Here is a 70,141-nt window from a genome sequence, read left to right as displayed (position 1 = left end):
GACAGAGTCTGATGTCTTCTGATAGGGGTGTGCTTAGATCTTCAGCTGCAACTGTATTTTTATTTCTTCTTGCCAGTTTCCTTTGATGTCATTTCCTGCCCAAGTAGCCTAATTACTGAGGGTATGAGTTGAGGGTAGACAGACTGTATTAGGATTCTCCAGAGAAACAAAACCAATTGATGTGTATAGAGAGAGATTTAAGAAATTGGCTTGGGAGTTCCCTGGTGCTCCAGTGGTTAGGACTTGGTGCTTTCACTGCCGTGGCCTGGGTTCAATCCCTGGTCAGGGAACTAAGGTCCCACAAGAAATTGGCTCATGTGATTGTAGGTGCTGGCAGGTTCAAATTCTGCAGGGCAGGCTGGGCAGGTTAGAGACCCAGCGAAGAGTTGATGTTGCAGCTAGAGGCAGACTGGAGCCAGAATTCTCTCTTTTTCAAGGGAAACTTTTCTCTTTTAAGGCCTTAAACTAATTGATGAGGCCCACCCACATTAGGGAAGGTAATTTTCTTTCTTCAGAGTCTACTGACTTAAATGTTAATCTCATCTAAAAAATACCTTCATAGCAGCATCTAGACTGGTGTTGACCAAATATCTGGGTACCATTGCCTAGCCAAGTTGACACATAAAATTAGCCATCCCACAGGTCAATCCAATACTTTAAATGATCTCTTTAGGTAACTGAGTCAAGTGAAGACCAGATCTTTCCAGCATCTTCCCTTGCCCTTGCTCATATTTCATTTGGAATTGGGGTGTTTAGGAAGCCTGCAGTTTCTCCTGACAGAGGGAGACAGGTGAGCCTACCATGGGATTTTTTGTATTTCCATTGGTATAGCAGCCCTTAAACTATCTCTGGATTTATGCTTATGTCTTTTTTTTAAAATTTTTTTTATGCTTATGTCTTTTAATGAGTCCCTCTAAGGAAGAAAATGAACATTCCATTTTGTTGGGTTTATTTAATCCTATGACTGATCCTCTTTTTGAGTGACTCAGTCCCATGTTATATTGAGTGCTGTAACTATTACTTATAAATTGACTTCTGTTAACCCATGCATTTATTTTTATGGTTATTTTTCTTTGCTCTCTGTGTGATATGATTTCTGTAGAGGACTTTAAACTCTTTACTCCTTTTAAATGAGGTCACAGGCTAACTTCATTCAATTTGCCAACTCAGCAAACATTTTAATCAACAAGGTGTTGATTAAACAAAATAAATAAAATAAATTAATTTTAAAAAAGAAATTATTAAAAAAATAAAATGAAATGTCAGTAGTAATGTGGTTGGGAAACCCTGACACAAGTTTTATTTTATATTTTGCTTTTATAAACAATACTACACTTAACATCCTTATACACATCTCTGAATGCACATGTGCAAGATTTTCTCTAGAGGAGCAGAATCCTAGGCTCTGGAGTCTAGTTGGGTTCAAGTCTACATTCTACCATTTACTTACTGAATGACCTTGGGCAAATTAATCTCCCTTAACCTCGATTGACTTGTCCTCAAAGTGGGGTTAATACTTCTCTGTATAAATAATAATTTTGCTAATATATGCAAAATGCTTGGAACTGTGCCTGGTACATGGTAAGCATTCAATACATGTTAGTTTTTATTTATTATTAGTAGTAGTAATATTTCCATTATCATCATCATCATCATCATTATTATATAACCCTGAAATGAAAATGCACATTTTTTTTTTTTTGGCTCCGTTGGGTCTTTGTTACTGTGCGTGGACTTTCTCTAGTTGCAGCAAGCGGACTTCTCATTGCAGAGCAGGGGCTCTAGGCACACCGGCTCAGGGGCTCAGTAGTTGTGGCTCTCGGGCTCTAGAGCGCAGGCTCAGTAGTTGTGGTGCAGGGGTTTAGTTGCTCCGTGGCATGTGGGATCTTCCCAGACCAGGGCTCAAACCAGTGTCCCCTGAATTGGCAGGCGGATTCTTAACCACTGCGCCATCAGGGAAGCCCGAAATTGCACATTTTAAACTCTACTAAATATTAACAAATTGCTGTAATTTACACTTTCACTGGTAGGGTTTAAGTGTCTCCATTTCCCCATGTCTCTGGCCATGTTTGATATTCCCAGACTTTTTAATTTAAGGTATAAAATGGTATCTTGTTTTAATTTTGCATTTTCAAGATTGCTGTTTCATATGTTTATTGATCAATTAATTGTATCGTTCTGTGAATTTCCAGTTCAATCTCAGCCCATTTTTTATCATTTAATTTTGTGAAAACAAAGTATTTACAAGATTTAAAATTCACAAAATGTAAAAAAAAAAAAAAAAAAAAAAAACGGTGAAAAGTTTCTACCACCCTGATCCCGCAACCAGCCAGTCCACTTCCTTAGAGGCAACCAGGGTTAGTAGATCCTTATCCTTCGAGAGAGTTTATATGCATATTCAAGAAAATAAGTGTAATTTTTTATCCAATTGGTTGCATAGTACATGCTTTATTCTGGGTCACTGGGGGTTTTTTTTTCCCCACATAACAACATACCTTGGTGATATTTTCTATCTGTAAATACAGAACTTCTTCATTCTTTTTTATTTCTATTCAGTTTTAGAGCTCTACTGTAATTTATTTAAACATTTCCCTATTGATTGACATTTAGGTTGTTTCCAATCTTTTGTTAAATACAAACATTACCACAAAGTCCAAAATAATTTTACGTGTGTGAATAAATCTATAGGATAAACTCCTAGAGGTGGAATTTCTGAGGTAAAAGGGGGTGAGCACTTGTAATTTTGAAACATATTGAAATATTGACCTCCGTAGAAATTGCACCAAGTTACATTGGCCCAGCAATGCAAGAATCTTTTCCCCTGACATTGGCCATCCCAGGATCATCAGACTCCTGGATTTTTACCAGGTAGAAAATCGTATTTCAGTGTCATTTTAATATGCATTTCTTTCATTTTAAGTGAGGCTGAGAATTTCTCGTATATTCAAAAGTCGTTAGTATTTCCTTTCCCGTGAACTGTCTATTCTTATCCTTTGTTCATTTTCCTATGAGATCGTTGATCTTATTGATTTGTAGCAGCTTTTTTAAATCTCAAAGAAACTGACCCTTAATCTTCAATTAATCTATGATACAAATTGTTAATATTTCTCCCAGTTTTCATTTGTCTTTTGAATTTGTTTTTGTGAATTTTGTCATGCAGAAACATTTTTCCATAGGTAAATTTATCAATATTTTCTATTTTGTGTCCTATTTATAAAGACCTTCCCACTCTGAAGTTATAAAATAATTCTCCTGTGGCTTCTTATAGTGCTTTTTTTTTTTTTTTAACAACAGCCATTTATTTATTATTTATTTATTTATTTATATTTGGCTGTGTTGGGTCTTCGTTTCTGTGCGAGGGCTTTCTCTAGTTGTGGCAAGCGGGGGCCACTCTTCATTGCGGTGCGCGGGCCTCTCACTATCGCGGCCTCTCTTGTTGCGGAGCACAGGCTCCAGACGCGCAGGCTCAGTAGTTGTGGCTCATGGGCCTAGTTGCTCCGCGGCATGTGGGATCTTCCCAGACCAGGGCTCGAACCTGTGTCCCCTGCATTAGCAGGCAGATTCTCAACCACTGCACCACCAGGGAAGCCCTCTTATAGTGCTTTTATATTTCCATTTTTTACTTTTAAATATGTGCTGTGTTTGGAATTTAGCCTAGTTTAAGGTATAAGAAGTGGATTCAATTTATTAATTTTTTTCTAAATGACTTTCTTCTTGTCCCAATATCATTTATTCAGTTATCAATTGGAGATGGGATCTTTGTTAAATACTAAATGCCTGTATGTATTTGGCTGTTTCTGAACTTTCTACTCTGCTCTATGACCGATCTTGTGTTCATGCCACACTGTTGAGGCTCTATAATATGAGTCAATAAAATAATGAGGTCATTTCCACGCACGTGTACCTTTTTTTTTAACGTACCTTTTCATGATTCCTCTCTTTCGTAGCTATTCTTACTTATTTTTCCCTATGGCCTTTAAAATCTTTCCATAGGGAAAGGCCTTTCCCTATGGCCTTTCCAATTGTTAAAAATACCCTGTGGGTATTTTTACTGGGATCACATTAAATTTACGGATTAATTTACAAGTTACTTAATTTTACTTATCAATTTATTGGAGTTCATTGTAAATTCTGGGTTTTAACCTTTTCTTTGATGGCTAGATAGCCATTTATCCATCTGTCTAGTCTGTAATTTTAAAATCTTTGTTGAATTTAAGTCTTTAAAAACATCTGGGATTGTTTTTGCATGTGGTGTGAGATGTGGATCAAATACTGCCCCCTCCTGCATAGGGAAATCCATTAGACCGGATACCTAAAATTGACTAGTTTGTCCTTTCTCATCACTGATTGTGAAGCCACCTCCATCACAGACCAAGTTATCATGTAAGAACTGACCGGCCCTCGGCTTTCTATTCAGTCCTATTGACCTGTTTGTCTATTTTGTGGTAATACCACACTGTCAATTATTAGAGCTTTATAATACGTCCTGCCCGCACTGCATGGCACGTGGGATCTTTCTTCCCCTACCAGGGATCGAACCTGCGCCCCCTGCATTGGAAGTACGGAGTCTTAACCACTGGACCTCCAGGGAAATCCCAGGGACCTTGGTCCTTTTATATGAGTTTTAGAATCCGTCAAATTTTACACACATATCCCAAAATAATCTTAGATTCTAATTGGAATTACATAGGATTTATAAATGAATGGAGAATTACTATAATTACTATGGATATTAAATTTTCCTGTCCATTAACATGTTTTTAAAATTCAGGTCTTCTTTTGTTTCATTTTATCCCCAATCTTTTGAAAGATTATTCCTAGGTTCCCTAGGGTTTTTTTAACAGTATAAAAAAATATGTTCCCGTTACATTTTCTAATTGATTATTTCTGCTATCTAAGAGTGCTATTGATTTTTATTACAGATCTTCATCCAGCAACTCTATTATTAGTTCTAATAATTTGTCCTTTGATTCTGTTGAGTTATCTATAAGGAAAGTCCATGACACTTGCAAATATTAACTGATTGATCTTCTACATTCCAATCCTTAAACTCTTATTTCATTTTCTCATTGTATTAGCTAGGACCTCTGGTACAAAGTTAAATAATAGCATTATAGTGGCCACCATTGTCTTGTTCCTGAATTTAAGTTCTAAACTTTTACCGTCAGGTGTGATTTTGGTGGTAGGTTTTCAGTAGAAACTCTTTAGCAGATTGAGGTAGTTCCCTTCTTTTTAAAAATATATTTATTTATTTAGTTATTTTTGGCTGCGTTGGGTCTTAGCTGCTGTGTGCGGGCTTTCTCCAGTTGCGGCGAGCGAGGGCTACTCTTCCTTTTGGTGCACAGGCTTCTCATTGCCGTGGCTTCTCTTGTTGCGGAGCACGGGCTCCAGGTGTGTGGGCTTCAGTAGTTGTGGCCCATGGACTCAGTAGTTGTGGCTCGCGGGCTCTAGAGTGCAGGCTCAGTAGTTGTGGTGCACGGGGGCTTCGTTGCTCCACGGCATGTGGGATCTTCCCCGACCAGGAATTGAACCCGTGTCCTCTGCACTGGCAGGCGGATTCTTAACCACTGTGCCACCGGGGAAGTCCTTCCCTTCATTTTTGCTGAAAGTTTTTATCATGAAGGATTACCTTATTTTGGCATCTAATATTTTGGTGGATTTTGTCAATAGATTTTCTGCCAAATCTTGCCAGCATTCCTTGAATAAACGTTATTTGGTTATAACACACACACACACACACACACACACAGTTTCAGACAGAAAAAAAAGTAAGATTATTTACCACCAAAAGATTCTTACTGAAAAATCTCCTAAAAGCTATTCTTCATTAAAAAGATGGGGGTAGGGGGACCAAATGGAGGGACGTGATGCATGAAGCAAGGGAAAAAATAAGTCAGTAGTATATGTTGGTAAAGATAGTATACCATTGATTGTAAGACATTGTAAACTAATTTTAAGTAGAATTAAAAATTTAAGACAACTATAACATGAAGAATTGAAACACACACTATTGGATTCAATTTGCTAACTTAATAAGATTTTAATATCTATGTTCATGAGTGACATGGGTCTATAATTTTCTCTGCTTGCATTGTCCTTGACCAGTTTTGGTACCACTGTTACACTAGCCTTGATTAAAGAATTGGGTAGCTGTCTTTTTTTATATTATCTGGAATAGTTTATATAAAGATAGTGGTAATATAAGACAGATGTTTTCTGTCCCTTGAATCCACTGGGACCTGTTACCTTATATAGAATATTTTTGCTGTTACAACTTATTTAAATGGAACTGTCATTTTCAGGTTATCTTTTCTTTTTTTTTTTTTAATTTTTATTTATTTATTTATTTATTTATTTATTTATGGCTGTGTTGGGTCTTCGTTTCTGTGTGAGGGCTTTCTCTAGTTGCAGCAAGTGGGGGCCACTCTTCATCGCGGTGCGCGGGCCTCTCAGTATCGTGGCCTCTCTTGTTGCAGAGCACAGGCTCAGTAATTGTGGCTCACGGGCCTAGTTGCTCCGCGGCATGTGGGATCTTCCCAGACCAGGGCTCGAACCTGTGTCCCCTGCATTGGCAGGCAGATTCTCAACCACTGCGCCACCAGGGAAGTCCCCAGGTTATCTTTTCTTGAGTCAATTTTCATCATTTACATCTTAAAATATGTTTCTTTATGTTTTCAGATTAACTGGTATAAAGCTATGCATTGTGTTTTCTCATGACCTGTTCCATCTACTATAGTTATTTCCCATTTTTAATCCTAATATTTTTCGTCTTCTGTTTTTTCTTGATCAATCTTATCAAAATTATGCATAAGTTATTAGTATTAGTAATTCGTGTTAATATTTTCAAGAACAAGGTTTTAGTTTTATTGAATATCTCTACTGTGTTTTTTATAACTTTGTTAATTTCTGCTCTTATTTTTTCTTTCTTTTTAGTTTCTTAGAGTTTACCTTTTTTCTTGCTTTTTTTTCCCCACAGCTTCTCATTTTGAACTCCTAATTCATTTATATTCAGTATTTTCTGTTTTTCAGTAATTGCATATTAAGCTATAAACTGGTCTCCCAGTACCACTTTAATGAATTCCACAAGTTTTGATATGGAGCATTTCTCTTGTCAGTCACATCTGAATAACTGCCTGGGAGACATAGCAGCTCAACATCTGATTTTATATATATAATCTGTGTCTTTTAATAGATGAGTTTAATTTTATATATTATATATATATACACATATATATACATACATACACTGGTGGTGACTACTGATACATTGAACTTATTACTACTACCTATTTTTTTTCTATTTTCCACACTTTTTATTTATAAGTCCCTTTCCACACTTTTTATTTATAACCCCTTCTAACTCTCTTGCCTTCCTGTTTTATTGGTTAAATTTTCTTTATTTTTTTCCCTTTGCTGCTTTGGAAGTTATAATTTCTATTCCTTTAGTAATTATCCTTAAATTTTTATCTTATGTCACTAACTTCATATTTTTGTAACAAAGTCTAAAATTGTTAAGTATCTTTAAACTGCTAAAATCTTAGCTCCCTTAGGTAGGTCTTTAGCCATCCTCCAAACTTCCGCCTGCTTCTAATTCCCATATTATAGTTGTCTAAAATTTTAGCTCTACTTTTTTGAAGACAAAGCTTTTGTTTCTAACGTTTTTACAGTCAATGGTATACTATATTTACCAATATTGTTGAATTATGTTTTCTTTGCTTCGTGCATCACACTCCCATTGTGGGGCCTCTCTCTCTCTTTCATTCTCTCTCTCTTTTTTTTAAGAATAGATTTCAGGTTTTTCAGCAAGATTCCAAGGACCTCTTGTTGGAAAATTATTTTAGTTTTTTAATGTCCAAAACTATCTTTATTTTGCCCTCGTTTATGAATAATAGATTAACTGAATATAACATCTTGGTTTGGTAATTTGCCCCAACTACTTAGAAATACTAATATCAGTTCTAGAGATTTACTTGTTATTCTTTGGTAGGTACTCTGTTATTTCTTTCTGGCAGCTTTTAAGATTTTCTCTTTATCTTTAATTCTCTTCAGTTTCATTACAAAGTGTTTTTAGTGTGAAATTATTTTTCACTTGTCGTGCTTGATATTTGGTGCATTTTCAGAGGACCCTTAAATTCTAAAAAGAAACCCAAAAAACAAAAAACGGAAGCCTTTTTCTCTTCACATCTTGCTCCTCTGCCATTTCCCCTCTTCTTCTGAACCTCCTACTGGATACATGTTGGAGCTTCTCGATTTATCCTCCATACCTCTTATCTTATATGGTTTCCATCCCTTAGTATTTCTCTGTGCAGTGTTTTGGTAAACTTCTCAGTGAATTCTGTCTCAGCACTATCTTACATTCATGAATTCTCTCATGGGCTGGCTATAGCTTTTCATGTTTAAAAAATATTTTGTCTATTATTAATATGTCTTTGGAAGACGAGAGAGTAGTGGTGGCCACATGAATTTACATCCCCATCTTGACCCCAAATCATTTTTTTTACATTACTGCTATTAACCCTTGACGTGTCGTATTAATGCTAGTAAATCCTCTTTTGCTGCTGTTTGTCCTTTGACTTTTTTATGGCATTATTTTCCATAGTGAAGTTTTTGTTTAGTTTTATTTTTGGTAATCTGTCAATATTTTACTTTTATGTCTTCTGGATTTTTTATCTTGTTCAGAACATCTCTCTCACATTAAGGATAAATACTATTCTAAATTTTAATATTTTCATACTTGATTTTTAAACCACCTAGAATTTTTGTTTATGGTATACAGTGCAGGTCTAACTTTGTTTCCTTCTAGATAGTTAATTATGGCAACAAGTGGGACTACATCAAACTAAAAAGCTTCTGCATAGCAAAAGAAACAATCAACAAAATGGAAAAACAACCTATGGGATGGGAGAAAATATTTGCAAGCCATATATCAAAGAAGAGGTTAATGTCCAAAATATTTAAGAAACTCCTACAACTCAATAGCAAAACCCCACAAATAATCCAATTAAAAAGTCTATTGAATAGACTGAAAAGACATTTTTCCAAAGAAAACATACATGAAAAGGTGCTCGACATCACAAATCACCAGGGAAATACAAATCAAAATCACGATGAGAAATCACCTCACACCTGTTACAATGGCTACCATCGAAAAGACAACAAATGCTGGTAAGGATGTCAAGGGAAGGGAACCTTGGTGCACCATGGGTGATGTAAATTGGGATAGCTACTGTGGAAAACAGTATGGAAGATCCTCAAAAAAATTAAAAATAAAACTACCATATGATCCAGCAATCCCACTTCTGGGTATACGTCTGAAGGAAATGAAATGAGGAACTCAAAGAGATACTTGCATTCCCATTTTCACCACAGCATTATTCACAATAGCCAAGACCTGGAAACAACCTAAGTGTCCATCAACAGACAAATGGATAAATATAAATGGAATGTGTATATATACACACATATATATATTTCAAATATATTTATATTCAGCCATAAAAAGATGGAAATCCTGATGTTTGTGACAGTATGGATGGACCTTGGGGCATTAGGCTAAGTGAAATGTCAGACAGAGAAAAACAAATACTGTATGATCTCACTTGTATGTGAAAACTAAGAACATCACACTCATAGAAACAGAGTAGAATGGTGGTTGCCAGGGGCTCAGGAGTGGGGGAAATTTGAAGATGTGGGTCAAGGGGTACAAACTTTCAGTTATAAGATAAATAAGTTTCAGGGATGTAATGTACAGTGTGGTAACTATAGTTAACAGTACCGTATTGTATACTCAAAAGTTGCTACAAGAATAGATCTTTAATGTTCTCACCATAATCACAGCAACAACAAAAAGGTAATTTATGTGAGGTGAAGGAAGTGTTAACTAACCTTCTTGTGGTAAACATTTCACAATATGTACATGTACCAAATCATCACATCACATCCCATCACATTAAACCTTCGCAATGCTATGTGTCAATTATATCAATAAAGCTGGGTATGGGGGAAGGTCAGATGTCTTCAGGGGTTGGGCAGACAAGACGTAGGAAGAAGTGGTAGGGAAAATGAAACATGCACCCTCTCTAAAGTCATCCAAATTATCATTATGTTTAAAATCACCATGTCAAACAAAACCTGTCTAAAATTTAAATTCTGCCTCCAGGGCCCAGCAGTTTAGGGTGAGTATAAATTGTAAAATAGTATATAAATGTTAAGATGCTTTAATTCAACCTCAAAGCAAACAAAGAGAAAGGCCTTTTCATAACATTTCCTAAATGGAGGTATAACACTTCTGAAAGCCTTTGGCTTCCAGCAATTGCTATAATTAGGGTAACCGTATAATTTATCATCCAATCTGGACACTTTTGAGAATGGAAGGATGTTCTATTCATTACACCAGGTCAAAGGTGAAACCCAACACTGCCTCAAGCCAAAATATACGATCACTCTGACTATAATCATTAAATCACCCACAACCCCTGTCTGACCTAAGATTAAGATCAGGTAAACATGAAAGATGCACTTCTTGAAGGAGGCAGATGGCAGATGCTGGAGAGAGGGGAGGTGAGGGTGGAAGCTGGGATCCAGATGAAATGGGAAGGGAGGAAGGATCCTTCCCTTACACAAGAGGGAAGGAAGAAAGGTTATGATGCATATGTGTTGAGCTACAGAAGGGAGTGTAGGTGATGCTGGTTGATATTTTCCTAGTCAGGACAGAAGCCACAGGGGAAGGCAATTCAGGGATCAAGTAAGCACCAAAAAGCAGGAAGAAACACAGATAGACAAAACAAAGAATGGGCACAGAGGGACTTCCCTGCTGGTGCTGCGGTAAAGAATCTGCCCTCCAATGTAGGGGATGCGGGTTTGATCCCTGGTCAGGGAACTAAGATCCCACATGCCTCGGGGCAACTAAGGCCGCGCACCACAACGGCTGAGCTCATGCACCTCAGTAAGAGAGCTTGCATGCCGCAAACTACAGAGCCTGAGGGCCACGACTAGAAAGAGAAAACCGGCACGCCACAACTAGAGAGAAGACTGTGCGCTGCAATGAAAGATCCCGCATGCCTCAATGACGATCCCTTGTGCTGCAACTAAGACCTGACGCAGCCAAAAAGATAAATTAAAAAAAAAAAAAAAATGGGCACTGAGACACCAGAGTATTGAAGACATTTGAAAAGAACCCAAAAGAAGACAGACTGATACAGGTGCTGTTGGGAAGTAAAAGATCAACTAGGATGGAGAACAGAAAATGACCTTTCAGAAAGGAAGTTCCTTGCTTCTCCCACTGTACTAGGAATCCCCCCATGAGAGGATGGCTGCTTCTCCTTATAACTGGAAACTCCCTGAGTGGGTGATTATATCTTCCATATTTGCACAAAGTACTTCAAAGTGTGGAGCCAAATTACAGGAGGTAGAGAATCACCCCCCTTCCTTCCTTTCCATACGTTCTCCCAAGGTTTGGGCTCTGCATACGAGAGATGCTCAAAGCATTACTGGTGAACTGGCTGTGACCTTCTGAGAAGCGTCTTCCAGTCCCTCCACCCCCTCCCTGAGCCTCTGCGAGTGGACTTTGGTGCCCTGGTCCTTCTGATCTCAATTAACTGCCTCATAAAAATATCCTTAATTAGTCCAAGGTTCAGGAAGACTTACCCCATTTTATAAGCAGCATATATTCATTCACGATATCCATTTGTTCTCAAGAGGCAGGGAGGTAGCATTGCCCATCTGTTTTCCTCTTTATAATATTACCTACATTCTAATTTTGACTCTTTTCTATTATTCATTTTTTTCTATCTCTTCTTTTCCTCTCTCCCTGCTTCACTACTTGATAGACTCTGACCTCTATGTCCTCTGTTTTCTTCTCTTTTCCTGGAACCAGTGTCCACAGAAGACTTCGAGACTTTCTACAGACTTGAAGCAGCCCTCTACCCCACCATGGCCAATCAACAGTTTGCCAGTAAGCTTCAGGAGGAAGTGATCTGCCCCATCTGCATGGATATTCTGCAGGACCCTGCTACCATCGACTGCGGGCACAATTTCTGCCTCAGGTGCATCACTCAGATTGGGGAAGAAGGAGACAGCCTTCTTAAATGTCCCCTCTGCAACAAAATTGTGAGGAGGGACACGATCGCGTCCAACTGGCTGTTGGTGAATCTGGTGGAGAAAATCCAAGCTATGGATCCCTCTGAGATGCAGCCAGAAACGAAAGAGCTGAGATGTCTGAGGCACGGGGAGAAGTATCATTTCTTCTGTGAGTTCGATGGCAAGTTCCTCTGTGTGGTGTGTCGTGAATCCAAGGACCACAAATCCCACAATGCAACTTTGATAGAAGAAGCTGCCCAGAGGTATCAGGTAGGCATTTGGGGATTCCCCTCCCAGTACCCACATCAGACTAGGAGTTCAGTGAGGACCTGGAAACTGTCACCTTCTCCCTCTGGGTTTGTACCCTATTGCCCCCATCTTTGCCCTTGAGTAGACAATTTGCAGTCAGGCCCAGTAGGTTCAAAGGTCTAAGTCTGGAGAACTGATGCCTGTTGAAACCAAGGTATAATGGAGAATGGAAAGAACACGGAATTTTGAGTCAGAGGTGTAGGTTCAAGTTCACACTCCTGAATTTACAGAATATTGTTCAAGGAGTCACTTCACCTCTCTGAGCTGCAGGTACCTCACCTTTCAAATGGGACAAACAAAATGTATCTCTTAAGAGTCGCTGGTATGACAAATGAGGGAAGGTTTGTGGAAGTTCTTTGATAACCCCAAAGCACATCCAAATATTAGTTATAATTTATTGCCACATTCCTCTCTTGTAGGTCACTTAGGCTCCAGATTTCTCCCTCCCCAGCCCCCAGCTTGAACAGGAAAGGAGGCTCTATTAATAATTACACAGGGACTCACCCACCATCCTGAGAGGTCAGGAGGGTGTCATGAGGCTGAGAGAACTCCAGGCACAACTTGCCAAGACAACTTTCTCCCCACAGGGGCAGATTCAATTGCAGGTTGAGGCCTTGCAGCGAAAAGAGAGGGCGATAGTTCACACGAAGTCACAAGGTGAACAGAGGATCAGTGTCTTCATGGTAAGAAAAAACTCAGGTGTGGGTCTCTCTGTCCATGAGCTCCAAAGCAGAAACGGCATCTCTGCAAAACTCCTGGAATCCCTTATTACACTGACCACTCAAAAAGACCTCATTGACAAAGAAACAGGTCCAGAACGGGATGGAGTTAAGGAGGGACAGAAAGAATTGTGGCATCATGGGTCAGGGGGTGTTCAAGCCTTCTCCTCCTCCACAGCACTTGGTTTGCCAGATGCTAGCACCTTCCACATCCAGCCTCATATTCTTGGAGTAGGTTGGCTGCTTTGGTCTCCTCCATCTGGGGACAGGTAGTGTAAGGAAAACCAGTGCTGGTCTTAGAATCGGAAATACCAGTTTTAAGACCCAGCTCTGCCCCTCACGGTCCCTTACTAACTAGAAGTTGATTTCCCCAGTTAGAAAATGAAGGCACTATAAACCCACCCAATTATCTTTACCGATTTTGTGTGGCGGGGTGTGTGCAAAGGAAAGAATCTGGGTGAAAGCAGATTATAAACTGAAAAGCCTTCTGGAAATGTGAGTACTAGATACTTAGGTATTAAGTATTAGCTACTTAGGTCCTCGAAGGCAAAAAAACATAAATAGGGCTTCCCTGGTGGCGCAGTGGTTGAGAATCTGCCTGCCAATGCAAGGGACACGGGTTCGAGCCCTGGTCTGGGAAGATCCCACATGCCGCGGAGCAACTAGGCCCGTGAGCCACAACTACTGAGCCTGCGCGTCTGGAGCCTGTGCTCCCAACAAGAGAGGCCGCGATGATGAGAGGCTCGCGCTTGCCGCAACTAGAGAAAGCCCTTGCACAGAAAAGAAGACCCAACACAGCCAAAAATAGATAAATAAATAAATTAATTAAAAACAAAAACCCAAAAAACATAAATAACCTAAAATGAAAACAAAGCACATAGTAAGTGCTTTAAAAAGTTTGCTCTCCTCTCCTTTCCTTTCCTCCAGGTCTGCCACCGCACATTGCTCAGAATAAACTTAATAAAATGAAAACATTGAATAAAATGGGCTAGAAGGAACTTTGAGGGCTTCCTCTCATCTTCTGAGTGTCCATTTTCCTTGCCCCCAGGCCCACGTGGAATCTGAGAGGCAAAAGATCATCACAGCATTCAGACAGCTGCATCGGGTGCTACAGGAGGAGAAGAACTTCCTCCTGTCACGGATCAACTGGTTGGATCAGGAGATCACCAAGTGGAAGAAATTCTATATCATTTCCACCAAGTCGCAGCTGAACTCTCTTGGGAAGCTTAAGGATTCCCTGAAGGCCAGGCAGTGTTTGCCGCCCAGCCAGCTGCTCCAGGTGAGGAGAATCCCTTGGGGGCCAAGTTGTAAAAAGGTAGCAGTCCATCCCCAGTCACAGGTCAGAGCACTGACCACCTGGCAGAATACCAGAGCTACCCCTCTCCTCCTTCCCCTAGCCCAGTGCTGTGCAGCAGAAATACTATGTGAGCCACACGTGTAATTTACAAGCATATTGCAAGCCACATATGCGATGTCAACTTTTTTTCTCATAGCCACATTAAAAAGATAAAAAGAAACAGGTAAAATTAATTTAAATAAAACATTTTTTATTTAAATATATGTCCAGAATATTATCATTTCAATCTGTTAACCAATATTTTTAAAGTATTAACGAAATATGTTATGAACCTCCCCGTTTTTAAAAACTGAGTCTTTGAAATCTGGTATATGTTTGCCAGATCCCAACTCAGACACCACATTTTCAATGGGTGAAGTAAAATGTAGTCTGACCAAATCGATCTAGCTGTGTTTAATGGAAAAATATTTTACACTACTTCAGCTTTTTAATTTAAATTTGGACTAGTGAAACGTCAATAAAATTTGGTTCCTCATCATACTGGCCACATTTCAAGTGCTCAGTAGCCACATGTGGCTGGTGGCTGCCATATTGGACAGTACGGATCTAGTTGATGCACAAAATAAGCTGAGATCCCTCCTAAATCCATCTCCCACTCCCACCAGTTCAGAAATCCATTTCTTTCTTTCACGAAAGACCATGCAAAGCCATTCCAATGCGTCTGCTGTCCCCCCGCTCCTGTCTCTGGTTTAGTCTCAGAGATAAATTTATCTTCAAACAACTCAGCTAGTTCCTCTCGCGGTCTAACCATTTTCCTGCCTATTGGCATATCGGACGCTTCTTGGAGGAGCCCTTTATGGAGGGTGGGAAGAGAGAGGTGTTCTCACTCCCCCTGTTCTACCCCCACGCCCAGCAGGGTCAGCATTTTCTCCTTGGCTCCTGTGAATCAGCCAAGTGCTGAGGCCGTGCCCTTTCTCCTTCTCTTCTAGGACATCAAAAATGTCTTGTGCAGGTATGATGGGCCACCCCAAGTGCATTTTGCCTACTGATTCATTCATCGTACAATGCTCAACATGCATTCAAGCACACTCAACATTCCTCCCTCCCAAATTCCTGCCTACTCTGTCTAACTGCAGTCAGGTACTTAGGCTGTAGAGAGCAAAGGCCTGAGCTGAGCATATTAGCTCATAGGTTGGTTACTAAAGAGAAGAGCTGTTTTCTTTAGGTTCCTATTTCTTCATCACAGATTCTCCTATTTTCTTGCACCTCCTGCATGACCCCTTGCTCAACTAGATGGCTCCTGGGTCCCCTACCCCATCTCCCTGCCCCTTTCTTCTCTGCTTCTCTCTGGCTTCATCTCCCATCTGCATTTCCATAGCCCACTATGCCCCACCTCACCCTGAGCCCATATCCCCAGCCCTGGCTCCTGACTCCCAGCTCACTATCCTGATTTCCTTCCCCAACCTCAGGGCTCCGTCACCTCATCCCCATCTCTTTGTCACAGCTCCTCCTCCCCTGCACCCCATCCTTTGATCTCACCATCCAATTGAGCCATATCTTCCTAGGAGTGAAGCATTTTGCTTTCTCAACCCAACCCCTGTTTCAATGGACCTGGAGAAAAAACTCAGTGACGCCAAGTCACGGCATGATCCCTTCACAGAGAGCCTGAAGAAATTCAAAGGTAAGGAAGAGGCTGTCACCGTCTCGGCTCACCTACCTCTAGGGGATTCTTCTCCCATTCTTTTCCCGGAGGCAATGGGGCTGTAACTCATCCATGCCAATAGTAATCACAGGACCTTTCCAATGCCAGGCTCTCTGCTGAGCACTTTCCATGCATCCTTATGCTTCTTTTCAGGCATTTCTTGCACTCTGTCTTCATCATGTTTCACTTATCTTCCTCCCTACTCCTGTGAAAGCCACAAGAGGTCCCCTTGCCTAGCACAGTGACTGTCAGGAAGTTGGTTCTCGGTTGTCTGGTGGACCAGAGAAGAGGCAGAAACTGTGTGATCTCCAGCAAGTCGCTTTTACTTCTCTGGTTCACACTGGAGCTCCATCTATTCCTGACTACAGAAGAAGAGAAAACAGATTCAAAGTCAATGTCATTCAGGGGAAGTCCTTCTTCCAGCCTTGCAGGCAAACAGAGATCAGACAGAAGTGGATGACTTGGGCTTTAGATATTCGGTCAGATATTTTTCAAAAACATGTCTGGGTTTGCAACTAGGAAGACCGTTGGGTATTTGTAAGGACTCCCTTCACTGCAAAAGTTGTGCTTGTCTAAACCAGGAGTAGCGACAGCTGGATGGAGTTTTCTCCCAGGAAATATCACAAGAGCCCCCCACATCCCCATACACCCCTCCCATGTGCCTATGGAAAAGGACCAGGACAGCGCCCCCAAGAACACCACTCATTCAGCTAAGAATCTCCGCTCACCAGACACAGCGTTTTTCTCTTAATTTTGTTTTTTGAGCTCTTCTTTTCCCCAGTAACTGCTCTGCTTTGTCCAGCTCTCCCATCCCACTGGGTGTAATCTCATCTGGCCCAACAATTTCACAGTCATTTCAGGTTTAAAATAGTTTGGTTCTGGCGTTCCCTGGTGGCCTAGTGGTTAGGATTCCGGGCTTTTGCTGCCTTGGCCTGGGTTCAATCTCTGGTCAGGGAACTAAGATCCAAAAACTAAAAAATAAAATAGTTTGGTTCCAGTTTAGAATTTCAGTGAAGGGTTCCGCTACCCTTTCACTTCGGCACAGGCTGGAGTTGGGCATGGAGGAGGGAGATACAAAGACGCACCTTGTGGTAGAGATGAACGTGGTCTGGTCTGTCTTCCCTACACACACACACACACACACACACAGACACACACAGACACACACACACACAGTCCCCAAACTCCCACCTGGCCCTATTAAAGCCCAGGGGGTGGAGGGGGTGCTGGGGAGTCTATTCACAACACTGGCCCAATCTCCATAGCTCCCTAGTCTGAGGGTCATTGTCTCCTGTAGGGGAATTACTGGGTCTGGGAAGCCAGGGGTGGAGTGGGGTGGTGGCTGGACCCTGAAGGCCCTGTGGGCATAGCACTCAGGGCAGTGTTTGCTCTGGCTCCAGGTATGCGGACTCTTCATAAGAGGGTCGCTGAGTGTTCCCCATGGCTGGGCTTGTTGCTCTCGGATGAGATGCCCACGTGTCTCCCTCCACCTATCCCCAGGGCTGGTTCTATACTCTCCTGAAGCTACAGATCACTAGAAAGGTGCAGGGGCCCAGAGGAAGCCCCTTATCTAGGGGCCCCACCCTACAGCTCTTCACCTAGTCCAGCATCCCTACAGGAAATCCAGGTTGGACATGGGCCATCATCCCCATGTTCTGGGCTCATCCTCCAACCACACAAAGTCTTTTGTCCTCTGCCCCTATTTCCGTCAGGGTACACAGAAGTCGACAGCCCTCCATGTCTGGGAGACAGGAGACGTGGGGCACGAAGCTCCCTCCTTGGAGAGAACCAGGACAGAAGGGCACTAAGCTCTTTCATCAGCAGTTCCATCTGCTTTCTTCTCTCGAGTCCTCTCTTAGGGGGAGGAGAGAGGGATTGCCATCCAGGCTTTAAGAGGGTGAGACCACCCTTTACCACACCCTGCTCCTGAGTGGCTGGTACCACAGCAGGCTTTCTTTTGAAGCTAAAGGGTGAGGCCAAAAAGCACCTTTTGTCCCTCAGCCCTTTCTCCTCGGTTCTCCTCACTAGGGAGGGACTAGATTTGCTCTGCCCAGTATGGTGGCTGCTAGCCATACGTGCACTTGGGCATTTGAAATGCGGCTAGTCCAAAGTCAAGTGTGCTGTCAGTGAAGGAAACACGTCAGATTTCACAAGACTTAGTATGAAAATAGAATGTAAAATATAGCAATAATTTCTTATATGTTGAAAGGGCAATATCTTAAAAATAATGGGTTAAATAGAAAATATAATTAAAATTAATTTTATCTGTTTCTTTTTACTTTTTGTAATGGGACTACTAGAAAATTTAAAATGTTATTTGTGGTTCAGAGTATATTTCTACTGGACAGTGCTGGGCTGGAGAGCCACTTCAGGGAAGCAGAAAGGGCATCTCTCAGTGTTTTACACCCTCTTGGTCCACTAAGAGTATGAGAGACAAATCCAAGGCATTTGAGATCAGTGCCCTGCTGTGTGATTGGTGCTGGGTTCCTTGATCAACCTCTCTGGACTCCCTCCATCTCATTCTGTTCTCTCTCCACAGACAGCCTCCAGGCTGAGAGCAAGAAAGATAAAAGCAAATTCTTCAAAGGCATGACTGAAGAACACATAAAGAGCTGTAAGTGATGATTGCTCCTGCCATTTGGGGAAAGTAAAAAAAGCAAAGGCAAAGGATTCTGTCTCTCTGATTACATGAAGGCCAAATATAAGTGAATACCCATTCCTCATCATTGAGAAGAACAGGCATAGGGATGTGCTTTATTATTTTAAACTCAGGTAACTCACCAAACAGTGACTAATCCCCAAATTTAGAAGTATTCAAAAGTAATAGAAAATTGTAAATTTATTTCTTCATTCCTCAGAGTAAGGGAGGAAAAGGTAAGACAAGGAGAAGATAAAGGCAGCTCAGTCTCTGTGGTATTAGCTGCCCTCAGCCATAGGCTGGGTTTCTGGTTATAAGTCAGGTCAGGACAGCTCAGGGGAGGAAGACCCACTGTAACAGCAGCCTATGCCAAAGTCATCAGAGATGGCTCTGCCATCTGAGATGGTAACACTAGAGGTACCATTTCTTAAAGGCCCACCATGTGCTAAGCACCCCACATCTAATAGTTCAAAATCCCACAACTATCCTCCAAGGTAGGTGTTATTATCGGCAATTTACAGTAAGGCCCCTGCAGCTCCAGAGAGGTGAGGTAAATTAAACCCAAGTCATGTGACTATTAAGTGGAAAAAACAACATTAGAAATCATTTTGCCAAAGCCAGAAACGAAATACGTAATGCCTTCCAAAGCCGAGAGCAGGACTTAGGGATTCCGTTCCACCAGCAGTTTCTCCCCCAGGGGAGCTATCGGTATTTGCAGATGGTAAGTCTCCATTGTGCTCTCTGCCTTGTGTCCTGTTGAATGTTTCACATCCCAGGCCCCAGGAAACACTCTAGGCCAGTAAAGACCCTCCCCCTCCTCCTGCAGGCACCGGGACAACCTGAAAGGTTTCCACACTTCCCCATGAGTGGAGGGCAGTCCTCACTGAGAACCACCTATTCTTGTTCTTATCGATGGTGGCAGGGTGTTTGGTTTTGTTTTTAGTTTGCAGCTTCTGGTTATCAAGACCAAAATAGGTTTTCTTGTCTCAATTCCTAGGGTACCTGTCAAACAAAAACAATCCTAAAATGAACGAAACCTTGGAGCCTGAGTCGACCCCTCCAGGTAGGAGTCCTGCCCCTGACCACTGGTGGCTTCCAGTGGTGGAGTCAGGGAACCTCTAAGACTACAGAGGGTCAAAATGCTGTCTCCACCCCCAGCATAGATGGGAATGCACTGGACTGACACTGCAGAGGAAGGAAAGACAGTAGACTGTAGAAAGAACTTCCTAACATACAAGATCACCCTCCCTGACCAGAGTCAGGTGGGAATGAATAACTGCTCTCAGTTCCAGCTTGGGTTGGAGGGGAATAGAGACAGAGCAGAAAGAGGAATTTAGAGAGACTGTAAGAGGGCCTGGAAGTTGGGAGAGGAAGAGGAAGGGCTGTAGAAACTAGCGTTCTTGAAAACTTCAGGTGCTAAGATGGCATGGGCAGAGATGGGGGTGGGGATAGCAGGCATTTCATCCATCTCCTCTTCCCCTTCCCAGAGTATACCTCCTCCAGGAAGTAATCTACCACCTGATCAGTTTACTCCTAACTTGTTCAGGTGTGCTTTTGTTACCAAACCAGGTTTGTTCGCCCCACGCGCAGCCAGCCAAATGCCGAGACGCTGAGGTTTGTAGCAGAGAAAGTTTATTCACAAGGCAGGCAAGGGAGGAAACGGGAGAACAAGTCTCAGGTCTGCCTCCCTGAAGGCGAGGGGCTTGAGATATTTATGGGATCATGAAACAGGGTGGTCTCGGGCGTGGGGAAAGATGATCAGAGGTAGGGAAAAGGTGAGGTAATCAGCGTTCTGTGGTGCAGGCAGATTTGGGTTACATGCTTCTTCATGGGATGCATGTTCAAAAATGGAGGTGCTTAGCATAATCTGAGGATGGAGTTTTGGCCCTCTGATGTCAAAAGGTTGTTCTTCTGACACCTGTGCAGGTCTAGTTTTAGGGTTTTAGCCAGCTCAAACTGGACAAGAGCTCACTCCAATTCCTAACAAAACAACTTAAGCTTCCATTAGTATAGCGACTCATGTCAGAGGTGTTATCTATAGGGCTGGTTGATGAGTCTTGTGCTATATTACCTGAAGGGTATGCAATTAAAGAGGGAAAAAAGTCACTAAAGGGAGCTTAATCAGTGAAGGCAGCTTACAAGCAGAGGGGTTTTAACAAGCTGTTCCCTTATCTATCAGTCTGTAGGACAAGCCCAAGAATTTCTGTTGGTCCCCAGCTTCTGGAACCGTCTGGAGCACGATTTCACTTTCTTGAGTCTAACCTTGATCCCTCCTGCTGCGTCTAGAGCTCAGCAGTACTTTCTGGCATTGCTGCCTTGCTCCCACTGACCTCTCTTTTCTCCTCTCCTTCTCCCTCAAAGTTGACAGAACAACTAAACCAGTGCCACCAAATCCCAAACCCTCAACTTCATTCGCCCCACTCTTCCAGAGACGAAGCAGGGCCTCTTTTGTTTCTTATTCACCAATCCAAGACAGCTCTGACAACCTGAGGGGCCCTGGAGCTACGGTTATTGAAGAGCTCAAGATGGCGCTGGGTGAGTGGCCGAGAGCAGTGAAGGGTCCCTGAGTGGAGTTGGGCTGAGGGAGATGGGGGTGGTGTTGACGATTTGGAGAAGGAAGAGGGGGTTCTCAAGCAAAAAGAGGAAGATGACCTGGAAGCCCCAGCTTGGCTTCTGCTTATTGCTTTGGCTGTGGTACCTCCTGGTGGATAAAGGAAGTCACTATAGTTGACTGCTCCGGTCCACTTTATTTTTTCTTTTTTTTAAACTATTTACCTAGGCATCAGTTCAGCCAGGGTAGACTCTAGAGACCAGTAAGGACTGCCTGGGTCACAATTCACCTAACTCATTCCCATGAACCTGGTCACTCTTTCTCCTCTTCCCCACATTCCCACATCCTCCATCTCTCCCCACCCCCCATCCAGCAGGGAAAATTAAGTAATATTACAGTAAGAGGGTGTGAGATTAGACAACAAATCAGACAACAAAGTAGACAACAAATCAGATAACAAATCAGACAACAAACAGAATGAGGCCCCCATTCCTAAGTCTTTGGCAAAGACTGGAACCACAGCTGCTCAAGCAATTGTAGAGGGCAGATGGGGGACTTCTAGCCTTGACAAACTATAACTTAATGTCCAAATCCAATTAAAAGTGTGCATGTGTGGGGACCTCCCTGACGGTCCAGTGGCTAAGACTCCATGCTTCCACTCCAGGGAGCGTGGATTCGATCCCTGGTGGGGGAACTAAGATCCCCCATGGTCATGCGGACATAAAAAAAAAAAGGGGACTTCCCTGGTGGCGCAGTGGTTAGGATTCCGCCTGCCAGTGCAGGGGACACGGGTTTGAGCCCTGGTCCGGGAAGATCCCACATGCCGCAGAGCAACTAGGCCTGTGCGCCACAACTACTGAGCCTGCGCTCTAGAGCCCGCGAGCCACAACTACTGAGCCCATGTGCCACAAGTACTGAAGCCCGCGCGCCTAGAGCCCGTGCTTCACAACAAGAGAAGCCACCGCAATGAGAAGCCCGCACACCGCAATGAAGACCCAACACAGCCAAAAATAAATAAATATAATTTTAAAAAAATGTGTGCTTCTGTGGTGAGACCAGGGCTGACTATCCCTCCTTCTGCATTCCACCCCTCCATTTATGTCTGTTTTTGAGGGCTGCACTTTAGACAATTACTCGAGCTCAGATAGCCTGAGCCTCGACATCTCTTATACAAGCCTCAAATCTTCTTCTAGATATGAGGACCACACGAAACGGGGAAGGAAGAGGAGATAGTCTTCCCGCAGCCCCAGTGACCCTGGATGCAGCCTCGGCTCACCCGGATCTCATCATTTCCCAGGATCTGAAGACAGTGACGCTGGACCAAGTTTCTCAAACCGGCTGGACTGAGCCCACCGACCCTGAGCGCTTCCATCCGCTCCGCTGTGTCCTGGGCTTGCCAGGCTTCTCCACCGGCTGCCAGGCCTGGGAGGCGGAGCTCCAAGGGCCCGGGGGCGGGGGCTGCGTGGTGGGCGTGGCCTCAGACCCAGTACCACGGAGGGGCATGCTGGTGTTGGAGCCCTTGACCGGCTTCTGGGCGCTGAGCATCGCAGGCTCCGAGTGCCAGGCGCTCACCAAGGCCGGCACCCGGGAGGCTCTCTCGGTCTGTCCCAGGAAAGTGGGCGTCCGAGTGAATCACGAATGCGGGGAGGTCGTCTTCTACGACGCCACTACCAGCAACCACATCTACACCTTCCAGGCCTCCTTTCCAGGGCAGGTCTTCCCCTTTTTCCAGCTCTTGTTTCCCGGCACCCAGATCACCCTGAGTCCCTAGAGTTGTTCCTTTGCCTTTCTCTCTGTCTCCTCCCCGTTGCTTCCTCTCTTTGGGATATGCTGCCGCTGGTAGGTAGGGTTGAAGCTAGACTTCCAGGAGTAATTTAGGAAGGTTACACTCTTCGGGCTTCTTGATCCAGGCCTGATGTCTCTGACCCCCCTTTAATAAATTTTCCTTTTTTCTTTCAGTCCCCCTTTCTCCCCAGTATACCTCGGTCGAAAAGAAAGCTTCAAATACACGAAAAGACTCCACACAAGGCTATTTATTGTCGCACTGTAAATCGATAGGTGATAGTTGAAAACTCTGCATATGAGAAAGTTGGTTGAGATCCAGATACAGGGGACCAGACAACTGACTTTGGCCTGCGGCTTTCTCCTCCTCCAACTCATTCCCCGAAGCCCCTGGGTGCGTGTGCGGGCTTGACCCATTTGGCCTCATCCTTTCTGGGGATCTGAAAAACATGGCGCCGGACCGCTGGATGTTGTCTCCCCAGGCGACTCAGTCAGGTCTGCCCCCTCACCTTCTATCCATTTTGCAAATAAGGACCATCTGTGTATTATTTTATGGTGACCTCCAGGATATATTAAGTGAAAAAAACAAGGTGGAGAACAGTGCACACCGCATGCTACATTTTACCTAAGAAAAGGGGAAATGTAAATATACATTTTTGGGGGCTTATATTTATTTTTTAAGTGGAAGGATAAACCAAAACCTAACAAAAACAGTTACCTGTGGGGGGAGGGGAAGGAAAACCAGGTGGAAGAGATGGAAATTAGTCTTTTCTAAATGTACTTTGTTTTGTATGTTTGGCTTTGGAATCATGTAAATGTTTTACATCACTATAAAACAAAATTAAGTTAAAACAAGACAAAATGAAACTAACTGTGTGTGTAGTTGGTAGCTTAAACTCTCTGCAGTTGGTAACTCCTTAGAGAGGAGTTATTTTAGGTGACTTTAAAATGCAGTAATTTAGCTGTATATCCCCAGTGGGATATAGCCTAATGACAAAAAGAAGTGAAAATAAAACTTAAAATTTTCAGTTGTCATCTGGGTAATAATATTTTTGTTGTTATTCTGAATATATTATATATTATGTACATGTACATACACATATATAATAGGATAAAGAAAATAAGCAATTATGTTAATGTTACCAGGAACCAAGATTTTCAACCTGAAAGATTAGGTTTCTCTTATGATTATGACATAAAAGAAGAGAAATAAAAACATAGTGATCCCAAATTTGAATTGGAAAATCAGTATAAACTCATGATGTGTTTTCTCTTAAAAAATAATAAAATGTATTTCTTAGTTCCCTTCACAAAGAAGGCCTAATATTAATAGCCTAACTGGATACACTGAGCAAGCACTGCTTACATCCATATGGTGATCTTATTATTTCCCACCAAAAAGAAAACGGCTCCTTGGGACTTCCCTGGTGGTCCAGTGGTTAAGACTCCTTGCTTCCATTGCAGGAGGCATGGGTTCGATCCCTGGTCGGGGAGCTAAGATCCCACATGCCCCGCGGCGTGGCAAAAAAAAAAAAAAAGGGTTCCTTAAAGAACTGGCTAATTCTAGGTCTGGGAGAAAAAATATACAAGATGATTCCGGAGCATCTTGTCACATCAGATTGTGAGAAAGCTACTGGGGTCATGTCAAAAATGACTCAGGAGCCAACATGAAGGGTTAAAGATGGGATACTTTTGGCATGAATAAGGATAATAACTGCAATTGATTGAGACACGTCATATATGCAAAAAATTCCATCAGTTCATCATGACAACTAAAAACTATACTCATTGGTCATTTTTGGAGAATGCTAGGAAACTATACCACTTTCTGAACACTGGTAAATACTCAGTTTTTTATGCTATCATTCTTGTACAAATATATCTAAGAATACCAAATGGTTGAGGGACAGTTCTTTATTACAAACTCCAGCTAATAAATGAAGACAATGGAAGAATATCATTCTTTTGTAACACCCAATGAAATAATGCACCTATGCAATAATCATCAACAGCTGCTAGAAGCATATGTGAAAAGCCGATGGGGAATCTTACAATGATGAATCAGGCTGACAACACCTGAACCCACTGATCAATCCTAACATCATAAAAAGAAAGACAATCCAACATTATGTGCCTTCCAATGTAATACAACAGGAGGTAACGACTTGATAACTTGCTGAAAATGATGAATCTAAAACCCATCACAGTTCTGGATCTACCAGAATCATTTAAAAAACGCTGCAGAGATGCAGTCAGCAAATCCCAGTCTGGGAAAATTCATAGGACAAAGGACCAGTTTTCTTCATCAGATAAATTTCCAGAAGAAAAAGGGTTTGCGGGGGGGGGGGGGGGGGGAGGTGATGAGAGAAAGGGAACCTATAGATTAAAAGAGACTTAAAGGACATATCAAAAGAACGCAGTGGTAGACTTGTTTGCATCCCGGTTTGAACAAATTAATTGTAATCTAATGTTTAAAACATGAGACAGAAATTTTAACATTGACTGTACATTTATATTAAACCTCTTTAAAAACGAGGTTTTGGTATACTGAAGCTTTTTTTTTTAGGCTCCTCTGGGTCTTAGTTGTGGCACGCGGGATCTTCCTTGCGGCATGCAGACTCTTTAGTTGCGGCATGCATGTGGGATCTAGTTCCCCATCCAGGGAAGTCCCTGAAATTTTATTAATAAAATATGTCTGAGATTTGCTTAAAAATAACACACTGGAGGGAGGGAGATGCAAGAGGGAATAGATATGGGAACATAGGTATATGTATAACTGATTCACTTTGTTATAAAGCAGAAACTAACACACCATTGTAAAGCAATTATACTGCAATAAAGATGTTAAAAAAAAATAACACACTGGGAAAAGGGGAAGGATGAGTGGGAGGTAATTGATGAAATAAAATTGGTCATGAGTTGATCATTGTTGAAGGGGTTGATGGGTGCACAAGAGTTCATCATATTATTGTCTCTACTTCATGTATGTTTGAATTTTTCCATATGAAAAAAGTTGACACAAAAATTTAAAGACATCCTGTAAGTGTGGTCTCCCACAGTCAGTACTTGGGAGTGAATCTGACTCAGAACCCAAACATCCTTTCAAAGGTGTGAAAAGATTTTGATTCTTACCAAAGATTGGCTTAACCTGGAGGTTAAGAGGATGTATCAATAGTTTCCCTTTCAAAAGCAAACCGTCTGCATTTTCTTCTTCCTCATACTCGGAAACCAAAATTAATCTCAGGACCAGATGCATCCTCCTCTCTAACCCTCGCCACCACCACCACGCGCAGCAAGAATCTTTCTATAGTGTTGTCACGTGAGGGATCGAAGTTTGACTCAGAGAAGTACGGCCCCTGTTTCCAGAATGATCCCGAAAAAGTAAAAGGGGCGAGAGGCTTGGAAACCCGAACCGACGGGGTGACAAGATGACCTACGGAGAGCAAGACCCAGGATTTGCGCCAGAGTTCAAGATTATTATCGGTTTCCTCCTCTTCGACTCCCTTCAACCGGGTGGAGAGCGGGGTAGGCGGATGGGGCGGGCTTCCCGGGCATTTACAGCCGCCCGGTTCCAGTTAGGAGATGGCTGCATTACAGGAGGCTTGGCGAGCCGCCCGCCGACCTTTCGGAGGCCGCGCGCCAGTCTCCGCAGTGGGAGGGCGGACCCAGGTGTCGGGCCTGGGAGAGGCAACACCCCAGCGCGGATTCCAGGAGCGCGCACTCAGCCCCGGCCCGGCTCCCCCATTCTGTTCCCCCGGTCGCCCGCGAGGCGCCGTCGATTATATAAACAGCCGTCATCTGCCTGTTAGGTGACGACTGGGGACACGGGGACCAGGACACACAACCCTCCCGCCCCCGCACATTCATTCAGAATCTTCCCTGACACAGTCCACATTCGCTATATCCGGTATTCAAAGCCCGAGTCGTTGACGTCACACACTTTATCTCGTAGTTTCCTTTAATTGTATGCAGATTTTGTTTCCTTGCTAGAACAGGGGAGCTTCCCGGACTGATGTATGTTGATTTCATACTTTCTTTCTCCCTCCCCTAACCCCTGACGCTAAGCGCAGATCCTCGAATGAGGTAGTTGATAACATTGGCTAAATTGAAACCATCTCCTAATTCCTCTTTCCCACAAAGGAGGTCTTGGCAATCCCACTCAGTTGTCGTGGACCAGCTTCACCTCACCTCCTCCAGGATGCCTTCCCCAGTCCGGTTCCCGGCTCCTTCTGTAGGAAGGTGCACACTCCCAAAGCGGTAGCACTGACCTCAGGAGACTGTGAACTTGAGGGCAGAAGCAGCCTCTTACTCATTCTGGCTTCACCCTCCCACCCTTCTTGCACAGTTCTTAGTGAATGAAGGGACACTGTGTGACACGGTTTAAATCTGGGGAGGTCTTCCCCCCTGATCCCTGACCTTGAACTGCGACCACTCCCTCTTCTGTCCCTTTCCGAGAGGAGCACTGTTGAATCTTTCAGAAGCTGACAAACCTGAAGAGGGTCCCGGCCACTCACACAGTGATATGGCTGGGAAGTCAAGTGGTCACTGAGGTCGAGGGCCTAGATTTCCATTCTCTAGTTCAAGGTATTTTCTGCTCCTCCACGTGCTGATAACAGTACTAACAACAACTTGTTTACAGAGTTTAACAGTTTACCAAATAGTTTCATACACATTACTCCATTTGTTCCTCACAACCTCTTGAATTAGGTTTCATTACCTCCCCATATTCCAGATACGGCACTGATGCTCAGACTCAGGTCTGTTAACCCAAAGCACATACAAAAGCCATCTTGAAAAGATAAAATACTATAAAATATATGATAGTGTGGTATAACAAATAATAACCTTTCCATGGTATTGCCTTCTACCTTGACACCCTCAACTCCTGTACTATTTTCTTTGGTCTGCTATAACAAAGTGCCACAAACTAGGTGGATTAAAACAAGAAAAACTTTCCTCTCACAGTTCTGGAAGCTGAATGTCTGAAATCAAGGTGTCAACAGGGCCATGCTCTCTCAGAAGGGTCTAAGGAAGAACCTTTCTTGCCCCCTTCAAATTCCTGTGTTCGCTGGCAATCCTTGTCCTTCCTTGGCTTTCTACAAGCATCAATCCAGTCTCCCTGCCTCTAGACTTACCCTGCTCAATCGATCCTCCATGACAGAGGCCAACATAATTGGCCCCCCTCCCCAAATTGTATTACAAACATTTTCAAACAGAAGAGTTGGAATATTTTACAGGGACCACCCAAATACCCACCTAATGATAGATTCTATCATTAGCATTTTACTATAATCACTTTATCAAGTGCTTTTCCCATCTATCCGTCCCTTTATCCATCCATCAGTCCCTTTTATAATTTTATGCATTTTTAAGTAAGTTGCAGACATTTAAATGATGTTTACAAACATAATCTCATCATGTCAGGACTTGCAGAACTTTCAATGGACTTTCCATGATGCACCCTTTTGCTAAAGGTAAAGCCCAAACGCAACTCCTTATCATGATTGTAAGTGCCTCCAGCCTAATTCCTCCTGCAATATGCTACCTACTTTTCACTCTAGTGAGATCAAAAAATTCCCCACTCACCATCTAGTTTGTCACCTCCCTGACCTGCTCTTCTTGTCCCTTCTCATGAGATTGTCCTCAGCCTCCAGGACCTCAAGTATCCTCTTTCCCAGAAAGCCTTTCCTGATACCCCACCTGCCTTTTACCACATTAGTGTAGATGCACCTCTTCTTGAGCAGGCAACAGTCCCCAGAGCATCCCTCCCTCAATCACTGCACTTAGCTCTAGAAATCATAACGATCTGTTTATGTGTCTTTCCCACCTCTGCCCCCAAATGAGAGCTTCCTGAAAAATCATGGATCCTGCTTTATTTGCCTATTGTCCTTGGCACCTAGATCGGTGTGTGGCATATGTGGGTGGGTCCCCAATAAATATTTGTTGAGTGAATGCATGTTTTGTTTTGTCCCTTCTGACAGCACTTCCTGCCTTTGTACCATCTTCTCCCACACAGCCTGGGTCCAGATCCTCAAGGTAGATCTCAGAGGCTAAGAATGAAGAAAAGAAACACTGGATGTTATCAATGTCCTCCAGCCAAAGACCCCCAGAAACACACCTGTAGTTGAACAAGTTGGGTTTATTACTCTTGGCATCAAAAGAGAATGCACACCATAGGGAACTGTGGGACATCTCAGTAAGAGAGTGTTAGAACGAAAACCTATAGTAGGATTTGGGCTTTGGTTAGGTGATTTGGGGGAGGGTCTGAGGAAGTAGGGATTTGCTCTAGATAGAATGCTGTCAGAAAGCAGGGTAGATTCTATGACTATCTCAGTCAATCCTCTCTACAGGGAGGGGAGACCAGAATGAGGGTAAAAAAGTAACAGGATTTTTTTTTTTTTTGGCCAAGGGAAGGGGTGTTTGGTATTTTGTGGGTGGCATAGTGACTGTTTTTTCATCTGTGCTCGGATAGAATTACGAGCTGGGCTTGCTTTGTCTCATATGATTTCAGAGTGAACTTGTCTGAGGTCATTGTTTTGTAAGATAGTTTATGCCTAATAGAAGAATAACATGGTTTACCTGTGAGTGTCAAGCCAGCTTCTGAATGTCAGAGGCGGCTATTTTGTTCATTCTCCATGTTTAGGTGGGGAATTGGGCAAAGGATGAATTAGTGGGGCTGGGGCATGTGTGTTTATCTTTGCAGAATCCAGTTCAATGCAAGAAACTTTTCAAATAGAGCGAGGCTTGTGTTTATCTCCAGTGTCCAACCCCCAACTCAGCCATATGATCCCAGGTCACAGGGCTGACACATTCAGCCCTTACGGTCATCAGCCCCATGGCCATGGGAGGGGACTGGTAACCGCCGCCAGCACTGGTGAAGCTGAGTCGTGATTAGGGAGGGGCCGACTGCCTTGGATGGCCTTGGCTGCGACCTCTCCCAGACATCCTTCATTCTCCCAGGACAGAGACTCTGCAGCTTGTTTCCTTGGCCTGGCTCTTTTTGTTTGTCATCCTGCCTGGTATCACAGCCTCACAGTTACCCCCCTACCTATTCATTTGAGCCCTGAGGAAAACCTATCAGACATGAATTTTTTGTTGGTTTTGTGACAGTGGCCTCTGACCAGACAGGTTAAACTCCCTGGACCCCAAGGGCCTTGTTGTCTCTGCTCCCTGCCTTTTGATGATCTCACTCATGCCATCAGTTTCTGGGATCCAGTGACTCACTGCAGATGCCTGGCACCTGAGTTCTCTGGGGATACTCTCTAAGGACAGGTGGGCATGAGGCTGTGATCTTGCCTCCTTCAGTCCACTGCTTCTGTCTATTAGTGAGTCCCCTTCCCCCAGAGAGCCCTTAACATCTCCTTCCAAACAACAGCTACGATGCTACTGCCTGCCTCCGGCCTTCTGCCTTCTTGATGCCTTTCTGCCAAAGATGGCACCTCTCCTGTTAAAGGTTCCTGGCTTTCGCTTTCACTTCCTTTTGTCCTGGTCTGATGCTTGTTCCTTCTCTTCCTTCAGGCTCAAGTTTTTACCAGTTGTGCTTGCTTGCTGTAAGACTTTGAACAGATTAATTAAATCTCTGGGATTCAGTTTTTGCATCTGTAAACTGTGGGTAATGATAATTACCTCTTACTATTGTGCTTGCTTGCTGTAAGACTTTGAACAGATTAATTAAATCTCTGGAATTCAGTTTTTGCATCTGTAAACTGTGGGTAATGATAATTACCTCTTACTATTGTTGTGTGATTTAGTTGTTGTTTTTTTTTAACTACACATGTAATTAATGTATACATTCACTTGTAAAGAATTTAAACCAGACAGGTAGAATGAAAGTCTCCTTTAGTCAGTGTCCCCCTAGATCCTAGTTAGATGTGGTCCTTCAGGACATTTTTCTGTGCATTTACATACATATTTAGGTGAATGTGTGTGTATATATTTTTAAAATAGCTATAAAGTGAGGATGGTGGGGATGGTGAGGATATCTGTTTGTGGACCAAGTGAGGTTGACGGTTAAAAAAAAAGCTGTGTCTTTGTAAAAGCAAATCAATAGATCATGCCTAAAATGGAAAAAGCATGCAGTAATAATATAATCTTGTTTACAGATATGGAGACAAATACCAAAAAGCAAATCAGCTAAAAGAGTTGAAAGTGGTGGATATGGGTGGGGCTGTGAGTTTTTCTCATTAACTCATTGTTTGCCTTTTCACGTGCAGGTATAACTTCGATCACACTCCCCCAAAATAATCTGTGTTCTGTGTTCCTTTTTTTTTTCTCGATGTGGAGATCTGCTGCCCACTCACTCCCTCAGACCAGTTCACACACTTCCTTCCTCCTCCTCCTCTCCATTCCCACGTACCAGCCTTGTGCAGCCCTCGTGGTCTCCCTCCCCGCTCTGGTCCATTCTCCACCTGCAGCCAGAACCATCTTTGTAACATGCTTCATCGGCGTGTGTTTCTCCCCACTTAAAAATTCTCTGAAAACAAACTAGTGGTTACCAGTGGGGAGTAGGGAAGAGGGAAGGACAAGATAGGGGTAGGGGATTCAGAGGTACAAACTATTATGTATAAAATAAATAAGCTACAAGGATACATTGTACAGGGATTGTAGCCAATATTTTATAATAACTATAAATGGAGTATAACCTTTAAACAGTGTGAATCACAGTGTTGTACACCCGTAATTTATATAATATTGTACATCAACTCTATCTCAATTTTTAAAAAAGTAAAGAAAAAAAGTCTCTGAGACTCACCTAGGAGAGCAGGGTTAATATTAAGCCTTTTGCATGGCAAGCTCCATGTCCCTCTCAGCTCCAGCCCCAGACGCGAAAACATCAGTACCATACACAACATCAGGGTTAACTACCTACCATTCTCCAGACACACCTTGTTCTCTTGGGTTTCCCTGGCTCTGTACTCCCTGTTCCCTCTGACCAAAACTTCCCTGTGTGTCTTTAATATGGATCATAACTCATAGTGCAAAATATCTTGCACTTTTATATTTTAAATTTTTTAAATTAATTTTTATTGGAGTATAGTTGAGTTACAATGTTGTGTTAGTTTCTGCTTACAGCAGAGTGAATCAGTTATACATATACATATATCCACTCTTTTTTAGATTCTATTCCCATATAGGCCATCACAAAGTATTGAGGAGAGTTCCCTGTGCTAAGCAGTAGGCCTTTATTAGTTATCTATTTTCTGTATAGTAGTGTGTATAAGTCATTCCCAATCTCCCAATTTATTTCTCCACCTTTTTCCTCCCTGATAACCAGAAGTTTGTTTTCTACATCTGTAACTCTATTTCTGTTTTGTAAATAAGTTCATTTGTACCATTTTCTTTTAGATTCCACATATAAGCGATATCATATATTTGTCTTTCTCTGTATAACTTACTTCACACAGTATGACAATCTCTAGGTCCATCCATGTTGCTGCGAATGTCGTTATTTCTTTTTTTTTAATGGCTGAGTAATATTTCATTGTATATTTGTACCACATCTTCTTTATCCATTCTTCCATCAATGGACATTTAGGTTGCTTCCATGTCCTGGCTATTGCAAATAATGCTGCAATAAATATTGGGGTGCATGTATCTTTTCGAATTATGCTTTTCTCCAGATATATGCCCAAGAGTGGGATTGCTGGATCATATGGTAGCTCTATTTTATCTTGCACTTTTATTTTATTTTATTTTTTTATTTTTTTTTGCCACACCACATGGTATGTGGGATCTTAGTTCCCAAACTAGGGATTGAATCCATGCCCCCTGCAGTGGAAGCATGGAGTCTTAACCACTAGACTGCCAGGGAAGTCCCCTATCTTGCACTTTTTTTTTTTTTTTAAATTTTATTTATTTATTTATGGCTGTGTTGGGTCTTCGTTTCTGTGCGAGGGCTTTCTCTAGTTGCGGCAAGCGGGGGCCACTCTTCATCGCGGTGCGCGGGCCTCTCACTATCGCGGCATCTTTTTTTTGTTGCGGAGCACAGGCTCCAGACGCGCAGGCTCAGTAGTTGTGGCTCACGGGCCTAGTCGCTCCGCGGCACGTGGGATCTTCCCAGACCAGGGCTCGAACCCGTGTCCCCTGCATTGGCAGGCAGTCTCTCAACCACTGCGCCACCAGGGAAGCCCCCTATCTTGCACTTTTAAGCTATGGGTCTTAGAGATCTTCACAAGTCACTCCAGAGGCCTTCCACATCCTTTTTAATAGCTACATGAATTGCATTAGATAATGTACGTGAAAATGCTTTGCATGCTATCTGGCACATAGAAATTCTCAATGAATGTTTCTTTCCTTCACTTAAGTTCCTATTACTCCAACATAATGGAGAAGCACTCTCACTTTCCCTTAACTGTATAGTTGTGAGATCCCTCATCAACCCTGACAAGAGCTATGCAATGTTTTTTTTTTTTTTTTGTCTTTCAGTACCTGGTTTATTTTACTTATCATAATGTCCTCCAGCTTCATTTATGTTGTCACAAATGGCAAGATTTTCTTCTTTTTTATGGATGAACAATATATATTCTTTATCCATTCATCTATTGACAGACACTTAGGTTGTATCCATATCTTAGCTATTGTGAATAGTGTTGAATGTGATGAAGCTATCTCTTCAAGATGTGGATTTCCTTTCCTCTGGATATATAACCAGAAAGGGGATTGCTAGATTGTATGATAGTTCTATTTTCAATTTTTTGAGGAACCTCCATAATATTTTCCATAGTGGCTCTACCAGTTTACATGCCCACCAACAGGGTTCTCTTTTCTCCACATCCTTCCCATCACTTACATCTTACCCTTTTTTTTTTTTTTTTTTTTTTTGCCTCACCCTGTGGCTTGCAGGATCTTAATTCCCCCACCAGGCATCGAACCTGGCTCCCCTGCAGTGGAAGCACAGAGTCCTAACCACTGGACTATCAGGGAATTCCCTTGTCTTTTTTTTTTTTTTTTTAATTTATTTTATTTATTTTTGGCTGTGTTGGGTCTTCGTTGCTGCACGCAGGCTTCCTTTAGTTGCGGTGAGCAGGGGCTACTCTTTGTTGCCGTGTGCGGACTTATTGCAGTGGCTTCTCTTTGTTTATGCAATGGTTTTAAATAGATCGTTAATTAAAAGTTACTGGGCTTCCCTGGTGGCGCAGTGGTTGAGAGTCTGCCTGCCAATGCAGGGGACACGGGTTCGAGCCCTGGTCTGGGAAGATCCCACATGCCGCGGAGCAACTGGGCCCGCGAGCCACAACTACTGAGCCTGCGCGTCTGGAGCCTGTGCTCCGCAGCAAGAGAGGCCGCGGTAGTGAGAGGCCCGCGCACCGCGATGAAGAGTGGCCCCCGCTTGCCACAACTAGAGAAAGCCCTCGCACAGAAGCGAAGACCCAACACAGCCATACATACATACATACATAAAAAGAATGTAAGCAGACAAGAATAGCATTTAAAAAAAAAAAAAAAAAAGAGTAGTTGAGTTTGACATCACTAAAAAAAAAAAAAAAAAAGTTACTGATCTCCACCCAGTTCCCCTCATATCCCTCCTTTGTTCTCTTTTAACCCACTCAACTCCTTGGAGGTCTCCCGGACACTGTGTTTGCTTGCCTATGCCTCAAAGGCCCTCTCCCACCCCCTCTCCCTCCATCCACTGGGGAAATATTTCCCGTCTTCTTCTGAGACCAGACTGCATCACTTCCCCTGTGAAAGCTGCTCTCCCCCAGAGAAGAGCCCTCAGTCATCTGGGCTGCCCTCCTGTCCCATTTGTACTGCTCACATTACTCCTCAATTAGCTCAGCCTTTTAAAAAATTTTATTTATTTATTTTTGGCTGCATTGGGTCTTTGTTGCAGTGCGCAGGCTTCTCATTGCGGTGGCTTCTCTTGTTGTGGAGCACCGGCTCTAGGCGCTCTGGCTTCAGTAGTTGTGGCTTGCGGGCTCTAGAGTGCAGGCTCAGTAGTTGTGGCACACTGGCTTAGTTGCTCCGCGGCATGTGAGATCTTCCCGGACCAGGGCTCCAACCCGTGTCCCCTACATTGGCAGTCAGATTCTTAACCACTGTGCCACCAGGGAAGTCCCTAGCTCAGCCTTTTGAAGGCAGACTGTCTTAGCATCTTCAGGGTTTAGCACATTGCCTGGCACATAAAAAAGGCGCCATAAATATTTGTTGGATAAAAATCTTCAACTTCCTAAAGGTCTAATCTCTCTTTTCTATATAATATGCCACATACAGAAGCAGCAGCACTTATAGTATAAAGGATAAAGGAGACCGTTTAGAGTCTTACTAGCTGTGTGATTTGGGGCAAGTCACATGACCTCTCTGAGCCTCAGTTTCTTGATCTGTAAAAGGGGGGTAAAGATATCTACTTCATGAGGATGAAATAAATTAAAATATATAAAAAATGCTCTAAAAAGTAACAAGTATTATTATTGTCCCTTCTCCAAACTCATTTCCAACTTAGTTCTGACAAATCTTCTCCCCAGGTCCAGTCAGTTCTGTGAGACCATCTCTCTCCTCTCCATCTCTGTTCCCCATTCATTCCTGGTGCTATTGTTTCACTCTCCAGTCCCCTTCATCTAAGTTGATGGGCCCTGGTCTCCACTAATTCTTCCTGTGACTTCTCTGCAGCCTTTGCCTTTCTCCTCTTAAGTGTAAATGAATCTTTACAGCTTCCTCGGAGCCATCCCACGAACTTTGGTGGGGTCCTTTTCCTCCACCTCCTGGAAGCCCCTCCCTGTCCTTCCTGCCACACACACCACCCCTGGCGGGGGTGGTGGGGGGGTGGGGGGTGGGGCGGGGGAGGGCGCCGGGCGTGGCTGGTGGATGCCTCTACCAAGCATTGGTTTCAAGACGCTAGCAAAGGTGCTCAGAGACGGGAGATAAAAGGGTGTGAGATGCCACGCTCTACACAGGGACGGGTTTGATGAGGGGAGCCGCAGAGTCCGCAGGCCCCGAAGCCAGTTTTCCTCCCAGAGACGCAGGGCAGGGCAGGGCTGTGCAGCAGGGGAGTGTTGAGGGAAGGGGAGGAAGAAGGAGTACATCTGAGGCTCCGGAGGAAGTCAGAGGGAGAGGCTCCTGAACTAATTGGCAGGCTGGATGCCAGCGGCATGCCAGTGATGTTTTGGCGACAGGTCACCTGGGAAGAGGAAGGGAGGGAGGGACAGTCCGTCATGTGGGTCAAGACCTGAGAGGCACGTGGGGCTCTCTCAACTGCCCTCCAGCTCATTAGGCTTTTCTAGGTCACGCCCCGTGTTGCTGTCTCCCTCCAGGGCGCCCCTGCTCTGCCTCACGCTTGCTTTCATGTTTCTGACTTGGTCCCTGTGACTCATAGTCCACGTCTCTTACTCTCATTGTGTCTCTCTTTGTGTCTCTGTCCCTGGGAGCCAGGAATCAGGGTTCTAACACTGGGTTGGGAGAAGAAGCCCTTGAATCCCAGTCTTGACTGTGCACCTCGGCAGCCTTGACCTTGGGCAAGCAAGCCTGGGCCCTGGTTTCGTCCCTGTAATTCCCCTGGAGCGGTTAGTGAAATTTTAAAAATAAAAATAATAAGAAGCTTTAAATATTATAAATTTCTATATAAACATGAACTATTCTTTTTGGTTCTGTCACTGCTCATAATGTCATACGCTTACCTAGGGCTTGATGGAAGAAAGGTTCACATGTTGAGGTATGGGGAAGTCACTCTGGCTTATGCATGATTTGCTTGATCTTATGTTAACTAGAACAGCCTGTCTTACAGCCTGTCAAGCATGCATCTGCTTTAACCATTAAGGAAAAGAATGCATTTAAAAACCAAAATGGAGTAACTGTGGTTCAGGCATTCAAAATGGAACCGGGTGGCCATTAGGACTGTGGTTTCAGACAGGTTCCTGCATTACTGAGAACTTGAATTTTCTCAACTGTATCAAAGCCAAGGACACCACCAGCCATTTTCAAAATAATATCTGCTAGCAGCTGCCAGCTGCAACCTTATGGTCTCAAGTTCACCCCTTGTAACTATGCAACCATTTTGGACCCCAACCAATCCTTCTTGCCAGCTCCAATCCTAATTCTTGACAAACAACTTATGTAACCTTGCGGTTTTTGCCTTTATAAGCCTCCCCCATTTGTAGTCCGTGCTTTTGAGTCTGTGTTTCCCAGGCCATAGTCGTCAATTTGGCTTGAATACAACTCTTCTATTCTCATTACAGATTGGTTATTGATTATTTCTGTGGACATTGCACAGTTCACAAAGCAGTTGGACATCTGACAGTCAGCTCAGCTTCACATGCCCACCATTTAACTCCCGACTTCCCACCGAAACTGGCCCCTCACAGTCTTCCCTACCTCAGTCACTGGCAGCTCCATTCTCCCAGGTGCTTGAGCCAAATCTCTTGGAGCTTCCCGACTCCTATTTTGCTCTCATATCCCACATCCAACTCAGCAGCAACCGTATCAGCTCTCCATCAACTCACATCCAGAAGTCAGCCCCTTCTCATCATCTTCGTTCCCTACCAGACTCACTTCACTCAGGACCAAAGAAAGTCTTCACAGTGGCCTCAAGACCACACACCGTCAGCCCATCACCTCTCTAACTACCTACCACTCTCCCCACTGCTCTGTCTGCTCCAGCCACATGGCCTTCATGCTAAGTCTCACACATCAGTAGCTTTTGCCCCTGACTTTCCCTCAATCTGGACCACTCTCCCTCCAGATAAGCAATTGGCTAATTCTTTCACCTGCTTCAAATCCTTGCTCAAGTATTACCTATTGAAATTATAACCCTGCTCACCCTATCCTGCACCTCTATCTTCCTTCCAAGCTTTATGTTGTTTTATGATACCTACCATACATTTCACTTATTTATTTGTTAATTATCTGTTTTCCCCATTAGAATGTAATTCCCATGGGGGCAGATTCCTGTCTGCTTTGCTCTCTGCTGAGTTCCCACCTCCCAACAGCATCTGGCACATAGTAGGGACTTAGTAAACATTTGTTGAATAAATGAATATAAATTATTTCCTTTGATCCTTAAAACAATTATTTGATGTAAGCATAATTGTTTCTACTTTATAGTCACAAAAATAACAAGAGTTGAATCAAATCTTGAAAACCCCACTGTTTCCAAGTGGGGTGTGTGTTCCTTCATTCTCTGCAGGTTCTTACCTAGTTTAGTCAGAGTGAGCAAAGGCCTCAGTTTTCTCAGCTCAAAATGAGGGATTTAGACCAGTCGATTTCCCATCTGCTAGAGAATGATGCCTCCTTAGCTGCTTCAGTCCCAAGTTCTTCTCTCTCCTCCTAGCCTCACCCCTTCCTGGGTCCAGGGAAGAGAGGCCAAATGGTTTATCAGGTCCACTGGGAAACTGTGGACCACAGATTCATGAGAAACCTTTTCATTTCTAGCTTCCTACACTCCACCTATCTCACTGGTTGACTCTCTGATTCTGTCCAGGAAATAGCATGACTACAAAGAAAAAAAGAAGGAGAGAGAATAAGAAAGAGAAAATGATGGAGGAGAAGGCAGAGAAGGAGGGAGAAGGAGTAAGCAGGTAAGTGGACGTTTGGAAACATTCTGCAGAGAGAGGCAGTGGTTGTGCACTGTTGTCCAACTGAAACAAGATATCTTATCACTTTGTCATTACTTCCTCCCTTGTGATCCCATCTCAACACCCAAATCTCCTTAAGAGCTTTCTCCATTTCCCTAACAGCTCTTGCATCAACCCAGTTGCTCATTCCAGGAACTAGGAATTCACCCTTGATTTTCCTCTCCCTTACCCTCCAATAACCACTCCAACACTTTCATCAGTTCTGTCTACAAAATATATTTCAAATTGGCCTGCTTGTTTCCAGATCCACTGGCTCCCATCTAACTTAAGCCATCATCATCTCTTGCCTAAATTACTGGAATCAATTTCTCTCTTCAGGATGACCATCTTGCACAACTCTGGGGGATGCCACTAGCATGTAGTGGTTCTGGGTCTCTCCCATTCCACACTTGTCTTAATCCACTACTCAAAACTTAAGAGCCGGGACTTCCCTGGTGGCGCAGTGGTTAAGAATCTGCCTGCCAATGCAGGGCACACGGGTTCGAGCCCTGGTCCGGGAAGATCCCACATGCCGTGGAGCAGCTAATCCCGTGCACCACAACTACTGAGCCTGCGCTCTAGATCCCACGAGCCACAACTACTGAAGCCCGCGCGCCTAGAGCCCGTGCTCCGCAACAGGAGAAGCCACCACAATGAGAAGCCTGCGCACTGCAACAAAGAGTAGCCCCCGCTCGCTGCAACTAGATGGAGAAAGCCCGCGCACAGCAACGAAGACCCAACGCAGCCAAAAATAAATAAATAAATAAAAAACAAACAAACAAAAAAACTTAAGAGCTTGCATATCTGGTCTCTGCCTAAGTTTTTATCCGCCTTGTACCATCTTTACCCCCCAGCTCCCCATGCACCAGCTTTGGGTTTTTGTTTGTTTTTTGCTTGTTTGGCCACGCTGTGCAGCTTGTGGGATCTTAGCTCTCCGACCAGGGATTGAACCCATGCCCTTGACGGTGAAAGCACTGAGACCTAACCACTAGACCGCCAGGGAATTCCCCCAGCTTTGTTTAAATTAGCTCAAATTGTTCTTGCCTTAGAGTCTTTGCAAAGCTGTTCCCTCTGCCTGGAATGCCCTTCCCTCCTCTCTGTGCCTGATGAACTCTTATTCATCTCTCAGGTCTCCTCTTAAATGTCACCTCCTCAGAGAGGCCTTCCTCAGCCCCTCATCTAAATTAGAGCCTCCTGCTATCAGTCTCTGTGCTGGATCTTTATAAAGTTTCCAGATTTAGCAGGTACAAATACAAGACACCTACTTGAAATCTGAATTTCAGATAAATAATGAATCTTTTTTTTAGTATAAGTATGCCCCCAAACATATTTGGAAGATATTTATATATATTTTTAAATTCATTATTTACCTGAAATTCAAATTTGCTTGTATTTTACCTGGCAACTCTAGATATGTGGATTGACTTTATTCCCATTCTATTTGGTTGGACAGTACAAAACTATTTCTCAGAAATTTTTGCAGCTAGGGTTCTGGATATGAATTAAGTTCGGTCAATTAGATGTGTTTTTTTTTTTTTTTTTCTAATTTTAATTATTTATTTTTTGGCTGCATTGGGTTTTCATTGTTGCGCGCGGGCTTTCTCTAGTTGTGGCGAGCAGGGGCTACTCTTCGTTGTGTTGCGCGGGCTTCTCATTGCAGTGGCTTCTGTTGTTGCAGAGCACGGGCTCTAGGCATATGGGCTTCAGTAGTTGCAGCACGTGGGCTCAGTAGTTGTGGCTCATGGGCTCTAGAGAGCACGCTCAGTAGTTGTGGCGCACGGGTTTAGTTGCTCCGCGGCATGTGGGATCTTCCTGGACCAGGGATCAAACCCATGCCCCCTGCACTGGCAGGCGGATTCTTAACCACTGCACCACTGGGGAAGTCCCAGATGTGTTTGTATGAGATTTGAAAGGCAGAAGTGAAGTGGAAGCCATTTTCCTATAGCAGATGGTCAGGTGGACAAGCTCCAATAAACATGAGAGGTGCATGGGAGTAGGACGCTTGGGGCAGTGGCTGCTATGCTATCAGTAGCCGCAGCATTTCTCACCTATGGTGATTGACCTTGAAGCCAAGAGTCCGGTTAGGACCTAATAACTTTTAATTCTCCAGGCCTTTCAATGATTTTCTTGTCAATTACTTCCCTGTGTTAAATCTCTTGCTACTTAAAGTACCTAGAGTGATTTCTGCTTCCTGTACTGAGGACTTCCTGGTACAGTTCTCATCACCCTGTACCTTCCTTCATATCACTGTTTGTATACATTGTGTGATTATTCAGTATCTCTCACCCTCAGACTCTAAGCTGCCTGAGGGCAGCTGTTGTTATGCCCACCATCACACCCCAGTGTGGCTGTGAACGGACCTTGTCATTTGCTCCTTCTATTCCTTGTCAAGCTGGGCCCCAACTCTGGACATATACTGAGTAGTCAGTTAATACCTTTTTAATTGAAATAAGTGTCTAAGAAACAGGAAGCAATTTGCTCTTGCGCTCTTGAAGGATGAGGTCCACAAAGGCTTCCCCACTTACCAGTTATCTTGGACAAGTTAGGACACCCCCTCTAGGCCTCAATTTTCTTATCTGCAATATAAGAGTTAAAGCCCCTTTCAACTCTAATATTCTACAAATCTCTGATTCTTTGAACTCTGTAATAGAGGCAGGAATCAGAGTCGAATTAGCTACACTTGGTGCACTGTACAGGCTAATACACTGTTTGTTTGCAAGACTCATTCTCCCTGATGGGGAAATGGGCTGGAAATGAGATGCTCATCTTGAATACGTGAAAGAGGATGAGAGTTAGAAAAGGAAATGGAAAGAGAAGACGACTAGGACAAAGTGAATGTCTAAATACATAAATTGGACCATGTAAATTCCCCACTTAAAGCCCTTCAGTGGCATTGCACTTTGTAGAACAAAACTCAACTTCTTATCCTGGTCCCTAAGGTCCTGCACAGCCTGGCTCTTAGTACCTCTCCAATCTCATTTTAAACCATTCTCATCACACCTCATAGCATGTGATCTTCATCAAGATCTTTCTTACTTCAGGGCCTTTGCACCTGCTGTTCCCATTGCCTGGAAAGCTCTCCCCCACCTCTTTTTACTGCTGACTCCCTCTTATCAGTCAGGGCTCAGTTCAAATGTCACCTTCTCAGAGAAGCTTTTTCTAACACCCTATTAAAAGCAGTGTGCACCTCCTCCAGTTAATTCCTTGTATATTACCCACTTTATATTCTCCAAAGCACTTATCACATCTATAATTATCTTGTTAATTTATTTGTTTACTTGCTTATTAGTTAGTCTTTCTCAATAGGATCTAAATTGTCAGAGGGGGACTTCTCTGGTGGCGCAGTGGTTAAGAATCCACCTGCCAATGCAGGGCACATGGGTTCGATCCCTGGTCCAGGAAGATGCCACATGCCACAGAGCAGCTGAGCCCATGCACCACAACTACTGAGCCTGCACTCTAGAGCCCAGGAGCCATAACTACTGAGCCCAGGTGCCATAACTACTGAGCCCAGGTGCCACAACTACTGAAGGCCACGCACCTAGAGCCCGTGCTCCACAACAAGAGAAGCCACCGCAATGAGAAGCCCGCACACCGCAACGAAGAGTTGCCCCCGCTCACTGCAACTAGCGAAAGCCCGCACGCAGCAATGAAGACCCAACGCAGCCTAAATAAATAAATAAAATTGCCAGAGGAAAGGGACCACGGTTGGCTTGTTCACCACTGTATCCTAACTCCTAGAACAGTGTTTGACATACAGTAGGTGCTTAGTAAATAGCTCTTGAATGATTAAATGAATGGATGAATAAATGCACGGCTCTTAAAGGAACACTGCTAAAGGATGGGGGAATAAGAAGGCTTAGGGAACACTGAGAAGAGAAGAATGATTAGCAAATGTTTAAGGGGGAATTTAAAGGATAGATAAAGTAATGTCAGTGACATTGATGGGGGGTTGTCAGAAGGAAGGAGAATAAATGAGTATCCAGAATGAACTTGAGGAGGGGCAAGATCTTGGAGAAACTGTTAGCCTTAAGCAGGGATTTAAAGGGAGAGGGACAAAGGAGGCTTCCAGGAGGGAAAATAAAGTCTCAGAAGAGACGAAGTAATTTTTAAGGGAAAGAGCACAGAATTTGGAGGCAGTAGATCTGCATTTCAGTCCTGGCTCTGCCTCTAACCGGCTGTTTGAGCCCAGGCAAATCCCTTACCATGCTGGAATCCGAGTCCTCACTGTAAAATGGCTGGACTCTCAACCCCACAGCTGTTAAAAGGTTAAACAAGAGACCAGGCAATAAAGATGACAGTCCTATATAACCTTGGTCACATTTTTGAGCATTAGGATTGTTTGGTTAATCTGGTCAAATCTTCGTCGTCTATCTCTATCTTAAGTTCACCCTTCCTGAGGCTGCCCTGAGCATCAGGAGGTGTTTTACCCAGAGTTCCTGGAGCCCTTGAATAGGAAAGCTGCCGTGCTCTATTAGGACTTTCAGTTCTGTTAAAGCACGTTGTAAACAGCAGTCTTTTAAAAAAAGAGTCTTTCTGGAAGCAATCGAATTCGAAGAAAATCTTTGGGAAGGGGAAGAGTAAGTGGGAATTGAGAAAGAGTAATGGTCTCCTTCATTTGTGCTTCTTACCCCTGGGCCTCTTTTCCCACTTCCAGTTTTTTCCCCAAAGATGCTTCACATTCTTTGTTCAGGCTTTTTCATTTCTCTCCCGCTCAACCCAACCCATCCTTCATTTACAAGCCACCTCCTCCAGGAAGCCTTCCTGAAATCACTTTCACTCATTCTCTGATCTGTAAACATAATCCTCCACTCACTCTTCTCCCCTCAACACACCTTTACAATTTGGTAATGACATATCTTGGTTGATGATAGATATACCTGGTTTGCCTCATCACACTCCCTGATTGAGTAATGGCAGATTTTGGATGATGATGGATATACTTTACCTGCCTTATCATACTTCCTAAGGGCAGGGACCATGGCTGGCTTGTCATCAGTCTCCCAAACACATTTTCATATCTATCTCTCCCCCTCCAAGGCTCCCAAAGACTTGTAGGCTCTTTATTATTACTTTTTTAAATATTTATTTATTTGGCTGCGCCGGGTCTTAGTTGCGGCACGCGGGATCTAGTTTCCTGGGCAGGGATAGAACCCAGGCCCCCTGCATTGGGAGCACGGATGCTTACCCACTGGACCACCAGGGAAGTCCCAAGACTTGTAGGCTGTTTAAAAAGATGGGGATGTTACTGATATGGGGGAGAGATAAACTGAAGAATAAACAAAAAGAGAGAAAAAAAGGAAGCGATGGAAAAGAAATGAGGGGATTAGGTAAGGCTTTCCCACCTCTAGCATCCCCAGTGCCATGCATGGGTGTCTAGCTGCAACATTCCACAACACCACAAGCAGACATCCTGGAGAGAGCTGGAAAGAGGTGCGAACAGTTATGTGGGAGACACCTGTATTAAGAAGATGTGGTGCTAACAGAGAGGCAGGATCCAGTCACGGTCAACTAGAGCAAGCCAAGCCAAGCCAAGCCAAGCCAACACACACTAAAAATCACCTCCACCCACCCAGCTCTCTGGAGATAGAATAAACCCAAGGGGGAATTAGAGGATCAAGTGCAGAGTTGTTGGAGATTCTGGTGAGGGAGGGAGACAGTCTTGAGAAGTGAGACATTTCCTGGCAATGTCTGTTTCCAAATGCCTTTTCCCTGCACTACATGTCCTAAAATCATTAAGTGTGAACTCACAGCAACTACTGCTTAAAAGCTGAGCTAAAGCATTTTTAGCAGGCATCCTCATCATCTGGTTATAGAACGCAAGTTTCAGCTAGGTCTTGAGCTTCTTGAGCCAGACTGAACACCATGTCTCACTTCACATGAGCATCCCCCAGCACTGGGCCTGGCGTCTGCCAGTGAAGAATGACTGTTGATTGAGAAGGATAAGAATATCTGTGTCTGTATGGACACAAAGGGGGGAAAGAGGTGGGGGGGGATGAACTGGGAGACTGGGATTGACATATATACACTAATATGTATAAAATAGATAACTAATAAGAACCTGCTGTATAAAAAAATAAATTAAATAAAACTGGAAAATTAAAAAAAAAAAAAAAGAATATCTGTATCTGACATTTAGAAGATCTAAGCAGAGTCAGTCAAAAGACCCTTTCGCGTTGCCCTATTGGTGATGGGCAGTTCAATGACTGGCTATATATTTATTGAGACCGTCTGTGTGCCAGGCACGGTTCCAGGTTCAGGGAAAACAGCAGTGAACAGGCTAGGTTCCTGTTCCTATAAAGCTACCTTCTATTGGATAGAAACAGATCAAACCAGATAAACAGATCATTTCAGATAGTGATAAATACCATGAATCAATATATCTGGGTAAAGAGACAGTGAGCACTTTGGAGGAAAACTACTTGAGATACAGTGGTGAAAGAAGTCCTCTCTGAATATGTTACCTTTGAGTTGAGACCTGAATGAGAAGGTGGAGACAGCCATGGATATTGCTAGAGGAAGAAGGGCCCAAACAGAAGGAACATGAGTGCAAAGGCCTGGCAGTAATGTCAGTCTTGTTATGCTCAAGGAACAGAAAATATAAGGCACTGCAGGTAAAGCATAAGGAGAAAAATGGGGAGGGGAAGGTCAACCTGTAACCTCAACATGTAAGACAGGGGGTCCCCCCTTGGTTAAACATTGGAATCACCTGGAGAGCTTTTAAAACTCCTGATTCCTGGGACCCATCCCCAGAGATTCTGTTTAATTGATCTGAGGTGTCTCCTGGGCATCAGGAGTTTAAAAGTTCCCCCAATGACTTTAATGTGCAACTAAGGATGTGAACCATCGACTAGGACTTGAAGGTCATAGAAAGGCTCTTGGATTGGTGACGATACAAGGTTCCTGATGAGACTCAGAGGCATTTCTCTGATATTCCAGGCCCAGATCCAGAAAGAACCTAATGTCCAAGAGGCCTTGGGGTGGGGATAGAGCCAAGAAAATGAAGCAGTCCAAAAAAAAAAAAAAAAAAAAAGGGAGAGAGAGACAGAGACAGAGAGATAGAAGAGGACAGACCAGAAGGCCCAGAGAGGCAGAGAAATCCGAAAAACGTGACAAACTGGAAGGGGCAAAAACAAGTGCATACAGTCCCAAAGGGCCAGAGACTGAGGGAGGAAGGGAAAGCATGTGTATCAGTTTCCTATTTGCTGCTGTAACAAATTATCACAAACTTTTGTTTGAAATCTGAGAAACAACACACATTTATTATCTTACAGTTCTGTAGTTCAGAAGTCTAAAATAGGATTTACAGGGCTAAAATCAAGCCCTGTTGGCGGGGCTGGATTCCATCTGTAATCCATCTCCTAGCCTTCTCCAGCTTCTAGTGGCCACCCACTTCCTTTACTCATGGGCCCCATCCTCAGTCTTCAAAGCCAGCAATGTCAGGCTGAGAGATAAGCTTCTATCTCTCTGGTTGTCTTCTTCCGCTTCTGTCCTCCACTTTTTTCTTTTTTTTCTTTGGCTCACCGCACAGCATGCAGGATCTTAGTTCCCCGACCAGGGATCCAACCAGCGCCCCCCTGCAGCAGAAGCATGGAGTCTTAACTGCTGGACCGCCAGGGAAGTCCCTGTCCTCCACTTCTAAGGACGCTTGGATAATCTAGAATAATCTCCCTACTTTAAACTCAACTGATTAGCAACCTTAATTCCATCTGCAAGCTTAATTCCCCTTTGCCATGTAAGGTAACATGTTCACAGGTTCCAGGAATTAGGACATAGACATCTCTGGGGGACCATTATTCTACCTATCATTCGTCCATCATTACATGGACGTCCATTTTATAAAACAGACTTTGGTCATATCTGAAGTCTTTTTCTTGGATAGCTGTGTGTTTTATGAGCATGGAGCTGGGAGGTTTGTTCCAAGATGAGTGTGTTTATTTGTGTACTTTGTTTATCAGGGTGTCATGTTTGAGTGTCTCCCTGATAAGTAGGGGAGAGAAGGATGCCTGGAGGAGTTGCCTAATAACATGCTGCTGCTTCATAAAGACTTACTGTTGTATTGCTGTTCTTATTGTCAATAAAACTAATGACAGGTTGTCTCTTTGCATGTGTTCTTTGAGTACGTCTATCTGTCCCTAAATAATCCTGGATGTCCATCCCAGTGATATTCAGTGGGTATGAGACTATTTGGGCATATCTGTGATTTTGCATTATATGAAAGTATCTGCCTATTTGTGCATTTTGGGGCATTTAGACATTGCTGGATGCACATGCATGTTTGTACAACAGTGTGTGTGATCATAGTTGTAGACATCTGAATGTTTACTTATTCACCACCCCACAGGGGTACCAGACAGAAAGGCCTAGCATGAGAGAGGTGGAGGAACTGGGAAGAAGAGGGAGCAAGGAGGAAGGAAGGAAAGGAGGGAAGAGGAGAGGAAAGGAGGGAAGAGGAGAGGGAAGGAGGAAAGAGAGAGAGAGATGGAGGTGAGGGAAGAGGGCATGAGGAAAACTCTGGAAAAAAAAAAATCAGAAAGTAGAAGGGAGTTCTAGGGATCTGAAATTAAAAAGCGGCAGGGTGGAGTCACAGCAAGGCCATGAATCAGAAGATCTGGGTATGGCTCCGCTTCAGGTCATTCCCTTACTGCGTGACCTTGACAGTGCCAGGTCTTTGGGCCTCAGTTGACCAAAAGAGTGAAAATAGACAACCTTTGGGTACATGCCAAAGAAGGAGAGAAAGAGAAAAGTGGAAATAAAAACATACACAGGGAAAAGAGAGAGAGACAACTAGAAGAGAGACATAGGAAGAAACAAGAGAGGCTATGGGAGCCAGCCAGAGGTACAGCTGAGAGAGCCCTACGCTGACTCCTTGAGGTGGGAGTGTGGGCGCCTGCTCCCCACCCCTTACCCCACAGCTTCAGTGTCCTTAAGCCCTTAACAGGTAAGGCAGAAGGATGGAGAGGAGAGAGGCCTCTGGAATTACAGCCACACACCAACACTCAGAGGCCTGCCAAAGCCGCACAAACCAGGATCCGTGCTTCCGGGCCCCAGGCCCCCAGATGTAGGTGTGCCAGCCACCTGGAATGACTCATACCCTGGCGATGTGGGCACACATGCCAAAAGCAAACCGGGGCGCCCCGCCCACCTGTACACCGCAGGCCAAGGGAGAGGCGAGATTCGGGCAATTCGGGGGGATGAAGGGGGCTACCCACCCCACACCTTGCTACCTTGCCCCCAGAGCGCCCCCTAGCGACCACCTCCTCGACTCGAGACCTAGATGTCCCTTCCACCCTCCTCCAAACCTCACGGGGAAGCGGGAGAACCAGATGGGGTGTTACGCAAGGCCTGATGTTTACCTCCCGCAGGGGCCTCCTCCCTCCCTATAAAGCCTGGCGTGGTGGGGAGATTGGCGGAAACAGACTGGCTGAAGAGAGAGGCGATCCCAGGAGAGCGCCAGAAAGCGTCAGAAAGTTAATGCGGGAGGCGGAGAGAGGAGCAGCGACGCAACCAGCAGCAGAGGCGCTCAGCCATCTGCGTAGCCCGAAGGTGGTCGCGATGGTCGCGGAAGGGACGGCGCCCGGACGCTGGCTCCCCATGGAGGCATCCGAGCTGCTGGGCCGGGGGCTGGTGCAGCGCCTGGAGCAGCTAGCGACGTGCCCGCTGTGCGGGGGCCCCTTCGAGGACCCGGTGCTCCTGGCGTGTGAGCACAGCTTCTGCCGCGCGTGCCTGGACCGCCGCTGGGGGACCCCGCCGGCCACCGGCCCCGAGGCGCCCCCCACCGCCTGCCCGTGCTGCGGCCGGCCGTGTCCCCGCCGCAGCCTGAGGTCTAACGTGCGGCTGGCGGTGGAAGCGCGGATCAGCCGCGGGCTGCGGGAGAAGCTGGCCGAGCCCGGGGCCCGAGCGGGGAAACGCCGAGGGGGCCGCATCCCCACCATGGGCTGCCTGGACCCGCACGGAGAGGTGAGGCAGGGGTGCGCTTCACGAGTCCGCAGCTGTCGGCCGAAGGGGCCATCCGCGGGCTCCCTGGGGAAGCGGGGAATGGCACCTCCCGAGCTGGGGCCCTTCTCGAAGTTTAGGCAAAAGATGGAGCAGGGGAGAGAAAAGCAGAGGACGAGGGGGCGGCAGCTGTCAAGTGAGAGATGCCGGGAAGGAGTTGACGCTTTGCCCAGAGCGAAGCTGGACGGATGCCTGAGTCTTGTGAGAGGGGCTGGAGGGAAGGGGTTGGGGCACTAGACAGAACACGAGGAGACCCCTAAGGCCCGGCGAAGAGCGCGGGAACTGGGAGGCTGGGGAAAGATGCCGCTAGGCGCCCCGGAGGCGGAGGCCCGGCGGAGGGGAGGGTGCTGGGTGCCTGGGAGGTTGGTGAGGGAGATCAGAACTAGCCCAGCGGAGGAGAAGCAGGAGGGAGGATGGACAAAAAGCTGGAGTGGAGGGGCGGGGAAGGAGGCGGCTGTCAAAAGTTGGGAAGAAGGGAGGGAGGCAGATCCAAACTCCCCTGTAGTGTCGTGGGTTGGTCCCCGGGCTCCGGCCTGGGCCTTGCTCTGTTGTTATTGTCGTCCTCCCCTCCTCCCAGGGCCCCAGGCAGAGGCGGCCGCGGGTGGAGGCAAGGTCCGGGAAAACAGACGTTGGGACCTCTGGCTCCTCTCCACATCCCACCCCGATCACCCACCCACCTAGCCTCCCGCGTCCCTCCTGGGCCCTGACTCTTTGGCCGTCAACCAACCCCATTCCCTTGCCGACCCCCAGGCGCCCCGCATTCCCGACTGGCTTCTCGCCAGCAGCCGAGCCGGTCTCGAGTCTTGCTTCCACCCTTTGAAGTCTACATATACCTAATTAGTCTAGGTGTAATTGGCATAATTAGGCAAATTGCCTTTCCTCTCTCCCCTTCACCACCCTACTGGTCTGCCCCAGTCTTTCCCACTAGACTGCGAAGCGGGAAGAGGGAATCCTAGTATTTGGAGGGGGAGCGTCCAGCGCCCTCTCCTGGCTCTCCTGGTACCCTGCAGATCTGCTGGGCCTTCTGGGACACATCCAAGTCCAGCTGCTTCCTTGGTCAGGGTAGAGAGACACAGAACACAGGGCCCAATAAACGACACTGGGCTTTTATGGCAAGAGGGGAAGCAGCTTTATTATAAGGCTTTTATAAATGAACTCTTAGCTTAAGGACTCTAAGTATGTGTTCGGTCCGTGTGATGGAGGAGGCGGGGGATACAACCTCAGGAAGGTGGATAAGGATGGGGGCCACTGAGAAAGAGAAGGGGGGCGGGCTGGGAGGAAACAGGCAACGGTGAGGACTCTGGGGGCAAGAAAAAGGCCTGGATGAGGCGGGGGAAGGGGAACTGAGAGGCTTTGCGGCCTGGCAAAGGGAGGAGGATGGTGGGGGTGGAGTTAGGAGGATGAGAAAGTGGTGACTGAGAGGAAGGAAAGGTCATGAAAGGGGAAGGGGGAGAATGAGAGGAAAAGGGAGCACAGGGGATAAAGAGGTGAGATCAGTCTGAGATGCACGGAGGGACCTCACCAAATCAGACCCAGCTACCTGAGGTGGGGGGGGGGGAGAGTTCCCCACAGTATGAAGCCCAGAGCTCACATCCATGTTTTTTTCTGCCCACCCCAGGATACGAAGAAGACATGGAGAAGGTGAGTTCCATTTTTACTGTTTCTTCTTTTCCACTATCAGCTGCCACATCCATCACCTTCTTACAGGAGCCACATCTTTGTCCCCACTCACAGACAGGTTTTCTGGGTGTGGCCTCACCCTTTTCTGCTCCAGAGATGTGAGTGGGTTGGGGGTGGGAACATCAGAGGGCAGAGGGTGTCTACTAATTTCCTGACCCTTCTCCCTCATCTATCCAGGTTTGATGCCCCAACTCCCAAGTCATCTAACTCAGAGGACGATCTCCCTGAAGAATACCCAGTGGTCAAAAAGATGCTTCACAGACTGACGGGTAAGGAGGGCAGAAGGGAGGGAACTAAATGAGAGGCTGTTTTCAGTTTGTTCCCTTTTCTCTCTCAAATATGATCAAGTCCTTTTTGATGTCTGTATTAGTTTACTAGAGCTGCCATAGGAAAGCACTGCACACCGAGTGGCTTAAACAATAGAAATTTATTGTCTCATGGTTCTAGAGGCAGAAGTTAAATGATTCTAGAGGTAGAAGTCAAGGTGTCGACAGTGTTGGTTCCTTCTGGGGGCTGAGAGGGAGACTCTGTTCCAGGGCTCTGTCCTAGCTTCTCATAGCCTCAGGTGTTCCTTGGCCTGTGGATGGCATTCTCCCTGTCTTCACAGCATCTTCTCTCTATACACACTTGTCTTTGGGTCCAAGTTTCCCCTTTTTATAAGGACACCGGATATATTGGATTGGGGTCCACCCTAATGACCTCATTTTAACTTGATTACCTCTGTAAAGATTCTATTTCCAAATACAGTCAAATTCTGAGGTATTGGGGGGACTTCACAACTTTCTGGGGGGGGGAACACAATTCAACCTATAACAAGGTCTACCCTTCATTCCTCATATTCCAGCTATTCTCTCCTCTTACCTGTTCATACACTCACACAACAGACCCCTGGGGGTCAGCTGCTTCTGGGGAATCCCTGCTGCCACCACTTCTCATCACTCCCTTCCAGAAGTGTCCCAGGATTCCCACGTCTCCTTGCCCCTGAGGCTCTGGGCCTTCTCTGCAGCTTCTGGGGAGTTCCTTCCATCACTTCCAAGGCTGCCCTCTGCCCTTCTTTAAACTGCCTAGAGAAGGTGCTCCTCCCTCTTGGTCACCCACCATCCCACCCAACCCAGATTGCTTCTAGCACCCCTAATCCAGAAATCTTTCCTCAAAGCACCCCATACACACAAGGCCAATGATTAGTTCTTTCTGGTCCCTTTGGCTATCACCACCTTCTCTCTCCTCTGCCCTGCCCTCCCTATAGAAATAGGCCTGTCTACTCCCACCTGTTCCTGCGGGTGGTGGGCTGGTTTCTCAGGATACTTTGGATTTCTCCCTCTGGCCCTCCCCTCTATCACGTGGGGTGCTGGTATCTGGTATCAGTCTTCCTCTTTAGCTCCATCTTCTCCATCCTGTTGACCCAGCTCCCACAGCCCCCGCCCCAGATGCTGCAGATTGAGGTATCAGTCCACACCCTCCCTAGAAGTCAGACGAGCCTCACTCTTCCGCCAAGCCCACAAACCCGGGCAACCCCTCCTTCAGTCTCTGTGCTGTGCCCCCTGCCCTGGGCCAGCAGGGTCCTTCTCCAACTCCAATTCTCCAGAAGGAAGTGGCCCATCAGCGCAGGTTGGGTCTTGCCCGAGCCTGCTCTTCATATGCCTTCACCCTCTTTGGTCCTACAGCCGCCTTTTGAGCTGCTGTGGGCCTCTTGTGTACCCTCCGCACATCCTCTCCATCCTATCCCTCCTCTGACTCGGAAAGCCCGCTCACACGATCCTCCCCCTGCTTTCTCCTCTCCAGCCGACCTGACCCTGGATCCTGGCACCGCTCACCGCCGCTTGCTGGTCTCCGCGGACCGCCGCAGCGTCCGACTGGCCCCACCGGGGACACCCGCACCCCGCGACGGCCCGGCGCGCTTCGATCAGCTCCCGGCGGTGCTAGGCGCGCAGGGCTTCGGGGCTGGCCGCCACTGCTGGGAGGTGGAGACCGCGGACACCGCCTCGCGCGGAGACTCTTCCGGGGAGGATGAGGACGATGGGGAGAGCCGCTATGCCCTGGGCGCGGCCGGGGAGTCGGTGCGACGCAAGGGCAAAGTAGGCCTATGTCCCGCGGGGGCTGTGTGGGCCGTGGAGGGTCGCGGCAGCCGCCTGTGGGCGCTCACGGCCCCGGAGCCCACCCCGCTGGGCCGCGCCGGGCCCCAGCCGCGGCGCATCCGCGTGGACTTGGACTGCGAGCGGGGCCGCGTGGCCTTCTACGACGGCCGTTCCCTGGACTTGCTCTTCGCCTTCCAGGCGCCCGGTCCCCTGGGTGAGCGCGTCTTCCCGCTGCTGTGCACCCGCGACCCCCGCGTCCCCCTCTGCCTCGTGCCAGCGGAAGGCTGAGAAGCTCACCCACAACCCCTATTCTGGCTTGGTCCGAAATAAGGCTGCTTCCTCTTGGGCACGGAAATCCTTACTCATTCCAGGCATCATGTCCACACCCATTGCCGGTGTATTGATAAGCACCCCCCCACCTACATTGTCTGTTTTCTCCCAGATAGTTAGGACCTCAACTGGCCTCCAGTTTCCACATCCATGCCCGAAGCTTAATTCATTCCTGCCCCCCACGCCGCACCCCCCCCAAATCTTGGGATGCTTTTCTCCCTTGGTTACCCCAGTACTTCCCACGGGATCTCTCCCCTTCTCTCTTTCCCAGGCCTGAACTGGGGAACAGGTTCTGCCCCATCAGTACTGGTAATTGGCCCACGTTTAATACACAGAGGCCCTGCCGGTCAAACATTTACCTCCCACCCCTGCCTCTCCTCCTGGCAAAGAAGGGCCCAGTGCCCTCTCCACAGGTCTGAGGCTTGGGCTTCCCTGCCTCGTCCAGTCTGAGGTTTCTCCTCAAGAGAAACAAAAGCCTCCTCCCCCAGAACAAGAGGCTTGACTCTGGCCTGGGCCTTAGGGCCCTCTTTCTGGGGGAGATGGGGGCAGGCCAGTTCTACTCCACCATGGCGGCTTGCTATGCTTACAGCCTTTTCCCATTAAGAACGTTCTTAAAACCTCCCCCCTGCACATACTCACAACAAGCAACCAATGGTGCTACCTCTCCTTTCCTCAACCTGGGAATGGCCCAGACACCCCAAATTCACCCTTGTATATAGCCTCACTTCTTTCCCCATATGTATAAATGGGCCCGTATTTAACACATTTTGTGATGTTGGGTTATTTATTTTGTGCATCTGTGGCAATAAATGAGATCTCAGTGGTGGTATGGATTTGACTGATTTCTGCAACTGTGCATGGCAAGAGGCCTGGAAAATGATATCCAGATCCCAGTAAGGGGTGGGGAAGGCCAGGACATCTGGGCTGGCAGAGACATCAAAGCCTAGGAAGGAAGGGGTGAGAGTGCATCTCTTTGCTCCCTCCCTGTTCCTTCCTCTCCCAGGGACCCGGGCCCCTGGGACCGTGTTGGATCTGTCTCCTAAGCTGGAAGACCAAAGGCTGAGTAGATAGTTAGCTCTAAGTGACCAGTCTTGAAGCCAGCTTTGTCAGAAACCCTAGGTCACACGAGAAGGGAGAGGGGAGAGGACATGACTATTTCTTTTTCCATTTCCCATTCTCCCAAGGTGAGAATGACAAAGACCTCTCTCTCTCCTAACTCCTCTTAAGGGCATGACGGGAGTGGGCAGGAGAGGAGGGAAAGGGCTAGGAGCCCTGAGGTCTCACGTAAGACCTCACATCCCACAGGCAAGGACTAAGAGTTAGGATGACATAAATACATTAGTGGAAAAGCTCTAAGCCAGGATTAACAAGCATAGCGGGGGCAAGATTGCCTGGAATCTGACTAGGACCCTGGCAGTGAAAGCTGGGGCCGTTGGAAACCCAATTTAACTGTTTGGAACTCAAGTAGAGAGTGCAAGGGGCCAAGATAATTAGATCACAGGACAGGTAGTTTGGCAGTGAGAACAAAGGGAAAAGACTGGGACCAAGATGCCTGGATCCCTGAAGAGAGGAGGCAGAAATGAGGGCTGGGGGAACCCAGATGCCTGGGTTCTGGAATAGCAGCAAGTCAGAATTCCAGGATCTCTGTCCACCCTCCTCCCCCTCTTCCCTCTATCAGGCAGAGGAGAGGGGAGGAGGGGGCTGGAGAAGGGATCAAACCATGGGTTTAGTCCCCGAGTAGCCACATGAATACATTCAGGGCCAGACAGACACAGGAATGGTGGGGGAGAGAGGAATTTAGTGCTGCATTGGCCCTGGAGGGGGCTGGGAGGGGTCAGGAGGCTGGGGAGGGGTGGTGGGGCTTGGTCCCGGGGTTGCATGACGCCGTCCTTTGCGGTGGCCCCGTACACAGTGTGTATGACCACAGCCCTCCTCTTCCTCCTCATCACTCTCCGTGGAGCTCTCGCCAAAGGCCCGAGGTTTCTCATAAATACAGCAGCCTGGATTTGGAGGGAGGAGCCCAGTTAAAAAGGAGGAAGAGATAAGATGGAGCATCAGTTCCATTCCCATTGGATCTCAGTAAAAATCCCTACTTTCACCATTTTCTCCTTCTACCTTCCAGGAACCAACTTCCCCAGGCCCACACCCTGGGACTCAGACACCCAACTCCCTCGTCCTTTCCAGCCAGGAATCCAAAGCTCCACTTCTCCCACCTCAGATACCTCTTGACTTTAGGCCTTGGCACATCCCAATTCAAGCCTCTCCCTACCTCTTTTCCTCTAACTTTAACCTTCTCTCCCTGACACTGGAGAACCACCAGGACAGCCACAGGATTGTGAGCATCTGGGGGCTTCGGGAAGGTCAGTGAATGTGAGAAGGCAGCAGACATGCTGAGGGGAGCCAGGACTCCAGGGTTACTGTGGGCCGACAATTACTCACATTTTGATGAGCGGCGGCCCATGTGTTCGTTGTCCACAGTGTCACTCGTCCATTCCACCTTTTTCTCTGGCTTCCGTTTCCGAAGTTTGATGGTTAGGCTCCGGTTCTCCTGGAACGTTAAGAAGGATGGGCATACCTAGCTAGTCCCCTCCTATTAACCTTTCCCACTTCCTCCCGGGGGCCTCCTCTCTTCCCTTCCCCAACTCAATCAGGATCAGACATAGTGCCAGAGGAGCTGAGTGCTGGGAGAAGATAAAATAGAACAGATTTTTGGCCTCAGGGAGTCCCTTGAGGAATCATGAAGTATTATTTCCTGTTCTTGGTAACCACTAGTATACAGAGAAGATACAATTCCTAACCTAGGAAAGGTCCCAGTAAATCTTCAAAGGAAAATATAAACCTCGCTGTTTCTCAGTCTTCCTCCCCAAATCATCCTTGGTGGTATTAATACATGGAAATTATTTTCTCAGTTACCAATGCCTAATCTTTGATCTCCCTTTCTTTTTTCCAGACCCCCTATTCTTTTTCCCATTAAAGAAAGGACTCTGTTCTCACCTCTCTCATCCTCAAGCCCAGCCCTCCCCACTTGTTATCCACCTATTCCCCAGCATCCTGGCATCTCTAGTAACTATTACTCTAAACTCCCTTAGTCCAAGGGTTATTAAACCCCACACAACCTTCTCCCTTTGAAGGCAACTTAAGTTGTTTTTGCAAAAATGCTACATTTTTCTCTATTTATATCTCCTCTGATTTTTCAAAATACTATCTTAATCTTCCTTTTCTTGTTCCCTCATTCCCTCTGCTTCCTTTTACAATCATCCCTTCAACAAATATTTACTGATAAGTATGCTTCCAGTCAAATTCCCCTGCAGCTGGCCTCCAACCATGCTTTCTCACACAGCCCTTCATTTCCCCCCAGCACATCCCTTGCTCCTTAATCTCCAAATTCCCGTTCTTTCATTACTTATACACATCACCACTCCAAGCAGCATCACCTATATCCTAACTCTATTGCATGTCTCTTGACCAGCCTTCTGCACCAACTCTGACACACCCAAAATCTCCCAATACCCTGAGATTCTCCCAACCCCTCTTCCTCCCATATCCCCAGGCCCAGCCCCTCCAGCAACTCTCCAAAGCCCTATCCCTTCCCTCCCGGTATCTCCCCAACCCCTAAACAGCACCGCCCCCCGCCTTTCTCACGGGTTCGGTTGTCACGGTAACCGTTGTCTCAGTGACGGTCTCACTCAGCCCGGCCCCTGCCTCCGCCATGGCTAAGGCTGAAGAGAGGGAGGAGGGGAGGAAGGGGGATGAGGCACCCTTCTGTCTTTTCTGTGTCTCTGAGGTCTAAGAGAATCGGTATCGGATTCAGATTAGTAGCCAGGATCCTCCACCTTCTTTTTTCCCCCTCCTCCTGGGCCTCCGCTGCCCCACCCCTGGGGATAACCTGTCCAACCCCACTTCCGGATCTCCGCTTCCGGGTGTGACGCATTCTGTGGTCCCCCTTTTCCCTTCCTGGCACTAAATGCGTCAAAGCTCAAGGTCGCCGGATTAGTTCCGCCGTAATGTGACAGTGCGCAGGCGCCGCAAGGAGGCTACGCAACTTTGGCGGAAGGGGCGTCACTGCGATGTGGGAGGGGCGATCAAGGGCAGCAAGCTCATGCACCACAGAGATTGAGCAGGAACCTGCGGTCAAGTAGGGTAGAGTCGGACTTCGCGCTGCAGACTGGTTACCGCACGTGGTTCAGATGTCCAGTAGCTGAGTCCATCCCACCCCCATCCCTTGGCTGTGCGGGAGCGCGGAGAAAACTAAGGGGCAATACTAATGATCCTACCACGGCCTAGCTTCGTTTTCTTATTGTTTCGTCTGGGAATTAGGGAATCGAGACCTGGGAGCAGTTACAAACACACTTGATTAAGAATCTGGGTTGAGCTTCCCTGGTGGCACAGTGGTTAAGAAGCCGCCTGTCAATGCAGGAGACACGGGTTCGAGCCCTGGTCCGGGAAGATCCCACATGCCGCGGAGCAACGAAGCCCGTGCACCACAACTACTGAGCCTGCATGCCTAGAGCCCGTGCTCCGCAACAAGAGAAGCCACCGCAATGAGAAGCCCATGCACTGCAACGAAGAGTAGCCCCCGCTCGCTGCAACTAAAGAAAGCCCGAGCACAGCAACGAAGACCAAACGCAGACAAAAAGAGAAAAACAAATACCGTATGCAGCCAAAAATAAAATTTTAAAAATAAACAAATTTATAAAAAAAAAAAAAATAAAGAATCTGGGTTTTAATCCTCGCCCTGTGCCTGTAGGTGTTCGAGCAGGGCACAATGCGCCTTCAACTTGGATTTTTTCCTTTCACTGTGCTGTAACTTGAAGATGGAGGCGTATAAAACACTCAGACCCTGCGTTTTAGCTCCCAGTCTAATGGGAAAGACTGGCATAAATACTAACAGAAATATAAGACATTGGAATATTAACATAGATGTAAGTCTCATCTGTGAAACTGAATTTAGTTACATACTGCCTACCCTTGCTCTGAGGTGGAGATGAGTAAGACTAAGCACAGAAGTTGTCATAAATTACAATATAGGCCGGTTTATAAGATAAAAATATGTGTATGTTTCTCAGGGAGCACAAGAGTGGCAAAAAGAGAACAGGAAGGTAGACAAATGGGCTTTTTAGGTAAAGAAAGCAGCTTACAAAGTCATAGTTGTGCGCACTGAAGGAAATGCAGTTTCGTAGTGAAGGGATGTAAGGGGAGTGCCAAATGGTGATTGACAGGTGGGCGTGGTTATATAAGACGCCCTGTATACTTTGCTAAGAAACTTGCACTTTATCCAGTCGGTGAAAGGCTTAAAGCACGGTAGAAACATGAACAGATTTGTTTTAGATTTCAGGAGTGAGGCAGGAAAGTCAATTACCAGAACTGTTCAAACATACAGTGGAGAAAACTGCCCTGCCCATCCCTCCAAGTTGCTGTGGGATCAAACAAGACAGTGTATGTTAGAGAGCTCGCAATATATAAAGGGCCGCACAATTACAAGATAATCGTTACCACCACCTCTTGGTCGCCATTTAAACCAAGGAATGCAGGAATCAGCATTCCCAGACTGAAATTTGAATGTTTATTGTGCCTGGACTAAGCATTTGCTTCCCTTTTAAGTTTTTGGTTTGAACTGAAAAAATCAAGATACAACTCAGCATGTATAGTAAATCCCATTAAAAAAAAACACACAAATATCTCTGTGGAATGGGATTCCTTTTGATTTTTACTTTTTTCTTTCTACCTTTCTATATATGAATCTATTACAATGTAAAATATATATATATTACATTTATCTCAAGAGCAATGAAAAAAATTTCCAAAATGTCCACCTGTATCTCAGAGTGTCAGATTTTTTATTGTCCAGACTTACATATCAACTGAATCTGGTTAAGTTTTCTGTTGAATCTCCCACTATCCAAACTCCCACTCTTTGTTTCCCTAAACTCAGGAACCAAATAGATTTAGATAATGAGGGAGTACTTATAATAGCCTTTTTTTTTTTTTTAATTTATTTATTTTATTTTTGGCTGTGTTGGGTCTTTGTTGCTGAGCGCAGGCTTTCTCTAGTTGCGGCGAGTGGGGGCTACTCTTCCTTGCGGTGCACGGGCTTCTCATTGCGGTGGCCTCTCCTGTTGCGGAGCATGGGCTCTAGGTGTGCGGGCTCAGTAGTTGTGGCTCGTGGGCTCAGTAGTTGTGGCTCGCAGGCTCTAGAGCACAGGCTCAGTAGTTGAGGCACACGGGCTTAGTTGCTCCACGCCATGTGGGATCTTCCCGGACCAGGGCTCGAACCCGTGTCCCCTGCATTGGCAGGCGGATTCTTAACCACTGCACCACCAGGGAAGCCCTATAATTGCCTTTTGATATTAACCTCATTCCTGGCTCCATTTTTTTGTCCTTGTTTTTTGTTTTATTTATTTTTTCCCTTTTTCTTTTTGTTGTACTAATTTATATTCTCTTTTTGTAGCTGATATATTTGTTGAAAGGACAAATATATCTCTCTAAGCTAATATAAATTTCTTTTGGAAGAAGACAGATTATAAATAACATACATACGTCTGGCTCTTATAGAAAACTATAACTTTAATAAAGGAAACTGAACTAGGGTAGGAGTACTCTGGGGACAATGGTAATCCCCACATGATGATCTGCTTTTCCTCTGGGAGCAAAACACTGCAATCAGGAGACGGACAAAGGATCTAAGAACCCAATATCTTTCACCTTCCAAGGAAGAGAAGGAGAGATTGTTGAGTCGCTCAGAAAAAAAATCAAGAGTCTTCCTTCTCCTGGAACCTATAGAGAAAGAAAGGACTTGTTATATTGACCAAAGGAAGAGGTTCTAGCAGTATAAGATAAGACAATCAATTAAATAATCAAGAAAGACTTTCATTTATGACCGTGGAGGACTAGCTCCCCTAAACAACCCTCCAAAAATTCAAGACAACTAAAAATGCTGGGATTAAAAATGTATCTTGCAAATTATGAAGTATGCCAAGATTTCTTAGGAAAACAAAAAGTACTAGCCATAAAAGAAAAAAGGATAAACTAGACCTCATAAAAATTAAAAACTTCTGGTCATTAAAAAAATAAAAAGTTAAAAAAACAAATAGGTCAGACTGGGAAAAAAATATTTGCAAAAGGCACATCTAACTATAAATATTTTTAATCCATTGGTGAGAAGGCAAGAAAGTAAAGGCAACCTTCACACTGGCTCAAATGATATAAAACCAGGAATCTAGACAGGTAAGTTAAAACTGAAGCCCCTGCTACCATGGTGCCCTTGTTGTTTTGATAGCCACATGGGTGAACTAGAGACAAACCTACAATGTCTGATAGGAGATACTCTGAATAAGTTTGAGACCCCCAAAGGGCTACCCCTTTGTATAAAAGTGAACAAGAAAAAAAAAAAAATCCAACTCTTCAGAAGAGGAATTTGACTGTCTCACTAGGTAGAGGGAGGAAAATAAAATCTCCCCTGAGAATTTCTAACCAAAAGCTGGCCTTTACACTGGATTTGCAGTCCAAATTCATACTACCTATGTGCTCCAAAAAACATGAAGCTGAGAATTTATTTAAAGTGATTCTAGCTTGGTAGCACCTCAAGGCACCTGAACAGGAAACACAAATGCTAAGAATACAGCTTTCACCCCAGGCCTCAAAGAATTCCGTAGTCCAAATTCTAAAAAATCTGAGCTTATCATCAAAAATCACAAAACAAAAAAAGCACCATGAGAGAGTTAGTAGAAATAAAAGATGGCAGCATCAGACCCCAAAAAACTGTGGGTATGAGAATTAGCAGACAGAATATAAATATCATGTTTAGTATATTTAAATGTAATACATATTTTAAGAATAAAAGGAACAATTTAAAATATGATTAAAGAAGTGTGAATTATTAAAAATGAGGAGGGGATTTGAAAAATAATCAAGTAGAACGCAAAAAAAATTTTTTTAAGTAACAATAATTGAAATAAACTGAAGACAGAATTAGTGAACCGGAAGAAAGACCAGAAGAATTTACCCAGAGGCAGAATAAAAAGAGATGGAAAATATAAAAGACAGGGTGAGAGAAATGGAGGATAGAAGATAAGGTCTAATAAACAACTAATTAATTAGAGCTCTAGAATGTGAGAATTGAGAACATAGGGGAAAGGCAATACTCAATGAGATATGGCTGATAATTTTCCAAGGTTGCTGGAAAAAAAAATCAATCCTTACTTTCCGAAAGCCCAACAAATCCCAAACACGATAAATAAAAGAAAGCCACATCTTGATATATTGTAGTGAAACTGCAGAACACCAAAGAGAAAGAGGAGTTCTTAAGACTATTCCGTGTTCTTTAAATCACTCAAGAGTAATTCTCACCAAAGTAAAACTACCTTGAGTGCAGTGGAAGATTCCAACGTAACACACTGATCACCAAGTAATACTTGCCTTCTGTATTTTTTTCTTTCCTTTTAAATATCTTAAAAGCTTTAATTCACTGGGTATAAAAAGGATAAGAAAAGTGTAATTAAAAAAAAAAAAGACCACAAATCTCCCTATTACTTGAACTGTACAGAAATGAGGGATGGAACCAAAGGAAACAACTGTTCATTCAGTACAAAAAGTAAATCGCTGGATTTGTTTAGGTAGCAAACAGACTGAGAAAGGGCAGAGGGGAGGGAAAGGATACGCACTTGCAGTTGGTACAGGTGTAGAAGACGGTCTGCCCTTCATCAGCGGAGCGCATCTGTCTGGTGTGGTATGCCATTCCCTCGTGCCCACATCGAGAGCAGCGCCTGTCAACCTGGGAAGCAACTGGTGGGTTAATAATTCCCCCTGCTGATCACAGACATCAGGCTATCACACTCCTCAGACACTGCTGTTTTAAAGACCCCTCTTCCCTCTTAGAATTGGGTACAAAACACTCCAGATCTGTGCAATCCCCCCTCCATTTCTTTCCCACCCTCCTAACGGGGCCAGTCCTCCATGTCACTCACTTACCACGGGTCCCTGGAACTCAGGTCCTTCCTCCATCGACACGGGCATGGCTGTTCCCAGTTTGTGGAACACAACTGAGGTCTTCACAACCTTCGCCTCAAAGTCTGCGCAGGCAGTAAGAGTTGGTTGTGGAGAGGGCTGACACCCACAACTCCCTCTCGGTTAGGCCAGGAGGCCTTATATTCTTCCCTTCAGGTTTCGACCCAAGACCAAAAGTGCCTGATACCCTGCTTTAGGGTCCCCCTCTTCAATCCAACCGATCTTGAGGTCCTAAAGCCTCTGACCCTTCCACGCTGGGCCCTCTGCCGGGGCCGCTGCGTACGAGCCCCTCACCTCGCACGTTGATGGAGAAGCCACAGCGAGTACACGCGACCGTATCCTGAGCTCCGGGAAGAGGCAAGACCGAGCCGCAATCCGGACAGAAATCCAGGTCAGACTGAAAGCTGGAGCAGGTGCTGGCGAAGTCCATGATGGACGGGTGGTCGAGGGCTGGGAAGGGGACGAGAGTATTAATAAAAGAAAGAGAGTAACTCCCTCCCCACTGAAGGGTCCTTCCTATTCTGTCCCTGGACCTAAGCATACAGAACCCGAGCCCTTCTCCCACGCACACCTTGGGCCTCTGCGACCAAGGAGCCCAAATATCCGGAATTCCAAGCCCGGGTCCGGTACTTCGACTTGGGGGCTTATCTGGGGCTGGCGTGAGGGACCAGCCAGCTCCGCGGGCTAGAGGGCCTACTCTACGCAGCAGCGGAGCAGTGAGAGCACGGCGGGCTAGAGCGTCGATGCGTCCCGCCTCACGATTGGCTGTGACGTCATAATTAATCGCAAACGTGGTCCCGAGAGCCTGGAGAGGGGGAGGAACCTCTCTGAAGGAAAGTTTTAGCGCCACCTTCAGCCTGGTTCTGTGATGTCGGCTAAGGAAACAGGTGATTGAAGATGCGCCTCCGGTTATTTTTCCCCTCAGGACCCAATACTGGGGTGTTTATTTTATTGGTCTCGAATATTAAAGGGACGCAGTCGCGGGGAGCGTTTCTCCTGAAAAATCGTACTAACCTTACTGAATACTAATTTCTTTGTACTAGAGAACTACTACTTCCTCCGTTTCTGAGTTGATATTTTTCTTTAGCTGCCGGGGCAGTGGTTAAAAACAAAGCGAAACATTCTGGGAGTTACAGTTCTAGCGCTCCTTGGACCTCGCGGTCTAAGCAAGGGCTCTCTGCAGAGCCCCTCCTGGCTCGCGTGCTTTGGGGACTGTTCTGGGCCGTTGGAAGGGGTGAGTCGACTTCTTACGGGGCAGGAAGTGGAGAGGGTGACGGCGGAGGAGGAACATCTAGTCCTTAGGCACGATAGGAAACAGGGATGAAGTAGGACACTTGGGAAGGGGCTCAGGACTTTGGAGGTGGCGGAGCAGAAGAGGTTGGGACTCCTTCCTCTTTAGATGCCTGCCAGATGAGGGAGGTTAACATTAGTCAAGGGAGCAACCTTGGGTAGGATTTCAGTAAGACTTGGTCGAGTTTGGCTTTCAGTTGCGGACCCCCTTCCACCTTGTCCCCCGCCTCCCATGGACCAACTCTACTTCATCATCGTCATCCCTTAGGTGGACAGCTGACATTTCCCTGATCTTTTATAAAACATGAGGACAAGTATTTTTTAAATCTTGCTATTTTAATTCATCTGTAACCTACCATCTAAAGTATAGAATCTGGGCTTCCCTGATGGCACAGTGGTTAAGAATCCGCCTGCCAATGCAGGGGACACGGGTTCGAGCCCTTGTGGGGGAAGATCCCACATGCCGTGGAGCGACTAAGCCCGTGTGCCACAACTACTGAGCCTGCGCTCTGGAGCCTGCGAGCCACAACTACTGAGCCCGTGTGCCGCAGCTACTGAAGTCTGCATGCCTAGAGCCCGTGCTCCGCAACAAGAGAAGCCACTGCAATGAGAAGCCCACGCACCACAACGAAGAGTAGCCCCCCGCTCGCCGCAACTAGAGAAAGCTCGCGTGCAGCAATGAAGACCCAATGCAGCCAAAAATAAATAAATACAAAATAAAGTATAGAGTCTTTTAAAAAAAATAAATTTATTTATTTATTTATGGCTGAGTTGGGTCTTCGTTGCTGTGTGCGGGCTTTCTCTAGTTGCAGCAAGCAGGGGCTACTCTTCGTTGTGGTGCCTTCTCTTGTTGCAGAGCACGGGCTCTAGGCGCGCCGGCTTCAGTAGTTGTGGCGCTCGGGCGTAGCTGCTCCGCGGCATGTGGGATCTTCCCAGACCAGGGATCCAATCTGTGTCCCCTGCATTGTCAGGTGGGTTCTTAACCACTGCGCCACCAGGGAAGTCCCTGAAGTATAGAATCTTGTTGTCCTGAAGGGACAGCTTCTAGATGAGTTTCCTAGTTCGCTTCCAGTCCCTCCAGCCCCGCTCAACCTGATAGTTGTGCGAAGCTCCTTACATATAAAAGTTGTGGAGCCATCACTATTTTCTCCTTTGAAAGAGGCAAGCTGTGATCTCTCCTAGAGAGAGGCTTTGATCTACTTCTCTCTGCAATAATGGAAACACTCACAGTAGTGAGGGGATTAAAACTCTGAGCAAGCTACTGGAGAGTGACAAGCCTCATAATAATTTGTCCTACAAGGAGAGGTCTGTTGCTGAGCCCATGATGGTAGGCAAGTTTTTATTCTCTCTTCTCTGTGTGTCTTTCTCCTTTGAAAGTGGAAATTGAAATTAGCCGTCTTTTCTGCCCAACTTTCCCTTTAAAGTTTGACAAAATTCAGTGAAGATCCACCATGAGTTGAATACTGTCCTAATGCAGTAAAGGAACTAAGCATTATAAGGTATGGCCCTTTCCCAACAAAAGCTCACAATCTGTTCAGTTCGTATTTATTAAGCACCTATGTCAGTCTTTGAGCTGAAGTTGGGGCTGCAAAGCTGAAAACTATGGTCTCTGACCTTAAGGAGTACAAATGAATAATTAGAATGCAATGAAAGTACACTTATAGGACAAAATGTGAGAGCCCAGGATAGGCATATAAAACAAATAGGCCTGTATACTACAAAGAGGACTGGTAAATGTTTTAATAAAAAGATACCGTGTTATGGGGAATGTAAGAGAGAAAGATACTCAGATATTATGTGACGAGGATAATCACCAATCAACAAATCATTAATTTTGAGAATTTGGGATTACAGACTCTAATGTTAAGTACTGTGCTAGATACTATGTACAGAGAAATAAAAGTAAGGTGGTCATATTTTTAAAATCTCAAGATAGGTATATGTAGTCAGGCAAATAAGAATATGCCCAAAAGGTCAGTGAGATCCAGTATTTGTTATCAGATCCTTTCTGATATGATAGATAGATCATTGTATTTGTAGATTGAAAAATTATAGTTCCAACTCTTTATGAGTCTGAATTTCATTATCAAAATGTTAAAAGTGATATATGGATACAGATAGCACAGTGGAAACCATGATTGATTTTCAAATGAGTTGTAGAAATAAAAAATGTGTGTTCATATTCATAGCGTGGCAAAAATCACTGTTACATAGAGTAGACTGGAAAGACTTTATAGTCAGGGCTTGATCTGTGGAGGATGGATACCATTTATTTTTTAATTTTTTTAATTTTTATTTTATTTTATTTTTTTGTCTGCATTAGGTCTTTGTTGCTGCACGTGGGCTTTCTCTAGTTGTGGTGAGCGGGGGCTACTCTTTGTTGCAGTGCGCGGGCTTCTCACTGTGGTGGCCTCTCGTTGTGGAGCACAGGCTCTAGGCACATGGGCTTCAGTAGTTGTGGCAGTGGGCTCAGTATTTGTGGCTCATGGGCTCTAGAGCGCAGGCTCAGTAGTTGTGGCGCACGGGCTTAGTTGCTCTGTGGCATGTGGGATCTTCCCGGACCAGGGCTCAAACCCGTGTCCCCTGCATTGGCAGGCGGATTCCTAACCACTGTGCCACCAGGGAAGCCCCAACTGCCATTTATTGAGAACTTACCGTATATCAAGCATTTTGCCAGGCTCTTTAATCTAATTCTCATTTGTTCTTTATAACTCCAAGAGGCAAATTTTGGTCTTATATCTCCATTTTGTAGATGAGGAAACTGATTTAGAGAGAGATTAAGTTACTTGCCCTGAGTCACACACTGGGAAGTGGTGGAATTAGGATTCAAGCATAGCCCTGTAAGGCTTCAAAGCCCATGCTCTAAACCATAAATGGTATAAATAAAGGCATAGACATGAGATGCCAGGCATCCTCAGTGGCTTAAATACGACCTCACAGTGAGCTCAGATTAGACCAGGGATGACACACAAAAAGTTGGTAGTCTTCACTTGTGTTGCCATCAGCCTGTCCTATAAATAAACCCAGAGTAACCACAGCGTCTCATTCCAAGCGGATCAACAGGGAATGGTCTCATAATGGATTTAGGGTGAAGGATGATTGGCAGAATAAGGCAGGCAAGCAGAGGGGTGGGCGATCAAATAAGAACAGAATTTCAGAATGAAAGATTATAGGGCAGAGATGCTGTATGTGGTGATAGAGGCAGAGAGGGCCCGGATCAAGAAACTGCACAAAGAGAATGAACTGATAACACTGAAGTCTAGAATTATCTCAGAAGACAAAGGAGGCAGCGGGACTGAGCAATCTGTCATAGATGTGCTTGGGCAAAGCTTCACCAAGGAGCCTGTCTCTTCCCTTGCCCAATCCCTGGTACAGGATTCAGAATGGTTCATGTTGAGTCCACAGGAGAAGTATGCTTTAAGTTTATATGAAAGGATTATGGTTGGTCCTTTATATCTGAGGGTTCCCCATCCACAGATTCAACTAACTGTGGGTGGAAAATATTTGAAAAAAAAAAAAACTCCCGAAATTCCCAAAAGCAAAACTTGAATTTGCCACTTACTGGCAACTATTTACATAGTGTTTACATTGTACTTACGACTATTTACATTGTATTTACAACTATTTACATAATATTTACATTGTAGTAGGTATTACGAGTAATCGAGAGATAATTTAAGGTGTACAGGAGAATGTGCTCAGGTTGTATGCAAATACTGTGCCATTTTATATAAGGGACTAGGGCATGGATTTTGGTATCTGGGGTGGGGGTGGTGAGTCCTGGAACCAAGGGACCTTGGTGGGGGTGTCCGTGGATACCGAGGGATGACTGTATGTACTCTTATTTATATGTTCTTATTAAAAGAGCATTCATTATTCGTTACCATAGGAATGTAGTGGTTTCCCATTGGGAAATGGCCCTGCTGTATTCCTACCTATTACCAGGTTTTTTCTTTCTGAGGGAAATACCCTTGGCCATTTCCAAAACAATTGGGTTTTTTGGTTCAGTCAGTATGAGAGCAGATTTGTTCTGACATCTCTCACATTCTAATCTACCGTTGCTTTTTTGTCTTACAGATTGGCCTGGGCTAAAGTATCTAAAGACCTTAGGATTGCTGCAGGTCAACAGTCCCCACTGGAGAAAAAAATCTTGGTAAATAAATTATCTTAACATCATACAGTTTGAAATGACTAGGAGAAGGAAAGTTAGGTTTAAAATCCTTCCGTCCAAGTGACACTTTCCAGTAGTGTGTCCACAGTGGCAAATGTTTTCCAGTTAAATCTTTACTTGCAAAACAAAGTATTATTTTTAAAACTCCCAATCCTATGTTTTTAAAAAACTAGTTACTGATTTTGGTGGTGAGAACTCCAACTTTCAGAGCTCACAGGCTCACCTAGGAATGATGGAAGTAAAATCACTATTACTCCGAAATTAATGAAAGACCATGGTCCTTTCTTGGTGTCAATAGTGAGCGTAAGCTCCTGTTTAAATATGTTCAAAGTAAAAAGATGGTCATATTATAAAATTCTGTACCTCACTTTGACAGAATCTAGGTGGCGTGCATACAACAGCAGCAAGACAACTGATAATTCAAAAATATCAAGAGGAGTATGAAACACTCTGTAGGGAGCAAGGTCTTTCTCTTGACTACTGGCTTGCCAAAGCGGAGTCTTATTATAATAAAAGAATAATGGAAATGAAGAAAGAACAAGAGACAGGCAATGAAATCAAGAAGAGATTGGAGGGGAAAACAACCCAAAGCATAGAAGGACAAAAACGATATTATTTGGTACCTGAGAGAGAAGTGAAACATGTAGAAATGCACATACATCGAGCAGGACAGGTCAGAGAGTTTAAGAATAAAACATTTAGACAATTACCACCACGCCCTAGTGAAATAAAATTGCCCAAAATTGTGCCAGAAGTACATGGCATCCAGAACGCACAGAGAAGAAAGCAGGTAAATGAGAGGGAACAGATGCAAATTAAAGCTCACCAGGAACGCATGATTCGAGGGAGAGAACTTGTACAGCAAAAACTCAAGGAAGGAATCTTGAGAAAAGACCAGAGCTGGCCTCCTATACGTGAGAAGCATGAGAGTGTAAAGAAAGAGATAAAAGAGTATGAAAGCGTTATTGCATATCCACTTTTCCAGCCATGCAGTAGCAGTCGGATTAAAGTGAATATTCTTATGGAAAAGTCTCAGAATAGAGAAGACAATACAATTATCAAGCCATATCAAAGAAGATTCTTAACTATGCCACCCTTTTTGAGAAGTCAAATAGGAAAAATAAAAGATTCAGTGATTTCATGACAAAGTCATGTCTCTTAAATGAACCTTTTTTTTTTTTTTTTTTAATGCTAGTTCTTGTCTACAGGGTTCAGTGACTATTTTCCCATTTATATCTGATACAGAAGTGTCAGATAGTTCTGGACTTTAAAACTAGCTTGGCTATTTTTAGTTGCCTTGTGTTTGTTCAAGTTGCTTATCCTTTTTGATGTTCATTCCTAATCTGTAAAGTGGGAAAATAATAGTTCATAGCATTTATAGGAGAATTTCATTTTTGAGAAGCATTAGCATATATTAGATGTTTCATAAATGCTGGGTTTCCCAGTTGGAAAGACCTGGGTTGGACAAAGATGGTGAATAAGGAATTGTTCTAATCTGCCTCTTCCAGTCCCCCTGCCCGCAACCTCAAAGGTTATCTTGATGAGATTGCTATAGGTCACTATGTGGTCTTTTATTTTCCATTCATACCTTTATCGGGGAACTGCTAACCAGGCCGTAAAAGTCTAACTTGTACCATACAATTTCTCTGTATGAGAAACAAGTTTGAGAACCTCCTATGTACCAGGCATTGTTAGTTACTGAGATGAATAAAGAGATATCCCTGCCCTTGGCTAGTTTACAACTAGTGGCATAGATCACTCTAAAAACAGATAATAAAATAGGGTTATGATAGAGGTATGCACAGGTATGTACAGAGGAGGGACATGTGTGTACAGAGGAGGGACATCTAACCTGGCCTAGGTGAGCAGGGTGAGGAGGAAGGAGGTCAGAGAATGGAGTGTAGTAATCTCTTATGTTTCTTCCAGCTCCATATTTTGTCACTTTCAGTCACCCACTTAAGCAAGACCTTCCCAATGTTTGGATTCGCTCATAGGTAACCAAACTCACCTTCTCTCAAATAGATGTCCTCCAAAAGTTGGGAAATTTGGGGTTCAGAATTGGTGAGTAGAGAATCAGAGAAATGGAAACTGGATGGCCTAAGGAATATTATACTTAAGTTGTGATAATCCTATGCCCACCCTTTTGTATTAGCAGGACACCCTTTACCCAGGATATTGCTAGATCAGCACTGTCCCATAGACCTTTATGCGATAATATAACTGTTCTATAGGTTTGCTCTTCAATACAGTAGCCAGCCATTTCCCACATGTGGCTACTGAGCATTTGAAATGTGGCTGGTGCACCTGAGGAACTGAATTTTTAATTTTACTTAATTTGAATTAATTTTAAATTGCTACATGTGGCAAGTGACTGCTGTATTGTACAGCATGGCACTAGATAAATATAACTCCTGTGTTCTAGACTTCAATCCCACAATCCGTTTTCTGTCTTTGACAATATTTGCAGGTATAATAGATCACTGCTCACTTACATTAGTATAAGTTTAGTTTCCTTTATATTTGAGATGCTCCTTAATCCCATGAAGAGATTCAAAAAGCACTGTAGGCAAATTCTGTGTGGAAATGAGGTGGCTGAAGTTGCTTAAATTGGGTTCAGAAACTAGCCCTCCCTTTGCTCCTTCTGGAATATGACCAGGACACATACGAAAATCTCATTCCTACCCACCTGATTTGCCTCATGCAGACTTTTTTGTCCTATCTGTTCTCTGGTCTTCCATCATCATGTTGCAGCTTTAGATCTTATACCTTGCAAAGATGTGGTTCCTCAGGATGCAGAGGCAAAAGACTTAGAAATTCAAATCAATAGGGTAATGATACAGCCTTTGAGTTGAGTGGGATTGAAAAGTAACCTAATACATAACTGTTGGTAATTGTTTACCATGAAGATATTCACTGCTGGACCATCCTTTTGACCTTTAAATGTACTCAAATCTCTCCCATCTAAATAAGCTACTACT

The 70,141-nt window shown here is 44.9% G+C and overlaps 4 protein-coding genes and 1 long non-coding RNA gene across 5 annotated transcripts; 3 read left to right on the top strand and 2 right to left on the bottom strand.

Moving 5' to 3' along the window:
* Positions 1-11,931: 11,931 nt before the first annotated feature.
* Positions 11,932-23,153, top strand: TRIM31 (tripartite motif containing 31). The gene is made up of 9 exons (XM_061194910.1): positions 11,932-12,348; positions 12,975-13,070; positions 14,155-14,385; positions 15,393-15,415; positions 15,969-16,084; positions 18,645-18,719; positions 19,741-19,806; positions 21,105-21,278; positions 22,539-23,153. The coding sequence occupies exons 1-9, from the start codon at positions 11,932-11,934 to the stop codon at positions 23,063-23,065; spliced, it is 1,725 nt and encodes a 574-aa protein (XP_061050893.1). The 3' UTR covers positions 23,066-23,153.
* A 24,745-nt stretch (positions 23,154-47,898) lies between these two features.
* Positions 47,899-53,507, top strand: RNF39 (ring finger protein 39). The gene is made up of 4 exons (XM_061195894.1): positions 47,899-48,578; positions 50,233-50,255; positions 50,472-50,563; positions 52,077-53,507. The coding sequence occupies exons 1-4, from the start codon at positions 47,967-47,969 to the stop codon at positions 52,655-52,657; spliced, it is 1,308 nt and encodes a 435-aa protein (XP_061051877.1). The 5' UTR covers positions 47,899-47,966; the 3' UTR covers positions 52,658-53,507.
* Positions 53,465-56,626, bottom strand: PPP1R11 (protein phosphatase 1 regulatory inhibitor subunit 11). Its single transcript, XM_061195895.1, has 3 exons — positions 56,342-56,626; positions 55,139-55,247; positions 53,465-54,699 (listed from the first exon to the last, which is right to left on the bottom strand). The coding sequence occupies exons 1-3, from the start codon at positions 56,408-56,410 to the stop codon at positions 54,497-54,499; spliced, it is 381 nt and encodes a 126-aa protein (XP_061051878.1). The 5' UTR covers positions 56,411-56,626; the 3' UTR covers positions 53,465-54,496.
* A 2,617-nt stretch (positions 56,627-59,243) lies between these two features.
* Positions 59,244-62,450, bottom strand: POLR1H (RNA polymerase I subunit H). Its single transcript, XM_061194909.1, has 5 exons — positions 62,274-62,450; positions 61,997-62,152; positions 61,667-61,767; positions 61,360-61,469; positions 59,244-59,473 (listed from the first exon to the last, which is right to left on the bottom strand). Exons 2-5 carry the CDS (start codon positions 62,130-62,132, stop codon positions 59,449-59,451), a joined length of 372 nt encoding a protein of 123 aa, XP_061050892.1. The 5' UTR covers positions 62,133-62,152; positions 62,274-62,450; the 3' UTR covers positions 59,244-59,448.
* A 116-nt stretch (positions 62,451-62,566) lies between these two features.
* On the top strand, positions 62,567-68,250 carry LOC133094368 (uncharacterized). The gene is made up of 3 exons (XR_009701456.1): positions 62,567-62,589; positions 67,070-67,145; positions 67,540-68,250. It is a non-coding gene; the product is annotated as an uncharacterized LOC133094368 (long non-coding RNA).
* The last annotated feature ends 1,891 nt before the right edge of the window (positions 68,251-70,141 follow it).

This window comes from Eubalaena glacialis, chromosome 7 (genome assembly GCF_028564815.1).
Source record: "Eubalaena glacialis isolate mEubGla1 chromosome 7, mEubGla1.1.hap2.+ XY, whole genome shotgun sequence".
Classification (NCBI taxonomy): Eukaryota; Metazoa; Chordata; class Mammalia; order Artiodactyla; family Balaenidae; genus Eubalaena; species Eubalaena glacialis.
Note: the sequence above shows the minus strand (reverse complement) of the source record. Positions and strands in the feature narration are given on the sequence as shown.

Coding starts and splice junctions, on each gene's coding strand:
- TRIM31 (XM_061194910.1), top strand. CDS start 11,932: ATGGCCAATCAACAGTTTGCCAGTAAGCTTCAGGAGGAAGTGATCTGC. Junction 14,386..15,392: donor CGCCCAGCCAGCTGCTCCAG/GTGAGGAGAATC, acceptor CTTCTCTTCTAG/GACATCAAAAATGTCTTGTG. Junction 15,416..15,968: donor ATCAAAAATGTCTTGTGCAG/GTATGATGGGCC, acceptor ATATCTTCCTAG/GAGTGAAGCATTTTGCTTTC.
- RNF39 (XM_061195894.1), top strand. CDS start 47,967: ATGTTTACCTCCCGCAGGGGCCTCCTCCCTCCCTATAAAGCCTGGCGT. Junction 48,579..50,232: donor GCCTGGACCCGCACGGAGAG/GTGAGGCAGGGG, acceptor TGCCCACCCCAG/GATACGAAGAAGACATGGAG. Junction 50,564..52,076: donor GATGCTTCACAGACTGACGG/GTAAGGAGGGCA, acceptor TCTCCTCTCCAG/CCGACCTGACCCTGGATCCT.
- PPP1R11 (XM_061195895.1), bottom strand. CDS start 56,410: ATGGCGGAGGCAGGGGCCGGGCTGAGTGAGACCGTCACTGAGACAACG. Junction 55,248..56,341: donor TTACCGTGACAACCGAACCC/GTGAGAAAGGCG, acceptor TTAACGTTCCAG/GAGAACCGGAGCCTAACCAT. Junction 54,700..55,138: donor GGGCCGCCGCTCATCAAAAT/GTGAGTAATTGT, acceptor CTCCAAATCCAG/GCTGCTGTATTTATGAGAAA.
- POLR1H (XM_061194909.1), bottom strand. CDS start 62,132: ATGGACTTCGCCAGCACCTGCTCCAGCTTTCAGTCTGACCTGGATTTC. Junction 61,470..61,666: donor CTGAGTTCCAGGGACCCGTG/GTAAGTGAGTGA, acceptor GTTGCTTCCCAG/GTTGACAGGCGCTGCTCTCG. Junction 59,474..61,359: donor TACACCTGTACCAACTGCAA/GTGCGTATCCTT, acceptor CTTTCTCTATAG/GTTCCAGGAGAAGGAAGACT.